Source organism: Lethenteron reissneri, chromosome 45 (genome assembly GCF_015708825.2).
Source record: "Lethenteron reissneri isolate LAM-NWPU_2019-01 chromosome 45, ASM1570882v1, whole genome shotgun sequence".
NCBI lineage: Eukaryota > Metazoa > Chordata > Hyperoartia > Petromyzontiformes > Petromyzontidae > Lethenteron > Lethenteron reissneri.
This window is the reverse complement of record NC_083823.1, coordinates 3,163,210-3,235,298: the sequence shown is the minus strand read 5'-3', so window position 1 is coordinate 3,235,298 and position 72,089 is coordinate 3,163,210.

Genomic DNA, 72,089 nt, shown 5'->3' with positions numbered 1-72,089 from the left:
ATGTTTGATGGGGAAGGCTTACAAAAAGACGAGGGTGGAAACGTAGCATGTACTTGCGGCTGTATAGAAACGCAGCCGTTTTAAATAAAAAAAGGGCTTGGAATATAAGTGAGGATTTTAAAAATAAAATGTCAATTCACAAAATGCCTCAAAATCCATTCCAAAACAAATTACTTGAAATAGGAATCTCCCTCGACAAATCGTCAAACGGTATTGACGCAAAGAATTGCACCGAAATGCCATACATTTTACACATTTACCACGTTTATTATTTATGAAAATAGATTAGGAAAATACACGGGGCACGATTTTCACGAGTTGGATCGACAATATCCAAGCGCACGTACAGGTTGTAAACGCTACATTGATTGCCGAACCACACGGGGCAGCTACAATGTTTGGCACTAAGCAGAGAACCACACGGAGCAACTGCAATGTTTGGCGCTAAGCCGAGCTCTCGAACAAAGCGGGGGATGAGTGCGCTCGCGTTTTGCCGCATCTCCCACGCTTGGTAATCGGCCGCCTTAAGTTCGAGAATCGGCACAAACCAAAACACGCAGCCACGGCTTTCATCGCAAAATTTCAACACCTGCGGCCAATTGCTCCGCCATACAGGGTTCGAAAATAAAGCCATTTGTTTTGGGCAGATGCCTGAAATTTCCTTGACGGATGTCTTTAATAAAACGACTAACCAGCGCTGGCTTGCTGTGCCATTTCGGCCTGGGATTTCGGCTGTAGCAACTCGGCAGAAGATGTGCGGGTTTAATTTGTGGGAGCAATTCGTTTGAAATGTGCCATCTCCAATTTAATAAATCCTCATAAAGACTCGGTAATTTGTGCGTGTGTTTTTTGTTGTGTGTGTGAATGCTTTGTTTTGTTTCATGTATTATTCATCGCTTTCTTTGCGTGTTGTATGAGCGAGTGGATGAGTGGGGCGGCCGGGCGGGCGCTACGGGGTTGAGCGAGCGTACGTGCATGTCAAGCGTGGATTTTACATCGGATCTCTTACGGCATTTTTTAAAAAAATCCACTTTGAGCTCACAGACCTTTACGTCGGATAAACGTCCACGACACCTTGTCGGGCTGCGTCGAAAACTGACGCGGAAAAATATTTCAACGCTGCAAAGTAACAAATAAAAATCGACAGAGGAAGCAGGGGGGTGCTATGTTGGAAGGAAGCAGTGCCTTTGATACAACTATCAACGCGTGGGTTCTTGTTTTGGCTGAAACGCCACGAGCAGGAAGACTCGTGGTGGAATCAAACCGCAGTCGCTTGTCGTCGTTTACCTTTTAAACTGTCAACATTACGGCCACCGTAATGCAATTTCACGCAGGCGTGTAAAACAAATCCTTTGTGCCGCGTTTTGGGTTCTTGTCGCGGGGGTTACATTGTGGAGTTTATGTTTTGTGTTGTCCCACGAAAACCCGAAGATGAGTGAATTCTCAAAAGCGCATTCTTTGTAACAAGACGCTCGCGCCCCAGCCGCTGTGCGTTTCTGATATCAGATTGTCACGGTTGTTCAAAGAAGGTCGTCACGGATTTAACGATATTTATTTTGCATTGTGTGTTTAAAAGTGAAGTATTTTTCTTGAACGTATTATAAGTATGTTTCGCTGTGTGCGTTTATGTACAGTGTGTGTATGTACTGTATTGGAGAACGTTTATTTTCTCAAAAGGACACAAAGTTGCTAATTTAAAAAATCCATACCCACATAAACATGAGAATGGTGATTGATGATTATTATATATTTGTGAGATACAAAAATATATATTTTGTCAAATCTCAGTCTTGTGTGGCCTCAGTATATTCTGATTGCATATGTGTATACACTTGAAATTCCATAATAGAGGTTATTGGGTTAGATCACGTAATTATAAATGTGTCGTTATATCCGCCACCACCCGACACAGAAAATTAGTAAGGTTTGTCACTTAAATAAAACGTGCAAATTCGTTACAAGTACAGCACGCCAGCAGTGTGTTGGACAGTAAACCCACAACATTTACAATTCCAATTGTAGACTGCTGTGCTGTACTAGTAACGATTTGGCATGTTTTATTTACGTGACAAACCTTACTAATTGGCTGTGTGGGGTGGTGGCGGGGTTAACAACACTTTAATATTTACGCGATCTAACCCAAAAACTTCTATTATGGATAATATTGGTTGCAGAAGCCTACGTGACAAACACACTTGAATGTGGAAATGCTATATAGATACATAGTTTATAGCAGTGCACAGATACAAAAGCATGCCAGGCCGTGTGGATGATGGAATGTGTAAAACAAAATGTTTATTATTTAATGTAGAGCTAAAAATACGTGGAGTATGACTATTATCCTTTTATTTACATGACCACCTTGTTCATTGTATAGTTTTAACATAGATTTTACCAAACGGTTGGGAAAAAGCCCAACTACTTAAGGAACACAAAAGTAAATAAAAAAACACATTTCGGTAATGCCAGAAATTACATAAACTATTGCTGCACAAATGTAAGTATAGGGTCTGTGATAAAGATCACAAGTTCGCATTTAATTGAAACGATGTCCTTTCGTACAACCAAACGCAGGACTCTCAATATTTAATGAACCTCGGTGCAGGAGCAACGCTTCCACGTTTCAAATGAATATTAAAAAAAGCATTTCGCGGTATCTCCCATCATGAAACACACAAAAGAAACCCCGCCAATTTAAATAAAAACGCAAACACGTTTCACATATATTTCACATTACACTCAGCGACTACAAAGCATGCCTAATGCTGCCTGGGTAATTTGCTAATTTTCATTGTAACTGGAGGATTTTTTTTTCCAGCAACATGCAGATTGATTTTTCTAAACGAGCCAAAAGCCTCACTTCTCACAGTCCATGCTGGGACTAAACCCTAAATGAGTTTGATCCTCCCACCCACTTTACTTGATCTTTGTGCAATCTTCTTTGGGACGTCCCAAACACACTGCCGCGGACATTCCCGGCGTAAATCGGCGTCACCGCGCGGACGTCCACGAAAGAAGTTGCTATCGGTTGATTAAGATGTTCGTCCGTCTGAACATTTGGGAGTGCTTTTTTTTCTAAGTCTAAGTGCTCTTTTAAGCTCTCCTTTAAGTGAATTCACTTTAAACTAGGCTCGCGAACTTAATTAAGAGCTTCGAAGTTGGCAAAAACAAGAGAACAAAAACAAACACGTTTGCTTAATTAAACATTTCATCGCCTTAGAAATGTGCTAAAGAAAACGGCACTACGCATTGGCGGTGGTTTACGCGTGAATTTAACAACCCCGTAAATTCACCACAGCGCGAGCAAACTGCCTTCCTGCAGAACATTCTAGCGCAAATTTTCCAGCAAGGTTGCCTCTCCAGAGGTGTGGTCCTGAAAAGCACGAACATTTCCCAAAATCTTTCCCCCAACCACCTTAGGCAAAGTGCCTTAGAACAACAAAAAACCTCATCGGGTAAATATCCCGCCGGCGAAACCTCAAGCAACAGCCTTGAAGAACGGCCTCGGCCCAAAACATTCGCCTTGTTTCTGTTGCACGGCAGAGGTGGCAAGATTATTATTCCTCGTTATTCACATCGTGTATATTTTGTTGGGGGGTGGTGGGGGGGTGTTTGCTACATGTGTAATCCACAATGAGCGCTTCTGTGAGGCGCTGTGTGGGCGCAACACGCAACACGCCAGGTAGCGCGAGCTTCAAGGAGCGCGGTGCGCGGCCCCGCACGCACACACACGCGCACACACACACATGCACACACACGCACACACACACACGCACACACACACACGCACACGCGCATACACGCGCACACGCACACACACGCATACACACACACACACGCGCACACACACGCACACACACGCACACACACACGCACACACACGCACACACACACACGCACACACACACACGCACACACGCGCACATACACACACACGCGCACACGCGCACACACACACGCGCACACGCGCACACGCACGCACACACGCACGCGCACACACACACACGCACACGCGCACACACACGGACACGCGCACACACACACACGCACGCGCACATACACACACACGCGCACACACACACACACACGCGCACACACACACACACGCGCACACACACACGCACACACACACGTGCACGCACACACGCGCACACACACACGCACACACACACGCACACACACGCACACACGCACGCGCACACACACGCACACACACACACGCACACACACACACACGTGCACGCACACACGCGCACACACGCACACACACGCACACACACACACGCGCACACACGCACACGCACACACGCGCACACACGCACACACACACACGCGCACACACGCACACACACGCACACACCCACACACGCACGCGCACACACACGCACACACACGCACACACGCACGCGCACACACACGCACACACACACACGCACACACACACACGTGCACGCACACACGCGCACACACGCGCACACACGCGCGCACACACACAAAGACCCCCCGTATGCTGTTATCGAGCACCTATGAAGGCCGGCACGGCACACGAGGGGATGGGTGGGCCATCACCACGCCCGGCCGCCTTTGTCTCCCTAGTGACGATGTTTACACCGCACCAGGTACTCATTTGAGGCTGAGTCGACCTAGGGGAGGCCCGGGACCGGTTCAAATAATCGTCACTGGTGTTGGCCGTGAGCGGGAAACGAACCCGGGTCGCCAGGTTCACAGCGCAGCGCGCTAACCACTACACCCACCGCTCCCCACCCCACACGCACACACACAAAGCCACGCGGCCTTGCGCGGTCTCTCCAAACAAGCCTTGTCGGTTGATTCGCTTACAAACAACAAGAATACAGAACAAAAAAGGAACAAACGGACAAAAACGTCTCCTTCCACAGATCTGTCCTCTGCACGTAAAATATAAACAGGCGTGTGTGTTACACACGCCATCCATCAGCCACACACACGCACGCGGCTGTCTGCAAGTGCACCAACTTTCAGCAGGATCGGTTCAACTCGAGAAAAACTGCGGAGCGGTTTCGACGCACGGTGCACTCGTAATTGCGTTCCTTCAATCCACCGCAACAACGATAATTTATGATTCTAGATTTGAAGCTTTCGTGACTGCAAGGATTCATACTTTCAGGTTTTTTCGGTAAAGTCACGTAGGTAAAAAATAAAATTTACTGATGCAGTAATTTTAGCTGTGATGGTCCCACCTGATGACGGAGACTTTTAATTTTATTTTTTACCTACGTGACTTTACCGAAAAAACCTGAGAGTGCTAATTTATGAGTTTGTGTTGCGACTTACAAATAGGGTTGTACCTGCTCTGGCTTTCCTTGCCTCGTTCTTGAGGTAGGCGTCCTGGGAAATCTATAAGTCTTCCTGAGATTAGACAACGACTATATTGGTTTTGTATTGGTTGGGAAACAATACTAATAATCTTCTTGGTTCTTTCGGTAAAGTCACGGAGAAGGGAAGTAATAAAATAATAAAAATAAAACATAATAAAATAATATAATAAAATAATAATATTATATATAAAAATATTATATAATTCTACGTGACTTTACCGAAAAAACCAAGAAGATGAATCCCTGCAGTCACGAAAGCTTTAAATCGAAACAATACTAATAATCTGAAGCTCAAGACAATGCACACGTGTGCGGCTTTTTCTTCTCGTGGTAGTGTTAGATATTTTTGTTATTCATGTTTTTCCCATTTTATTTCTCTGGCTTTTTCATTGTTGCATCTCAGAGTTAGCAACCCTTACACAACGAGACGGGTTTCCATGTTGACATTGAAACCAAATGAAAATTCTAAGTTGGTTCCCCGAGCCAGGGGGCGGGGGACATTTCTACATTCCCATGATTGAGGCCAGCCGCTCCACAAGGGGCTCAGCGCTGCGAGCTGCCGACAAAGTAGTACTTTGCTTTAATCGCACAAGACAGATGATGGGTCAAGTCGTGAGCCAGTGGAGGAAATGACGCATTTTCGAGAGCGGGTTGCACGTTTTCCCTGCTCCACGGAATTCACCAACAACAATTGTGAATACTCTTTGTTTTTTTCGGTAAAGTCACGTAGGTTAAAAATGAAAACAAATAAATTAAATGACGACGTTTCAAAGGCAACACAAGCTTTTCACCTACGTAACTTTACCGAACAAACCAAAGAGTATGGATTCTTGCAGTCACGAAAACTTAAAATCTATAAACAATTGTGAAGAGTGAATTAGTATAATCCAGCGATATTGTATTAAATTGCGAGTGTTTTATTGTAACTATAATTACTGTATGACGACAATTCATAGTCTTGGCAATCATACTTTTGGATCATCTTACATTTTAAAGTGTAATAAAAAAACTATTGATTAGCTCTTTAATTACGGTTATAGAAAGCATTTGTAGTTTTCTTCATCATGTTTGTGTACATTCATATTATTTACGAGTTTGTTGTTGTTGTTTTTAGACTCTCCACTTTTAGTTTGGTTACAATCCCCAAGTCTCTCTAAATAAAGATGCTCGTCTCAATAGGCCTTAACCCAGTTAAATAAAGACATCTATTTTTAGTTGAGACTACCAGACATTGTCTGTGTATGTGTGCGTGTTTTGTGTGCGTGCCTTTGGAGAAGTGGTTTAGTGGTGACCACAGCGCGCTACGAAGCAGAGAAACCCCAAGTTCAATTCCCACTCATGGCCAACATCGGTGACGATTATCTAAACCAGTCCTGGGCCTCTCCTATGTCGACTCAGTCTCAAATGAGTACCTAGTGCAGTGTGGAAAACATCTGCAATGTGGAAACAAAGGCGGCCCGGATAGGCGCTTGCTCACAGCAATTGCCCCAACAGTCTTATGGGACTGCACGGGGGATATTTGTGTGGGGAATAGTATTGCGGTTCTTAGCGCACCGCACGCCAAAACTCAAACATTACTTTGGTGACGCTGCTGCATTGGTACAAATAACAACAACACAACGCATTTGTCAATCACACTGTGTACAATAATACACACACGTAAACAATCTAACTAAAAAAGCATAATAATAGGGTTTTTTCCCCTTTTTCTGGCAACAAAACTGAAACCTTTTTACAAGGAATCATGTGTGCATTAACCACAATACTTGTGGTGAAAATGCAAACAAAAAACACACTTTCATAATATATGCATTGTCTTTGAAACTGATTGGTCCACACCAGAGACAGCTTTCTTTGAGCCTCGTCTCAATTGGTGCTAGACCAGAGGACGCCAAAAAGCGTACAGCTCAAAGACAATGCACTATCAAAGTAATGAGGGCTCGGGGTAAACATCTACATCATTATACCTCCTTTGCCAGTACCAAAAGGGGAAAGACCCTATTATTGTATTTTGGTACTGGCAAAGGAGGTCTAATGATGTAAAAAAGCATAACCCAAGTTTCCTATGAGAGGAGTAGAGGTTTTGGGGACCCTGAAAGTACACACACCTCGCTGAGATCCTAAACTACTCCGACTCTGGCTTACTCTAAAACATACCCCGTTGCTGAAATTGTACATCTCAAAACACAATGTTGACGTCTAAAACTACTTACAGTATCTAAAAATAAAACATTTCATGCAAACTCACGGAATAAAATTTGTACCTTTTGTGCGATTCAATTTTTTCCTCTTTGCATTGAAGTGAATGTTACACACGTTTTTAAGGGGTTTCTTTTTTTACTTTCATGCAATAAAAAAATGCTGAAGCATTTGGAATAATCACAGCTAGCCGGTGTTTTTAACAGACTCTGCATTGTATATACCGTCAAGGAAAGCACTTTACGGTTCTTGAAATTTCCGGGAAAAAGTGTAGCAACATTTTTTTTTCTGCCCTGATTTCAAGCTGTTCTTCAGCGGGCAGAATCTTTAAAAAAATCGAAATGGAAAATTACTTTGCAGCTCATGTATATATTTGTATTGTATGTGGTAAATGGGGTGGGGAGGGTGGTGGGAGTGAGAGGTCGGTGGTTTATGTAGCTGCACTATAAATCCGAGTTCAATCCCTGGCCACGGCTAACATCATCGGCAAGTGATTTCTGAACCAGTCCAGAGTCACCAACCTGTACTGATCTGAGTATAGTGAAGTGAACCAAGTTGATGGGTGACATGACGTGGGAGGATTCATCCAGCAGTGGATTGACAGAGGGCTGTAAATTACTGTTGCGATTACTGTGATATTGTACACAGAGCATAATGTGCGAAGAGTACATAGCACTGTATGCATACGCACGTGAATACATAACCTTGCAAATCCTATGGGAAACAAGCATACACATTGGCAGGAGTGTGAAACGAAGCAGAGGATGGATGTTGAATTGAGCCAACAGCTGCTTGGTCTGTGACATACTGAACACAGCCACAAGTCAGTCAGCCCATTGTCATTGGGATTAAGGAAAGCTCGCCATTAAACTAACATTCTTCTCATGTGCCAATGCGCCGTAAAAACAAACACGTCTCTCCATGGTTGCGAGACACACAAAGTATGAGGATGCATGTCCTGAAGAAGTATTTAATATATATAAATATATATTTCATCAGTGCTTTGGCAATGTCAGACGCAGGCAACTATTGACTGTGTTACATGCTTGCGCACGTTTTACTTGTGCGTTTGTAATTTGGAGTTAAAAAAAAAAATTAGTCTTACAAGGTAAGTTTAAAAAAATACCTGTCCGACTAATGGGCCGCACACGCACGCACACACGCACACACACGCACGCACACGCACACACGCACACACACGCACACACACACAAACGCACACACACACACGCACACACACGCACACACACGCACACACACGCACGCACACGCACGCACACGCACGCAAACACACACACGCAGACACGCACGATCGCATGTCTGTGCAGCCTTGGCGATCCGACTTTGTTCTCAAGAAGGGCACCAACTGCCTGAAATGTCAAGGTACTTTCTGGAAAAGAAAAAACGACGAATCCGATTTTACACGGTCATTATCACAGCGTGATCATCACAAAACTTTGCAGTCTTTTGCAAATGCACTCATCGATAAAGGCACTCACCCATGCTGTGTGAGTCGCGGGAGTGAGTGTGATCATACTTCGCCGTGCCAGTCAATACATGTGGGTGAAGGTGTGTAGAAGGGACTGTTGAGATATCACTCACCACCGACGTTTGTTAAGGCGCAGGAATCTAACTCGGGTAGGCTGCCAAGTTCACGACGCAGTGTGCTCACCACTGAGTCACCACTTCCTCCTCCTATAGTATAAGCAAGCATTACAAACATATTTTTGTAATATATGTACACAAGCGGCACGATTTATTTTTACATCGTCTGACTCTCGTGCGTCCAGATGCGCTTCTGCGGCCGTCTGGAACGCTCTTCCTTCCGATATTAGGAAGCCACTGGGAGCTGTGCACTTTTAAATCTCCGATGAGCACGCTTGGCTACGTAGAGTGCGAGAGAAGTTATCCGTGCGCGTACTTACGCACACACACGCACACACACGTACACACACGTACACACACGCACACACGCACACACGCGCACACACGCACACACACGCACACACACGTACACCCACGCATACGCACGCGCACACACGCACACACACGCACACACACGCACACACATGCACACACACACGCACACACACACACGTACACACACACGTACACACGCGCACACACACGTACACACACACGTACACACGCACACACACACGTACACACACGTACACACACACACGTAAACACACGCACACACACGCACACACACGTACACACACGAACTCGAAGTCGCCGAGCGATTTCGAAACACGGTAAGCAACTTCAGCGCCGCATTCTTCCCAAAAAAAAACTAAACAGAAGAAAATCGTTTTCTTTGGGTCTTTCGGTAAGTCACGTAGATAGATTCACATTAATAAAAATAAACAAAAACCACGACGTTTCGATCACAACACAGGCGATCGTCTTTTTTTTCCTCCTGATGACGATCGCTTGTGTTACGATCGAAACGTCTTGGTTTTTGTTTATTTGTATGAATTTGAACCTATCTACGTGATAAAATAATAAAAATAAAACATAATAAAACAATTCTCCCTTCTACGTGACTTTACCGAAAGAACCAAGAAGATGAATCCCTGCAGTCACGAAAGCTTTAAATCGAAATCTATCTACGTGACTTTACCGAAAGACCCAACGAATATGAATTCCTGCAGTCACGAAAGCATTAAGTCAAAGGATAACCGCGCGAGGTCGGCGCAGGAACAGGAAGGATTTTCACGAACGAGCCAAAGGCGGCGACGTTAAAAGCCTGGCGCGTCCCTCGACCACGATCGCCTGCGGAATAAGATTCTAGCAGCAAAAAAAAACATGCCAACACCTTAGCTAAATATAAAACTCGCGAGGAAACCGTGCGAAAGTATTGTAAGTCTGAAATGTCGCTGCATGTTTGAAATGCCCCTGCAAGGCTTTCTTGCCCAATTAGCGATTAATGATCTGGATTTTTATATCAGAAATGCTGTTGAATCTGTGATTGTGATTTTTATTTTATTTTATTTTCTCCAAACAATGACATTATATATTTGAACTTTTGTGGTTATGATTCTTAATATGTTGCTTCTTTTCCACATAGTATATAAGTGTAAATTTTAAAGCAATCTTTGTGGAATATGCATAATATTTTTTTTACATTGTCGTTGCTGAGAATATAAATTTGTAGGGATAATTTGGTTACGGATGTTCATCTTATTACAACTTTAATTTCAGAACGTCAAACTAATTAACGATTAACAAAATGTCTATATAGCGCCTTTCATGTGCAAATTGTAATAATTTTTCGTCATATTGGGTAAAACAAAATTTCTTGAGAACATTATTGAAACGCGATCAAATAAAACAGTAAAACTAAGCATATTTGTTAAGTATGATATTTACGCAATGTACGCTTCAGTGATTTGTAGGTACCTCAGAATTCATCTGTTATGCTGCCACTGTGATATAATTATACTCTTAGGTTTTTCGGTAAAGTCACGTAGGTAAAATTTTTATAATAAAAATATAATTGAAATAATAATATAAATAAAATAATAATGTAAAATAATATTCAATTCTTATTTCAATTATATATGTATTATTTACCTACGTGACTTTACCGAAAAAACCTAAGAGTATGAATCCTTGCAGTCACGAAAGCTTCAAATCTAGAATCCCTTTCAATTGCCCCATCTCCGCCGAGGAACGTTCACTCCTTTAGCTGCCACTCCGTCACCAGTCTCGTCCATCGACCTTCAAAGCAGTCGTGTCCTACACCAACCCGCGTCACCGAACAGTCTTCATGATGTCTACAATTCGTGACTGTCCCCCGATCTTTCTGTCCGCCACTCTAATCCCAAGAGTTCATCTCTCCAGCATCTTGAAATACTGCGGCCACGTTCTTTTGTCAGTGTCCACGTTTTCAGATCCATAAGTCATAAGCGAGTAACGTGCGACGATTTTTATATATTTTTTCTTCTTTTCAAAATGGTGCGGAAAAATGGTAAATACATGAAGAAGGTAATATTGTATTCATTATGGTATCACTGCCACGCGGTGTGAGACACGGTGGGGTGTCGGGTCATATTTCAACCAAAAACTTCTCTGCAGGAAATTATTCTTTTATTGCACAGGGGTGTCATGACTAAGACATCAATTTCCAGTCGTCTTGAGTCATAAACATCACTCTATTTTATTTGCTGCATGGACATATTCTTTTTTTTGTTGCAGCATAACCGATAAGGAATGTACGCCGACTGTTTGCATAATGCAAGGCGTAGCCGTGACCGAAGCCACAACCGCACTCCGAACCTGGCGACCTGAGTTTGATTACCGACCAAGGCTCACGTCAGTGAAGAGTGATGTCTAAACAACAACAACAACAACCGCCACTCGCCACTAAGTGGCGGTGACGTCTCCACGACGCTTGTGCCAGGCTATGTACACCTTGAGGCCACGTGAAGTGTCTAAACCACGCCACCCCCTTCACCAACCCTCGTTGACCTGTGTGGTGAGGTATGGTCAAAAACCATAGAGTATGGGCAGGCCCTCATCCAGCAGTGGATTAATTGTTTTATTTATATTTAGAATTAAACTTGTTTATATTAGCAAAATTAACTATTTTTACAAGAACCAAATGTACAAATGAAAATGCATACATGTACACGCGTGCTTGACGCTCAGGTTACAGCGCTCATCTGTGCAGTACTCCTGGCAAGCGTAAGATCTGAGCGGACGGTCTATTCGACTTCACGCGAACGCATCACAAGATAGCCGTGCCCAAGCAAACCAACACACTGCATGTCACTCGCTCGCCAGCGGGCAGGGCTTCATCCAGCAGTGGATTGGCAACAGTGACCGCAAATGACTAATTGTCATCATTTCTAATTTGGAAAGTTTCTGCGAGGTGCCGACGAGAATCCTGTGTCTTGCGCACGGCGCACGCTCGCGGCTCGCGGTGAATTATGAATGTGAAATTGCGTTTCTGGGCACTCATAAGAACGGCAGTGCACTTATGCGTGTTGTTTACGACGGCGTTAAATAGCGGCACGTGCCCTCGCTTGCCGTGTTGCAGCGTTCGGTATTCGTACGTGGAAATCAAGTGTGTTTAAGTGACGGTCGATAAACGGTGTGCACTTTAATGCAGATTACTTTTTGAACCGGTATTTACGCAAATATGTACGTGCTCAATACTCGTTACTGGCTCCAACAATGGATCATTGCCAGACACGTTAGCTTATATTGTATACATACCGTGTATGTTTACGTACACAGACAGTCTGATAAGTTTCGCTTATGACCAAAACGCCCGTAAACGCAACCAATCTCGCCAGATCTCTTAAGCTAAGCAGGCGTTGAGCCTGGACTAGTGCCTGGATTGGCAACCAACATGAGCGAAAAAAACAGGTGCAGTAGGCGCCGTGGGCAGTAGGGGGCAGTGCTGCCACATCCATTGTTCTGCGCTGCCCACCACCAGCGTTAACGTACCCGCACGGACCAGCGTGGTGAAGTATGGTCGAATAAACCTAGCAGAGCCACGCACGGCGCGGAGAAGCTCTCGTCCATTAGCGGGTTGACAAATGCCGTGGTACATGTGCATGCAGTGTTGTTTGCTAAACGGGGCCGCGTTTGTTCGTGTGAATTTCCGAGATTGAGTTGGACTTAAATATCAAGTATATCATTGACGAATGCGTGGGCGGGTTTCTTTTTGTATCAAGGTGTTTGCTCACATGCGTACACGCGCGTACACGCGCGCACACAGAGGTCAGTTGACATCATCCATTGGCCACTGCCGTTGTGCGCTTGGGCACACACACAGGATGGGCTCTCCGTTTAAACAATTACATTTTTGTTGAGGTGCGATGTGCTGCTGCTAACGTACTCACACACACACGCGCACATTCGTTTTAATTTAAGAGCAACAACAGAGACAACTTGAGTACAATAACAGCCAACGACGGGGAATTATGGCGTAAAAAGGACATTTATCTTTAAGTCCACAGCACTCCCGTGGCATTAATGCTTTTTGCATGTGTGTGTGTGTACATATATATGTAGATATTTTAAATAAATCTGGCTTCCATGAAAGCCAGCATTGCTTCGGTCATTTTCAACATTTCCAGCGTACTAACTGCACAATTGCTTAAAATTGGTGATTATTGGCAAAAACGTTGTGCAGAATTTCCTGAACGCCAATTTACTGCAGGATGCCTCTTCCCGTGACAATTATTTCTGTTCAAGATGTACAAGCCCTGCGGAGTCCCCCCCCCCTTTCTCTAAAATCTTCCGCTAAAGAAACCGCGCCCGATTTCTTTTTGTACGAAGGAAACAGAGGCGGGGTGCAGTGCAAATGGGGCCACGCGAAAACCTACTCACAGTTCAGGAATGTCCCACAATGTTTTCACTGCCAGTTCACTCAGATCCGCGACTGACTGTCCCCCCCCCCGCCACACACACGCTCCCTACCTTTTTGTGTAAAAAAAAAAGCGCGCATGACTCAGAATAAACATGGACAGAACAATCTAAAACACAGCCACACTGCCTCTGCCGCTGTGCCACGGGTCCACTCGCCACCTTTTTAAAGGAGACACCCAGCAAGTTTCTGCCCAAACATCGCGCCGATTGTCTCTCGGTGTGAGAGATGAATCACAGCGAATGGGACATGCCTCTGCCACCACTGTGATAATAAAAGCCCCCTCCGATTCTCACGACTTTGAAAGGGCGGCTTTGTGCAGCGCCGCAAATCGTTCGCCCGCTGTGGAGGCGAGCGAATGTGGTGGTGCCCTGTACGTTGCCACCTCTAAGGGCCTGGAGTTTGTTGACAGAGCGACTGTTTATCTACCATCAATATTGCTTCACTGTTTGACCCATGTTGTGTACGTTGGGCGGGAGGGGGCTTATGGAAACCTGAGAGCAGAGGAGCGACGCTCACAACAAATAGGCGAAGCGCCGGGCGGATAAAACGCAGCGAGTTGGCACAGTGCGGGGCACGGCTGATGCGTCTGCCTGTAGTCGTCTCAGTCAGCCAACCCGTGACACCTGCTGGGTCTGTCCCGTGACCTCCTGCCAGCGGGCCTTCGACAATTCACGTGACCTCAAAGTGCACCTGGCCTGCCAATTAGCCGTGAGCGGCGGTTGTTGTTGTTGTTGACTTATGGAGAAGTGGCGCAGTGGTTTTAGCACACTGCTCTCAGAATGCGGCGACACAAGTTCGATTCCCAGCTACGGCAAACAGTGGCATGTATGAACCAGTCCTGGACACCAACTTCACCAATTCGCACTGACCGGCGATGGTGAAGTATGGTCAAACAACCTCTTTGACCGACAGCGATTGGTTGACAAAGAGTTGTGAAATACTTTTTCGCTGCGAAACCATTGTTCTACGTGGAAGAAAATGGGTGCGCGCAGTGGTCGCGGTGCAACGAAATGCAATCTCAGTGACCTTGGTTCAATTACTGGCCAAGGATTTCAGAAGATAATGGTATCTGCTTCTGAACCACGGGACACAAAGGCAGCAGTTGTTGCGCTCACCCTAACTTTGCACCGTGTTTGCCATCGCCAGTTTTCATAGGTGCTCGCTAACAGCAGTTGAGCGATACAGTTAGAGGCTAAAGAGTTATCTGTGTTCGTGTGTGTGTCAAAAAAAATCAATGAAGGAAAACGACGTTTTAAGTTAATGATTATTCCGTAGTTGCAAAAAATTAAAATTGTGCCTCACCGTTTCAGCCAATTGGCTTTCATTAAAAAAATATAAAATACATATATAATCTGTGCACAGATATGATATACGCACTGAAATATCGCATGGGGGGGGGGGGGGGCATAACCCCAGCGAGCGTAAAGCTGCGTTTGAAAAAATTTGGCATTTGGAAGCCAATCCCAGCACCCAGGTGCGCCAACCGTCAACAACCGCAACCACAACAAGCCGAGGTGGGCGCGCGCTCAGCGCACTCGATTGCCTTGATTTACGCCGACTGTTCGAGGGCGCGCTCCTTAAATCACGACGGCGACTCTCTGCACGGCCCCCGTCCACCTCCACTCGCTCGCAGGGCCCAGCCGCTTGTCCACCTTCACTCGCTCGCAGGGCCCAGCCTCTTGTCCACCTCTCTCGCTCGCAGGGCCCAGCCGCTTGTCCACCTTCACTCGCTCGCAGGGCCCAGCCTCTTGTCCACCTCCACTCGCTCGCAGGGCCCAGCCTCTTGTCCACCTCCACTCGCTCGCAAAGCCCAGCCTCTCGTCCACCTTCACTCGCTCGCAGGGCCCAGCCTCTTGTCCACCTCTCTCGCTCGCTGGGCCCAGCCTCTTGTCCACCTACACTCGCTCGCAGGGCCCAGCCTCTTGTCCACCTTCACTCGCTCGCAGGGCCCAGCCGCTTGTCCACCTCCACTCGCTCGCAGGACCCAGCCCCTTGTCCACCTCTCTCGCTCGTGGGCGCGCGCCCGCGTACTGGAGGCAACCGCTCGCCGCGCTGCCACGTGGCGGGTTGTCTCTCTGTTCTAGATTTGAAGCTTTCGTGACTGCAAGGATTCATACTCTTAGGTTTTTTCGGTAAAGTCACGTAGGTAAAATAATAATAATATAAAATAATTCTATTTAGTTATTTTCATTTATTATCATTATTATTATGTTTTTACCTACGTGACTTTACCGAAAAAACCTAAGAGTATGTCTCTCTGTTGTTGTTTGTTGCGCGAAACGAGCGTCGATGCCAGTGGACGGCTCACCCTCCCTTCCCATCTCTTTTTTTCAAAACTAGTTTTAATAATTTGTAAAATGTCTGTAATATGGAATGATTTTTTTAAGTTTCTTTTTTTCATACATTCAAATTACTAAAACCATGCTCAGCCGATTTTTTGTACCTAAATACAAAAAAATCTACCAACCTGGGAGCTGTCAAAGCAATGACACAAATTGAGATATCTACCCATCTTTCCTTTTCACAAAAAGAAATCACACTTTGATAGAGACGTAAAAGAAAGAAAAAAGGTTCCACACCAGTTGTCTCATGAACATTTGAACACAAAACTTGACAATAACAGATTAACCACCGTGTCAATCTTCTTTCAAAGGGCAGCTGAACACGCTTCAATGTCATTCGTGATTAATGCCTCGACTAATAAACAAAATTAATACATTCTAGATTTGAAGCTTTCGTGATTGCAAGGATTCATACTCTTTGGGTTTTTTCGGTAAAGTCACGTAGGTAAAAAATAAAATAAATGAAAACAACTAAATTAAATCACGACGTTTTGGGCGCAACACAAGCGTCCTTCTTCAGGTGGAGGACAACGTAGCGAAGACACACTTAAGCGGTTGTGCTTTCGCTACGTTGTCCCTACATTTATTTTATTTTTTACCTACGTGACTTTATCGTAAAAAAACAAAGAAAATGAATTAAAAAAATTATGAATCTTTGTTGATGTGGGGAGCACCATCACACGCGTTAGTTTTATGGGTAACATCTCCATTCACGAAGGCATACGAGGCAATGGGACACGTGCCGCACCTCCGATCAGCTCGGTTGGCTACGTACGGTGAGAAAAAAGTGCAACATACACACACACCCCTTTCCCCAGTCCTCCCAACTGTGGTTCAATTAACTTTTGCAAATTGGTGGCACAATTCTAAAATCTCTTTGTCTCAGCAGGGTCTCGTTTGTTATATGTATACTACCCCATTGGTATTATTAGCATGAAGGTAATGTTTTGCAATTTCTAATGTGCGTGACAAAGCATGTTGAGTGGAATAGCTGATTTTAATACATTTTTCTATGACATAAACGTGTCTGGTTTGCATCCGGTGGCATGTAACGATGCATCAATTACAATACATCCTCGGACTCGTAATGCAATTGTCTAATCACAAGTAGCAAATTTATCAATTACGAACATCTTGCGCCAATGTTACACGGAAGCAAATAACGTCAAACAGTACAAAGTAGAAGAAAGAAGAAACGGCACGAGACCGACAATTGTGGATTCGATTTCGGATCACGTGTTCCCGCAGTCAAGACAATTCGTTGAATCGTCCCTTGGAGTAACGAGCACGAGTCGTCGTCTCCTCTCCCCTCTCTCCTTTGTTATACGATCAGAGGAAACAAGAAGATGCTCGGTGTAGTCGGCACTTTGCTTCGTTCATCATTTTATTTTATTTTTCAATACTTTGCTTTATGTGCCGCCTCCCCCCCTTTTTAAATGAAATATTTCACAAAAGATTTCACGCTGTGCTCTCCTCCTTCTTACCCCTTCTCTCTCTCTGTACCCCCTCTCTCTGTACCCCCTCTCTCTCTACCCCCTCTCTCTGTACCCCCTCCCTCTGTACCCCCTCTCTCTGTACCCCCTCTCTCTCTACCCCCTCTCTCTGTACCCCCTCTCTCTGTACCCCCTCTCTCTGTACCCCATCTCTCTCTACCCCCCCCTCTCTCTACCCCCTCTCTCTGTACCCCCCCTCTCTCTACCCCCTCTCTCTGTACCCCCTCTCTCTCTACCCCCTCTCTCTGTACCCCCTCTCTCTCTACACCCTCTCTCTGTACCCCCTCTCTCTGTACCCCCTTTCTCTGTACCCCCTCTCTTTATACCCCCTCTCTCTCTACCCCCTCTCTCTGTACCCCTTCTCTCTATACCCCTTCTCTCTCTACCCCCTCTCTCTGTACCCCATCTCTCTGTACCCTCTCTCTCTACCCCCTCTCTCTGTACCCCTTCTCTCTCTACCCCCTCTCTCTCTCTACCCCCTCTCGCTACCCCCTCTCTCTACCCCCCTCTCTCTACCCCCTCTCTCTCTCTATCCCCTCTCTCTACCCCCTCTCTCTGTACCCCCTCTCTCTACCCCCTCTCTCTGTACCCCCTCTCTCTACCCCCTCTCTCTGTACCCCCTCTCCCTCTATTGCCTCTCTCCCCTCTCCTCTCTCTCCCCTCTCCTCTTCCCTCTCTCCCATATCTCCCCTCTCTCCGCCCTCTCTTCCCTCTCCCCCCTCTTCCTCCCCTTCCCTCCCTCTGACCACCCCCCCGCCACAGCGCGATCATCGCCCCGGTGAGCAGCGAGACAGCCCTCGTGCCTAATTGATGACGACGACGCGGGCGGCTCAGGTCACCGCGGCGCGAGCGGCACGTGACTTGCCGGCGAGAGCGGCACGTGGCTTGCCGGCGAGAGCGGCACGTGGCTTGCCGGCGAGAGCGGCACGTGGCTTGCCGGCGAGAGCGGCACGTGGCTTGCCGTTCGCTTGGGAGGAGCGCGGCGGACGGGAACGCAGGGGACGTGCAGGTTGCGGCGGAACGCATTAAGCCCCCCCCTACCCCCCACCACCACTACCACCGCCTCTCCACCCCCTTAACAGCCGTGTGCGTGTGACGCCAATAGATTAAACCACCTTTTACTTAGCACTATCCCTCGGCGTGCTAAATGCGCAAAGTGGCCCCCAATTGCACGAAACGTGCCCCCCCCCCCCCCCCCCCCACACGCCCAAAATCTATTGACGCTCTGAGCGCGCGTGATGTTCTCAATTTGAGGAAGTCACGCGTCGTGGGTAAATGTACCGGTCCAAAAATAAAATAAAAACACGACGCAAAGTCAAGGTGTCCCATTTTCAATTGAGGGTGCGATCCGTGAGCGTAAGGTGGCTTTGATAAGTGGCGTCATTTGAGCGAAACAACGCTTACGCCGTTCGATATCGGTCGCTCTCTCTCTCTCTTCCCCCGTCCCTCGGGTATGCGGATGAGGTCAACAATCATCACTCTGTTCTGCCGGGTCATCGAGCGGCTCCACAAAGCAGTGCGGGATTTTATATCGGTAATACAAATATAATGAGCGCACACTAGTTCACGGACATAAAGTAGCGTGGCTCTAAGTCAGTGGTGCAGTTAGAAAGTTTTTTTGTTTTACACAGTTGCCCAGCACAAGGCCCGAAGGCCCAACATGGCAAGTGAATAGATAAATGAACAGCACCAATCTTAGCTCAGTGTTGAAAAAAATCTACAAAATCATGAAAACTCTTGAAACATCCTTTGAAAATGTGTAAAATACCCTAACATGGGTGGGGGGGGGGGTGTGGAGCTGTGTGAACTATTAACCCTGGCGGAGCCGAGTTCGATTCCTTCCACCGTTAACACGAGTGGCGAGTGGCGTCTGACTCAGCGCTTGCGCCCCCAGGAACACGCGCTGAGCAGCTTGGTCACGTGTGGGCCCCCCCCTCCCCTCCACCATGACCACCATGCCATGGAAATATTTTCATTCCGTAACGGATTGAAAAACACTGTAATGCTATGAGCACAGTTGCCTACGTATGGCGCGAAATACGTGCAACACACATTTATTATATTACTATATAGCGTAAAAAAGCATGCGACACGGTTAATGAGCAATTGATCCACTACTAATTCCGGTACAACAAAGGTTTCGGTCAATTGCTCGACTAATCATCAGGAGTAGATCTGGCCGTCGGCTCGTTCCCTCCTTACAATTGAACCTGGTCACCTGCCAATGTTTGCCATTTTACCCGTGTGTTTGCACACCAAGCCCGATTCCTTCCATATCAAACTACAGTGCCACATCTGAGCCGAGGTGATGTCGCACCGTTTCTGGGGCGCATTTTAAGAGGCGCACTTCAAAGGGGCCGGGTGAGCAAACATGGGTGTCCCTGTAATTAATGTCTTGCGTCTGCCCAGGTGTTGACTGCACAGGTGCTAGGCATTAATTGTGAGCTGGAGTGACCTTTTTCTTAAGGGAGATTTATGTAAAAGTATTTTTTTCATGATACATTTTCTGAGAAATCTGTGGCAAAGATGTATTATTTGGCAAACAGCACTTGCCCAAAAAAGTCTGTTTAGACGATACGGGGGGATTCTTTGTCTTTGTCTTGACGATGCTTTCCAAAAAATGCCGCTTTGATCTAAAGGTAGATTTATTCTGACGATTTTCGACTCAAATTATTGTGCGGCAATGTTTAACGAAGCTGGCCAAGTGAGGTCACTTTTTGTCCAGGATCAGTCTTTTGTCTACGAAGCTGTCTTGGGAAATCTGCAAAAGTCTTACCGGGACATTAAACGTCCCGATTCGTGTGAGTTGCGTCATAATGGACCACGGAAGACAATGCATTTACAGGTCGTTTATCGCTCTTCCTGTGTTGTGAGATACTCTTCTTGAAATGTGGTGTCTTCTGGTTCGTTTCTACCTCAGCGGCCGCATCTCAACGTTCAACACCGGCATTGAGAGCCCCGAGTCAGCGGTGAAAATTCTACACAACTATGATGGGAATGAACACCTACCCCCATAGTCTTGGGTCTTTCGGTAAAGTCACGTAGATAGGTTCAAAGAAAATAACAAAAAAATGACTAAAAACTACGACGTTTCGATCGCAACACAAGCGTTCGTCATCAGGAAGAAAAAAAAAGGGGGACAGCTGCTGAGGCAGTAAACCACTGTTGACTTTCCCCAACACACTCATAATATTTCCAATATAGATACATATTAATACATATTAATTAATGAAGTGAGGGGGGCGGCGAAGGGATGGCACAGTGGGTCGCACACATCACTATGATCCCAATAATCCGAGTTCGATTCTGATTCCCTCTCATAACTATCAAAGGCAAGTGATATCTGATCCGGCGCTGCGCCTCCAATTTATGGCACGGCATGGGGAGGCCTTCATGCAGCGGTGGATTGATATAAAAGCTTCAGATTCATTAATTATCATATAAAAAGTGTGAACAAGGGCAGCCTCTTAATTGTGACGCGACATTTCTAGTTTTCTGTTATTTGTAATCAATTCTGAACTCTCTGTACTTGGGTGAAAAAATACTTTATGCACGTGAAAACAACTTCAAGCAATTTCGATTTAAAGCTTTCGTGACTGCAGGGATTCATCTTCTTGGTTCTTTCGGTAAAGTCACGTAAAAGGGAAATAATAAAATAATAAAAATAAAATATAATAAAATAATTCTCACGACGTTTTTCTTTCAGACACTGTCTCCCCGACAGACCTGGTCTTCACCTGAGGACGGCTGCTTGCGTTGTGGCCGAAACGTCGGGAGAATTATTTTATTATGTAAAATGTTTATTATTTTATTATTTCCCTTCTGCGTGACTTTACCGAAAGAACCAAGAAGATGAACTTCAAGCAAGTTCGCAATATCTGACATCAAATTATTGAACGTCTAAAATAATCAACAGGCGGGACGAGTGCATGCGCACGTGAATAGTGGGGAAGCTTGCACGATAATGCAATTAATGAAGAAACTTGGAGATAATGACTGTATTTATGCCTTCACAGCTGCTTGCACGCTAATTAATGGCAAGTCTCGGTCTCCGAGACTCTCTGCCCCCTCCCCCCTCCATCCCCTGCCGGGTTTCATAATGGTGCACTGATTGGGATTAATTACCCGCTCACGCAAGCATTTTGCTTCCATATTAACACCCCGCAGCCTGATAAGTTTAATTTAGATACTTGTAATCATCGCAAAGCCACACCTTGTGGGTCTTCACACGCCCGACAACGACGGCCACGGAGACTTGAAAGCAATTAACATCTCCTCGTGGGGTGTGTCGGGAGGACGGGGCAGCACTTGCGCTGGCGAGCGATGGTTTCTCACGTGTGTGTGTTGCACTTCTTTCCCACCGTACCTAGGCAACGGTTGCTAATCGGATGGTGACGACGAGGATGATGATGATGAACACTTGGGTTGCTAAAATGTGATGCACGTTAGAATTGCAGTGGCATTTTCAGAAGTCGCAGTTTATGATGAGCTCGGATGTTCGCCCCCCCCCCCTTTGATTATTATTTGTGGGTAGTTGTACTTAAATTGTGGACATTTTTCTGCGTGGAAATACAATTTTTCTTTTAAATTAGCTCACGGATTAGAAGGTATTTGCTGTGCATACTGTCATACACTGCGACAATAAATGAAAAAGAGTCCACAGTGTCAACACGATGTATGAATTCTCATTTGAGCAATTTTTTTGCTGGCCTTGTTAGTAATCTTCCACAAATACAATTTAGTGCTGTGTTGATTGTACATACTGTAAGTCTGTAAACATGCCGATATAAATTATCAGCATCATCGTCGTCATCGTCATCATCGTTCTCGTTCTCGTCAGGTCATATGCCTGGGCAAAGCTGGATAATTACACAACTGTACCGCAATCATCAGCTCTGCCAACAAAAATAAGTGTATTTAAATACTAAACTTCGGGATTATGTTTGTATACTATAATTGCATTTCTTCTGGGTGTTTGCTCGCCTTTGTGCTAAATTGTGAAGGCGCATGCTTTCCAGAAATCTCGAAATTGCAAATCTTAAGCGCAGCAGCGGGCTGTAGGCGGCGAGGTAGAAAAAAACCACGATGCATAAACATTAAATCATAATTTTCAACTCCATGTTCAATGTGAGCAGAGTTATTTTAAACAAGGAATATAAATAATGAATATATATTTAAGAAAAAAAAAACGTTGCCATCATTCAATCCGTGACCGACAAAAATAATCCCGGTTGAAGTAACGGAACTTTGAAGAAGCATCGCTGGCAATCAATCCACTTACATTACAAAGAGTCGAACGCCTGAGCGTTGTGTGGTTTTGTCGATATAGCCACACACTCAACAAGGCAACAGACGTCACGTGTTCCAGCAAGCAAGCACAACGACTGCACCCGGCTTATCCAAATGCGCTGTAAAGAAGATTGCGCCGAAAAAGCCATCGAACAAAAGGTGACAATCTTTGTTTAAGCACCGCTCATGGCCTCGCCCGAGTTCAGATTCCACAAATGGCTGTTCAAGCAAAGGACTTTGCCTCTGTGATCTATCCTTCCACATAATGTCACTCACTCGTTGAAAATTGTTGCGGGGCGATTAGGGCGGCGATTCCAAAAATTCCACAAAGAGAATGAACCGCGGCAGGAATTGCATTCTCCGTTTTATCGCACGGTTTCAACATTGTTACTGGCTTTTCAGGTCGCAAGCCTTTCCCCTTCACGCATTCAGCGATCCGCCAGCATTCCGAAACTGCCTCGGATATCAATGCCTCGCATCTGAATTCAATAACCAATTTCTGTCACAAGGTGAAGTTGAAAGCCAGTATTTTTGGGAATTAAAATAAATGTATATATGGTGTATATACTGGCCAATGGACATGTAAGCCTTCTGCAGAAATGCATTTTTCATCATAGCTGTAAGTCAAATAATAAATTAGGTGGGGTGGTGATGAGATGGTTAGCGCACTTGCACTATGTACACGGCTTCCTGGGCTTGATTCCTGACCATCTGAAGCCATCCGGCCAATTAAAAACATTCACATTATATTACTCTGATTGGAGAAGCACATTCTTGGTGAGATCTTAATCACCTATAATTATTTTGATATTTCTGCCGCATTCACCAGTGTCGTGAAATACGGTCAAATAACGTAATTGTATCCATTGACCCTCACGGCATGGCGAAGCATTAATTAATAAGTGGATTGACAACGGGCTGATAGTTATTAAGTTAAAAAAATAAATGTAGGTTTGTTAATTTTGGGAAATAAAAAAAATCACTCGGCCTTTGGGGTCTTCAGATTAACATTTTTCCCAGCAGCATTTGTTTCAATAAGGCAACTTTGATCCTCCAATTTCACATACATATATTGTTGGGCATATGGAACTTATTTCTTTAAAAGTGTGCTTGCAAAGAATCTTTACTTTAATTATTTACCATGAAAGCCTCGCAAAATTTCGAGACTTCTCAGGCGAGTCCAGAAAATGTGTTTAGCCCGCGCTTTGTTGTGTATTTTGAATGTGCCGAGGAGACACAGGACTCATGCAACATCACCATGCATGCAACACGACGCTCGCTCCACAAACGCTCTTCTTCTGAAGGCTGCCAGCACCGATCGTATTCCTGCACAAGCCACGGACCCAAGCGCAGGCTTCTTCAGCTGCTCTTTCCGACAAACCTCAGAATAAAATTGCCATGTGCGAGCAGGCCACGTGAAACCGTATGTCACGTGAACAGAGGGCACGATCAGGTGGTGTCGGGGTCACGTCCATGTCTCTCGTCTCCCGATTTCTCTCGTGCCTCCCTATCTTTTTTGTGACTCAGCGGGCCACATTTCCCAGCGGGTCATAACTCGACGGACCATTTCAAGAGCTTTCAGGGTCAAATGTGAAGTGTAGGCCGTGGGTTTTAGAGACCTTCCCTAGTACCCATGGTGAAGGCCTCATGCCCTTTTCTCCAGTTTCCAGAGTCTTTGGGCTTTCGGAGGCGTTGACATTTAAAACAAGGTCCTGGCATTAAAGATTCCACATCCGTGCTTGCATGAAGAGAAGTGGGTATTAATTAACCTTCGTGTCTGCAATAAAATCCCACGAGAAGTGAATAAAACCAGGAGGCTTGGGCAAATCCTTCCCTTCGCTGGCTATTCCCCAAAAGAAACAACATCTATTATTCCCCTATAAACTAGTGGCTTGACTAGTTGCTTGACATCCTTGTAAAACGAGACGGCACCATGGTACAACTTTACTGCACAACACTGTTAAATCCAGTAAACGAATGGCCAAGTGCTGACCGATTCAAAAATCTCGACAGAAATTATGATAATTACATATATAAAAAAACATTTAATCCATCCTGACCCAACAATTTACATTCACTGCTGATAGTCTCGTACATTTAAGCATCTGTAGCTGCTGCAACGTCAGCATCTGTGCCCTCCTGCTGCTCCTTGCTGTGCTTTGCATATTTATTGAAAGCAAGTCAATCTTGCTCCACGTGCAAAATACTGGGTGGAGTGGTGGTGCTGTGATTCGCGGCACTGAACCCAGTGACCTCAGGCTCAAATCCCAGTCACGGCTCACATCAGGAGCGAGCGATATCTGGACCGGTTCTGCAGATTTAGATTTTATTTGTTTCAGCAGGAACGGCCCAATGAGCTGTTATGCTCCATTTTATTGGTGTCATGCGACAGTACAGATGTTAAACAGCACAGACCTTAGCTACAATCAGCACGGTTAAGTATGGTCAAACATCCCCCATCGCTGATATGGCAGGAGGAAGCAGCATGACTTCGGCAGTGGATTAACAAAGCCTGGGCGTTTTCTATTTATTTTTATGCTAAATAATGTCGCACTCATTACAGTGGCATACTACTCTTTGGTTCTTTCGGTAAAGTCACGTAGGTATAAAAAAAAATCACGACGTTTATTTTTATTTTGTTTTATTTTTCTACCTACGTGACTTTACCGAAAGAACCAAAGAGTATGGATTCCTGCAGTCACGAAAGCTTCAAATCAACAGTGGCATAGTGTTTGGCACACTGGACTTGCGATGCAGAATTCGCCAGTTCGATCTCCCGGTGTGGCAGTGAGTTAATTAAATCCTTTCGATTTAAAGCTTTCGTGACTGCAGGGATTCATCTTCTTGGTTATTTCGGTAAAGTCACGTAGAATGGAAATAATAAAATAATAAAAATAAAACGAAATAAAATAATTCTCATGTTTCGGCCACAACGCAAGCAGCCGTCCTCAGGTGGAGAGCAGGTCTGTCGAGAAGACTCTCTACGTGACTTTACCGAAAGAACCAAGAAGATAATCAAAATCTCCTCTGTGCACTCAGCAGTATCAATGGGTTCACCACAGTGAGTTGATCGGCAGGTCACGTGTGGTGGGGCGAAGGGTCCAGAGTCACAGAGTCGGCCAAATGCCCTCTCGAGCAGGGCCCTGGAGAGCTCCCTCTAGTGGAGGCCCTTCTGACAGCGTGGCGTCAGCCAGAATTCACACGGCTGCATCTTTTCTAACGGTTTTACTGCAGGGATTCATACGCTTGGTTCTTTCGGTAAAGTCATGTAGAAGGGGAATAATAAAATAATAAAAATTCTCACGATGTTTCGGCCACAACGGCTGCTTGGACGGCTGCTTGCGTTGTGGCCGAAACGTCGTGATAATTTTCAAAATGTTTTATTTTTATTATTTTATTATTTCCCTTCTACGTGGTTTTACTTAACTTGATTCCTCTGTTCGTCGTGGTCAAATCTTGTAATCAAAAGTTAGTCTACTTCCTGTTGTCCAATCAATTCCAAATGTTGCACACGTACTCAGGTCCGGTGATAATGCATGCCTGTATTAAAATCACCATTAATTAATCAATTAATTGCCTCATTTCAAGCATTGGCAATGTTTGTAAGGACAACATATTAATTTTATATTTTTGTGTAGGTGAAAAACGCCGCAGTCCCTAAACTGTGCAATCAGCTCGCCTAAGCAGCAGGCCCCGTTTGTCTCTTGTCATCAATATGTCGTCCACTTGCCGTTCTCCAAGCGAGTTATTTACTTTTTAGTCCACTTTAAAATGAAACCGTTGTTTTTAAAGGAGTTCATTTAACCTTTACCGTAGTAGTCTTGCGTAACAACATCGTCAGCTATCACGGCGAACTGGGTGGAGAATTCTGCAGTTCCTCTTCCTCTCTGTACACATGGCACTGCTTTGTTTTCTTTTACTTGGCCCAGGATCTGTGCTCTATGCCGGCTGCTGCTGCTGCTTCCAAAGTGGATTAATAATTGCTTTGGCTGCTGTGGGCACTGACATCAAGGTGGACTTGTTGCGGTTGGCAGAGCGAATCCGCCTTCAGAACACTCGGAGAACATGGCCTGAGAAACCGGCTCCGTTTTGTTGTGTGATGTACAAGAAGGACACCCTTAATTAAACATGTATTTACCTCTCTCTCCATTGCCACTTGCAGCAACTCATCCAGGAAACAAAAGGTGATGATTATTATTACTCTTTGGTTCTTTCGGTAAAGTATTTTAGGTAGAAAAATAATCGATCACGACGTTTCGATCGCAACGCAAGCAATCGTCATCAGGTGGGACAACCACAGCAAGAAAAAAACTGCCGAAGTAGTTTTTTTGTGATTATTATTGTTATTCTGATCTATTACTATTCGTGTTGTCGTTTTCCTTTGATGAAATCACCCGTGATGCACACCCCGATCCCGTCAGATCTCTGAATCTAAGCAGGTTGGGTCTGGGCCCTGCCCGTATCGGCAACTGCCGTCCCCAACCCTCACCAAATCGCACCGGACCAGCGCGGTGAAGTATGGTCAAATATCCCTCACGGACGGCAAGGCGTTAAAGGAGGCCCTCATCCAGCAGTGAATCGACAACAACGGGCTACACGTGTACGCATTGTTGTCTGTTGGGGAGTAATGGGCCCGTATTAACAGCTCTGTGAATGTCATGGTGGCAGAGTGGTTCAGCACGTTGCACTATGAACCTGGGTGACCAGAGGTACATTCCAGGCCACTGGTCACTTAAAGTGGCGAACGGTGCACCAACTGGTCAACTGGATCCCCCTTCAAAAAACTTGCACCGACCAGCATTGGTGAAGTATGGTCAAACAGCAACCCCCCCCCCACCCCCCATGGCTAAAAAGGGATTGGGGGTGGGGCAGGGGCGGGAGGGTTATTTCAGCAGCGAATGAACAACATTTCTGTAAATGTATACATCCTGTAATATTATACTCTGTGTAAAGTGTGAAGATTTTAGTGTGGCCAAAAGACACTTTGGCGTCAATATTCACAACAGAAAAGTCAATTTGTGTTTTAGTGCTTAAACCCAAAAAATGGCAAGGAAGATCATTAATGCCCAAAGAATGTGGGATTTCATTAAAATGTGTTGCCATCTGAAACGACCCTTTCCTGCGCCTGTGGCTCACAACGGAGAGGTATTGAGTCGAAATGTTTCGTTGAAAAGGGGCGTCAATCGATGACGATGATGACAAAGAAGAACAACAGTGAACAGTTCCAGATGAGAAGAGGTCGCGGTTATCTTTCCGTGAAATCAAATAGGATTTACCGAATCATGTTTGTGGATATTTTTTCACGGTGGCATTGTATTGCAGCATCTGCTGGGATAATGTTTCACCTCCAGAATTGCAAAATTGTTCTCTCGGGTTACAAAGTATAAACTAATAACCTTGCATTATTATATACGTGAGTCACATGCAGCGGGAGAGTTGTTAGAAAATAAGTATTGAAATTAAAATACACAGCGGGGAAAATTTTAAGTAGGTGACTGTTGTTGTATTAAAGTGTCTAAAAATTAACTGCTTTGTTTCAAAATATGCGAACGTTACGTACTTTTGTAAATAGTATGTCACGTTTTATCCTTAACTAGCTTTTTGCCCGTCCAAGGACGGGTGTATTGCACTAAATCTGAAACTTGCAAGCGAAAAGCAGACCGCGGCGTGATATTCATTGCATCCATTCGCGTGCAATTTGTAAGGGGACACAGACTTAGTTCACGTAAAGGTTATAATCCCTCGTTCATCACGACGTCCTTTTTACTTCGATGTCTCAACAACAGCGTGACGGAGACCACGTGACGTGAGGGTTGTTCTGCCTTTGTAGTGAGGGCTGTGAGTTGACGCCGAGGGGGGGGGGAGGAGGCGCCTCGCCCCCCCATGTGGAGTGACGTCACCTGCTAATTATTATTAATGGCGGGGGGCTGGTCGACGTGGAGTGACGTCACGATCGTTGCACACAGACATTCTTGGCTCATCATAGTAGGTAATGGGAGGGGGTTTCCATTTGGAGGACGTCACCTGCTCATGAATATTAATGAGTGGGGGTTTCCATTTGGAGGACGTCACCTGCTCATGATTATTAATGAGGAGTGGAGGTGTCAATTTGGAGGACGTGACCTGCTCATGAATATTAATGAGGGGGGCTGGTCGATGTGGAGTGACGTCACGAGCGTTAAGGACAGACAGCCCTGGGTGATTATAGTGGGTATTAGACCCATCATCGGCACAGTGGGCCAGTGCTCACTGCTGCAAAGTGTGCCTCTGGAGTCATCACTTGTACAACTTGGGGCCCGCTAACTGGTCTCAGAGCCAACAATAATCCAATCTGTAAAATACGAGAAGCACCAATCATAAAATAATAATGCATGCTGGAATACCGTGGGTTTCAAAAAACACTCAGTAACGTGCAAAAAGAACGCTACCTTTGCACATTACGCTAAAACCATCGGAAATTCCGGAATATTCTATGGGAATGCAGAATTTCAGAACTGCGAATGTAGAGAAGCTCTATCCAAAACTCATTTCAGCCCGACGGTATTTTGACTGTAACTACATTACATAATGTGAACAATTGTTCAGCTAAAAAAAAACATTGTCATTTTAATCAAAAGATTTACAAGTGCTAAATATTTCATTAGCCACATTTAGAGTTTCAACTTCTCGATTTTCAGCACCAAAGTTTGTGAAGCGTAATTAATCGGAGCTCTAATTCGAGCATGTTTCGTGTACGAAAACGCACCCCACCACGCCGCTTTATGAACACAGCTGCTTGGGGAAGCCACTGAGTGATTGGCCAGAAGGGAAATCCCCCCCTCCCCCTTCTTAGCAGCCAAAAGTTAATGGGTAAAAGCTGAAGGTTTAAATACAGTATCAACATCTCCACCTGTTCAAGGGGGCAATTCATCACCCAGTCAAGTGCCTCTCACACAACCGATGCCCATTATGAGACAGCGTCTCCGCCCAAGGCCATCCAATAAATGCTTGCCAGGATCGCGCAACTCATGTCCACAGATATATTTTTGTTTGAATCTCTCTGCCGCTTCCGTTGAATTTGTCTCCAAGTCCCCTTTGTGCCACAGTGACGACGGCCTTCTGGGAAAGAGAGTTTTTTTTTTTTAAGGGAGCGTACTTGAAGGAAGTAAAAAAACGACCGCACGCATAGCCCCCTCCCAAAATGAACAAGAGTTCACGAGAGAAAAAAAATTCTGACCAAATGGCCACCAAATATTATTGGGCGTTCGACCTTGGAGCCGCGCGAAGTCCTCTTCGGACGCCAAAAATAAAGCGGCTGGCTCACCACTCCCCCTGGCTCGCCACTCCCCCTGGCTCGCCACTCCCCCTGGCTCACCACTCTCCCTGGTTCACCACTCTCCCTGGCTCACCACTCTCCCTGGCTCACCACTCTCCCTGGCTCACCACTCTCCCTGGCTCACCACTCCCGCTGGCTCACCACTCCCGCTGGCTCACCACTCCCGCTGGCTCACCATTCCCGCTGGCTCGTCACTCCCCCTGGCTCGCCACTCCGCCTGGCTCGTCACTCCCGCTAGCGTGCCGTTTGATAACCCCCACCCCCCTCCAGGCACGTCGCGGCCTTTCACGTGCAGGAATATTCCCAGCGCCCCCCGCCCCCCCGCGACATTACAAAGCGCTGGAAGATCCAAACTCTAACGCCCAGTGGGCTTAGAAAAGCCAAGGCCGAGGCACTCGTACGAAACGCGCACAAGGTAACGGCACAATGAATAACGACAAAGGTTCACTTTCCTTCCGTCGATTGCCTCCAGCCGAGCCTTGCTGCCCCGTAATCTCGCTTCCTTGCCTTGCTTGGCACCATTGCTGCAGCCCTCCACAACACCACAAATATCCTTTACCTTTGCCGATGCCCTAGACCAACCATTGTTGACTTTCACACAAAGTGGTGGTCAATTTAATAGCCCTGGTAGGATGATGGGCTGAGTCGACCCCCGGATCAGGAATTGAACTCACAACCGTCCAATTTGCGAGCGCTGCGCTCCACTGCTGCACCACCTGTGAGCCTGTAGTGAATGTGAACATCCTTTTGCTTAACGGTGCTCTTGACTGTTTACAGAAAGCAAATTGGGACGGTAGGTTTTATGAGTCTATTTCGCTGCTTATTTATTTACGTATTTTACGACCCTTCAAGCACAGGAGCGACACCATTAGGCTGCCTGCACTTTGTTTACAGGGGGCCGAGTTTGCTTTATGGAAAATCTTTACACAAAGTAGCTCTATTAAGTTGCGTACAACTTGTTCCGCAAGGAGAGACCCTCTGATTTACTGAAAAATCTCTACGCGAGCCAGCACCATCGAACTAAGTGCAGGCTCTATGTTGGAAGGATGGCAGGGATTTGTACAGCTCTTCTTCACACGGATGCTGTGGAAATCGTGCCAACAGGCAAAGATATGGAATAGCCAAAAGACCTCCACACGCACTTGCAATCGATTTGCGTGCGGTGTAGAGGCAGAGCCATCCCTAGAGTCACGGGAAATCGGGGCGACCGCCCTGGGCCCCGCGATTTGGGGGCCCTCGCGCTTCGCCGTCACGGCGTCAGATGTAATACCGCCCGGTTTAGTTTCAAGGCGTCGGGGGGGGGGGGGGTCTACACAGCGTGGTATTTACCCCGGGCACTTCACCTCCCCCCCATGAACAGCCCAAGGTTAGTGCATATGCCAGCATTGCTGGAATCTGGTCAAGCGAGTGGATTGTGGATGCCAAGATTTGATTTGTTATGGAATATAAAACACAATTGCTGTTAACCAATTCATAAAAAAAAATCAACAGAGGGCCGCGAAATCGTACGTGTGAAGTTGTACGAGTCACTATGGGAGAGCTCTCACTTACGTTGAGAGACGTAAAGTGGAACACGTAGTCGATTCGACAACATTTGCCAGTTTAGAGGCATTACAATTTTTGCAAAGAGAATAAGGATCTTGGGCAGGCCATGTCGCTAGAAAGGGGTGATCGCCGTTGATAGGGCATCACCGTATAGGTGAATTGTTACATCTAAACCGTTTCTGAGCCTTCCCTAGGTAGACTCAGCCTCAAAAGAGGGACTGGTGTTGTGTGTAAATATCGCCACTGGGGAGACAAAGGTAAAGTCACGTATAAAGAGAAAATAATAAATTAAATACTAGCATACGACGTTTCGATTGCAACACAAACAATCATCATCAGGTATAAATTAAATAGAAACACAAATCTAGTATACTTAGAAATGTAATGTAATACAACATAGAGTCGGATAACATAACAGTCAACACCCTACCTGGTTGATTACGTTCTTCCTGAGAATGCTAACTTTGAGAGAGAGATAAAACACAGAACCAGAGACATATAGACGAAATCTCCAAATTAAGTTTGAGGCAAAGGTAGTCAGGTGTGGGGCTGGTCACCCACCCCCTCGTGCGTCGTGACAGCTCTAATAGGTGCTCGCTAACAGCACTTGCCCCAACAGTCTGTTACAGGCTACACGGGGGATATTTGAATGGTGAGAATTGCCGGCAGCTTGAGGGGGCCTTCACCCAGCAGAGGATAGATCATGGCTGATGATGGCATTGTTACTGGACTGTGTAGCTATTCATAACTGAGAACACCGGTTTAATAAATTCTCACAATCGAGTCGGCGTCAAGCATTCGTATATTTTGAAATCAATGCAGCGAATGGTAGCGCCTCAAGTGGCTGCAAGGGTGACGTAAACCCATGATGTACATGATTATTCGTGCGAATTGAAACACATCGATTACTGCAGACAATTCAATGCATGTCTAAGAAGCTTAATAATGTCTCATTCCACACCCTACCGCGATAATTCGTCGAGCAGCGATTTAGTGATTATCATCATCATCGTCATTGTTAGCAATGATCCATCCACTGCTGGATGAAGGCCTGCCCGTTTTACGGTTCTACGATGTAACAACAACGAATTGCGTTGCTCCATCTCCACGATGGACGTGTTCTGGGGAGCTCTCCAGATTTTTAGTAACGCCAACATAAAATCTCGCATACCGTGCCTCGAAACCAATAAAGGGTGGCTAATCATACGAAATAAAATACACGTGCAAAAATCCGCATCATTTTTGAATCAAGATTAATGCACCAGCTAAAGTAACCACCGCCGACGCGCCAACCACACACACACACAGAGGCGCCTGTCGGGAGAGTTACCTTGTAACCATCATTCTGCTCTCACGGCAACTTGGGCATTTATAAACGAGAGCCGCACACAACAGTATTTGCCATGCTTTTTGCCCTGCACCCATCGACAGCAGCAGCGGCGGTGGCAGCAGAGGCTGGCAGTGATTGCATGTTTATCTGTTTAAACACTGATACGAAGCACTAATGGCACTCGCCGCCATAATGTCAAGACTAAGGGAGAGTGCTTTTTGGTTCCAAGTAGAGATCTTAAATGTCTGTTGGTATTAAGGTCAGCAAGCGTGACAGACTCTGGTGTTGCGCATGCTTTACGGCGCATGCTTTACACACACAAAAACCTCGCGATTAAACACCGCTGCGTGAATTCGGGAAGCCCTCTGTCCATCTCCGATCCTTCACTGAATCTTCGCCGTTGAATCTTGAGCGTTGGAATCTGGATGCGAAGCCATTACGGGAGAAAGTGTGCGTTCAATTCCGCGTACAATATATATTTTCCCCCCCAATGCATCCAAATCGAATCACTTATCCATCCTCGACCCCCACCATAACCACCAACACAGTTTCGTTGTTGAAAAACCCATCATTTTGATGGGAAGAAAATCGCAAAAAAGTGCGGCCAAACCTGTTACGAGACGCTGCCTCAGAATGTCGATGGAAATGTGCAATCACCGTCTGACCAATCACGCTCGCCAGCCGTGCACCCCGACTCTCACGGCGCTTGCTTCGAGCTCTGTGCAGCATAGTTATTCATTGGAGGCAGTGGTGTGGAACTAAATATGCGCAAATCTAAGCAAAAGCTTAGGGCCCCAAGCAGTCGGAAGAGAACGCGCAGATTCATGAAGAAAAAAAACAAAACACAGTTGCACCAAAGAGCATCTCTGATTACCACACAACCAGCACACACTAGCGGAACAGATCTCAGATTCATCTTATCTGCAGACAGTTTCTCTTATCTCGCTGCATCCCCCCCCCCTTCCCCCGTTTCTTGCCTACATCCATCTACTTTCCCTACGTCTGTCTCACCTGACCCGCCGTTCTCTCACGACTACCTCTGTCCTTTGTCCACTTTTACTCTCATCTCTTGCCAATCTCGAGCTCTTGTCAACGTCTCTTCTATCGCCCCGCTCAGAGTTTATCATTTGAATGGGAGGACCGCCACCTGTCCAGGGCCCCCGATCACCAGCGCCTGAAACCCTGTACAAAGGGGAGTCAAGCATCGTCTATCTTTGGGCTGCTCGATCGGTATAGATTCCTAAGATGTTAACTACTTCGCCTGGTCTACAGGAAGTTGTGGGTTCGATCCCGACCCTGACAATGCCTGTTGTATATTTGGAGTTTGCGTGTTTCTCTCCCCCGTGGTTGCATGGATTTTTCTCCGGGTCCTCCGGTTTTTTTCCTCCACATTTGGAAACGACGTCACGCGTTTCGAGTATTTGGCTGCCATGAATGTCCACGTGATAAGCCACTTCGTTGAGCTTACATTTGTGGCCAGGTCACTTCTGAAAAAGAGCAACATAGCTCGGTGGGCCTTACCTGGTAAAATAAAACAGTTTTAGTATACATCATTAGACCTCCTTTGCCAGTACCAAAATATAATAATAGGGTTGTTCCCCTTTTTTCTGGCAACAAAATTTAAACCTTTTTATAATGATTAATGTCTGCATTAACCACAATACTTGCAGTCAAAATGCAAACAAAAACACACTGATAATATATGCATTGTCCTTGAAACTGATTGGTCCACACCAGAGACAGCTTTCTTTAGAGCCTCGTCTCAATTGGTGCTAGACCAGAAGACGCCAATCAGTTTCAAGGACAATGCATATATTATCAGAGTGTGTTTTTTGTTTGCATTTTGACTGCAAGTATTGCGGTTAATGCAGACATGAATCATTGTGAAAAGGTTTCAGTTTTGTTGCCAGAGAAAAGAGGAACAACCCTATTATAGTTTTAGCTTAGTTTGTTTTATGTATGCAAGGGGACTAAATATGACCTTTGATGACTGCACTTCTCAGTACCATCATCTCATCAGCAGCCTCGATCTATCCACTGCTGGATGAAGGCCGTCACCCCCATAGCTGTCGCCATCGCTCGCAGGTCTTGCGACGCAACAACCCGTCTCGCTCCTGCAAGCGAGCCGGCCTCGTAGCCGCGTCTCCACGGCGAGCATCCCGTACGGCACTTCACACGAAGGGGAAAGTGGCCCCTGGCAAACGTGACCGCGTGGAAGCCAAAGGAGCGCCGTTCCCCCGCCACGGAGCCTGCATCAAGGCAGGGCCCCACGATATACTGAATTCCACGCAGCAGCCCTTGGGCTTTTTTATGAGCGAACAATCACTCTCAGTGGGCACTCCGCATATATAGTTCCCAGAAGCAGACTTTGCAGCAGTGGCAATAGGTACCTATACTGTACTGACGAGTTCTAATAAGGAAAACACGTATCTACAGTTGTCTCTTTCTGTGTCTCACGCCTACCCATCAGTTGGTCACATTTGTTCCAATTTTTCTTTTGATGGGGACCCCCGACAAGAGGATCGACAATGCAGTTCTTCACGAATTGCCGATGGTTTTTGCAAAAAGGCACAACATGTCGTGTGCTTGTTACACGTTGTGTGTTGCTGGAAAAATGATGCTCGCTCACTCGCTCGCACACACTCACACTCTTGTGGCCTGTCGGGTCTCCAAAAGCTCTGCATCTCCGCTGATGACGCAGAGGAGGGCACAGCACCCAAACAAACACACGCAGGCGCTCGTTGTCTTTGGGAACGTCAATCCCATCGAATCAAATGCCCCCCCCCCCCACCCCCCGTTAGGAAATTGTGCCACTTGGACAGCTGAGCTTCAAGGAGCAACCGAGAGAACACTTGGCCGCTCGCTATTCCACGCCGGCTTTTAGCGCAGACGCAATCGCAGAGCACGTGGACTTTCGTCGCGCCCCTCGGCTCGGACAACAGCGTAGCCTCGGGATGGAAGATTAAATAATAATTAATTAATAATGCAAGGTATTCAAGACAAAAGGTGTCATCCACCGCCAAAGAGTTGTGATTATTCTTGTTATTAATAGACAGCAATTTGAACCGTGTGGTGGAAATATTGTCAATGTGTTTCTTATTTTACTTCAAACCTACAATAAGTCTCTTCCGTGCTTAAGCATCAGCGTCTTACGTTACTGACGCAATTTGAACAATTGGATGCAAGTGGGAGCACCTAATGCAGAGTTCTTGAGCAAACATCTTGGGCAGATCATGATCGCTGACGGCTTTGAGCAAGGATATGTCATGGCACATCGAGAGAGAGATACTTAAACCTAAAAGTTTGAGCGATTTTCAACAGCTTCATCACTGAAGAATTAGAAACAATGTCAGCTGAGATGTTGGCGAGTACCTGGGTCTCTCTCAAACGCTGATGAGAGTTGCGTCGCCAAGGGCACAGCGGACAAGGAGGGGTTTAGAGGGATGATACAATCTTCAAGCTTCTATGTAGTGGTGGGGAGCGGTGTTGTAGTGGTTAGCACGCTGCGTTACGAACCCAGGCAACCCCGGTTCGATTTCCGCTCACAGCCAACACCAGTGATGATTATCTGAACCGGTCCTGGTCCTCTCCTAGGTTGACTCAGCCTCAATTGAGTACCTGGCACGCTGTATAAACATCGCCACTGGGCAGACAAAAGTGGTCGGGCATGGTGCTGACCACCGGCCCCATCGTGTACTGTGTGCGCCGTAATAGGTGCTCGCTAACAACCCTTGCCCCAACATTCTGTTAAGACTATACTGGGGAATCTTTGTCTTTGTAGTTGTATCCACTGGGCCCATACTGCTCTGTATATACGTTGAACTTCTTTTGCACCATACGTAGCCAACCGTGCAAATCGGAGGTGCGGAGGAGGGGGCAACAACAAACTAAACACAACAACTAAACACAACAACAACTAAACACAACAACAAACTAACCAAACAACAACAACAAACTAAACACGACAACAAACTGAACACAACAACAAACTGAACACAACAACAAACTGAACAACAACAAACTAAAAACAACAACAAACTGATCAAACAACAACAACAACAAACTGAACACAACAACAAACTAAACACAACAACAAACTGACCAAACAACAACAACAAACTGAACAACAACAAACTAAACACAACAACAAACTGACCAAACAACAACAACAAACTAAACACAACAACAAACTGACCAAACAACAACAACAAACTGAACAACAACAAACTAAAAACAACAACAAACTGACCAAACAACAACAACAAACTAAACACAACAACAAACTAAACACAACAACAAACTAAACACGACAACAAACTGAACAACAACAAACTAAACACAACAACAAACTGACCAAACAACAACAACAAACTGAACACAACAACAAACTAAACACAACAACAAACTGACCAAACAACAACAACAAACTAAACACAACAACAAACTGACCAAACAACAACAACAAACTAAACACAACAACAAACTAAACACGACAACAAACTAAACACAACAACAAACTAAACACAACAACAAACTAAACACAACAACAAACTAAACACAACAACAAACTAAACACAACAACAAACTAAACACAACAACAAACTAAACACAACAACAAACTAAACACAACAACAACAACAAACTAAACACAACAACAAACTAAACACAACAACAAACTGAATAACAACAAACTAAACACAACAACAAACTCAACACAACAACAACAAACTCAACACGACAACAAACTAAACACAACAACAACAAACTAAACACAACAACAATCAGTTCGAAATGAATAAATTTTCGATCTCGACGACGATTTTAAAAGTGCATCATAGCTCCCAGTAGCTTCCTTACATCGGAAGAGCGCGTTCCAGACGGCCGCTGGAGCGCATCTGAATGCGCGCGGTGATGCGACAAACGTCTTCGCAACAACCTCGACGGCTACACCCTGCACATTAATTGCCGCAGGGAAGCCTGTGTGGGTAGTCGCCTTAGTGGCGACACCTTGAAGAAGGAGCGACTAACTTCGGGCGCAATCAATCGGCCGTTACTTTTGAATCAATCGCCTTAGCGCTTGTCATGCCGACAAGGCCACCCTGAAAGCCGCACGGATATTCCCCAGAGCTCTCGCATCAAAGCTGCGCGTTACGAGTGTGCTCATACGTATAATTCAATGGAAGAATGCACCGCTCCGTACACGTGGATAAAGAATCAAAATCCCGATGTCAAATTCCACACACGCAGAATTTCCCCTTTCGCCTCCCCTCCCCGTATTATTTCCCTGCAGTGTGCGAGTCACATTGCATTATAGAAACAGCAGAACGCACGTGCGACTGAATGCTCATAGGGTGCACATTATGCAATTAACGGTGTTAAAAAAAAAGGCAAAAACACCGTGAAATGAAAAAATAAAAATGTGTTTTGAATGCGTGTGGTGGTTTCGTGTTTTGACAATTTTATCGGGAATTGATAAAAAAAAGTAATTGCTTTCACACATCGACAAATCCTCGTGGATAGGATTACACTGGGAGATTGAAGGAGGGAACACACGGGTCAGAGAACAAGTGCGAGTAAAATAAAACAATAAAATAACAACATCGTCTTTTAAAGAACCTGTGTGCCATGGGCAGGGCAAGTCGTGGCCGAGAGGAGACGATGGCCAATGGCTGAGACTGTTGACAGCATGGCAGCTCAAGGAGGGAAAGACACCCGAGAAGGATGTCCATTGTGACGGTGTGCGAAGGCCCTCATCCAGCAGTGGACATATCATGGGCAATTTTTTTATGATACGCAACCCGAGATTATGGACCCGAATTTACCACGACATTGGCTCAGCTTCTCATGATATTTCTCCACGCTGGAAACTGTGAACAATGCAGCTGCTGGCATTGCTACACAGAGGTGATCATCTGCTTGGTTCTTTCGGTAAAGTCACGTAGAAGGGAAGTAATAAAATAATAAAAATAAAACATAATAAAATAATTCTCACGACGTTTCGGCCACAACGCAAGCAGCCGTCCTCAGGTGAAGAATGAAACACCACCAAGCTTGGAGCGTATATTTAAGCTGGGTTGGAGGGGGGGAGGTGGGAAGAAGAGCGCCTTGACAGAGGTGATCATGGCACTGTCCACGTGGTTCTCAGGACATGAATGCAACCTCACCTAACGATGACACAAAAGGCTCACAGCACCAGAGCCGTGTCTGGTGGTTTTGAATTCTGGCAAATGCATGTGATAGGGTACATATCCTAATACTAATTGGGTATTAAATCAACATTTGTTACGAATTGATCTAAAAGTATGATGCCAGAGAAAATGATGTCACCTGCATTACATCACTTTCGTGCAATTCCCGCCAAAAGTGGCATCACGTGGCACAGGTTGACGTCACTTTTGTATGCACGAAGACAAATTAAATTTCCGACAATGTACAAAATCTGAAATAGTCCTCAAATTATCCCAAGATACGAAATCCAAACTGTTTTTTTTCTAACTTAATTTTCTGTAACGCAAAACTGATGCCTGGTGTGCACTATTGTACATGCAGATAATTTTGCCCCAGAATCAAATGTTACCGGTAAAAATGGAGTCGTTCCAAGCGGACACTGTAGGGACACGCGGTGCACTGCCATCTCTCAGCCACACGTTGGCACAAGCCATTTGCTCTTGGCTTCTGTCTGCGCTCAAAACATCTTCTTCTCTTGAGCACAGAGAAAGAGTGAGGGGGAGAGAGGGGGAGAGAGAGCAGAAGCTGCCACAGTTTGCAATTGAGTATGGGAAGCACTCAGCCCCATGACAAAGATCCATGTCGAAAATGTCAATTATATATCTCCACTTGAAATTTCTCCGCTGACTGCATTATCTGCCAAATTTGTGCTGGATATTGTTTATACATATATAAACCACATACTCAGGAGGTGGCCGCTTTAAAGGTACAGGGCGTAAGAATGAAAGATGCAATCCAGGTTTCAAATGCATGTGTGTCATTGGCGAGATGTTGACTACCTCGCATGGTGTACAAGAGGTCGTGGGTTCAATACCGACCCTGACGCCTGCTGCTGTATATTTGGAGTTTGCATATTCTCCGGATCCTCCTGTTTTTCCCTCCACATTTAGAATGAACGTGCGTTTAGAGTATTTGGCTGCTATGCATTTCCACACGATAAGGCACCTCGTTGGGCTATCATTTGTGGCCAGGTAGCTTCTGAAAAATAGTTGTATAGCTCAGTGAGCCCTTACCTGGTCAAATTAAAAAAAAATAGGCTATTGAGTTTCGTGAGCTGAAAGCCTGAACAGCCTAGTGATTAAACACTTCTCAAAGAACCCGTAACATCCAACAGTCATTTCACTCACATTTCAGAAAAGAATCCAGTTCTGAGCGTCAAAATGTTCAGTTTCACTGCCATGCGACAAGCAGTAGGGAGAGGGGCGGAACAGTGCAGCACCACCACGAGTGTGTTGACGAGGTCACTTCTTGACAGAGATGTTTGATGTAGTTCAGCGGTCATACACTTCTGCGGGCAGTTCGGGGCGACACATTTTTCCGCGAGGATTCGGAAACGTGTCGGCACGACGCCGATCTTGCGGCTGGAATCAAAGTGGGCAAGATGCAAAAGGAAGAGAAACGGAAAACGCGGCAACCGTGTCGCGCACACACATTTTCGTCCGTGCACCCCGCAGCCGCGTTGCACTGACGATGATTTGATGGCTATGGGGAGAAATGGGACTTGGAGGTCTGCCCCAGAGTTGAAAAAAAATCCCCGTGCCAGGTGTGTCTGAGACAGCCACTCTGAATGCGACAGTGCGCTTTCACTTTTTTCAATTGCCTCTATTTGCCGCACCTGGTGCTGGGAATTTAAAAGCCCCTTAGTATCGCTCTCTCTCTCGCTCGCTCTCTCTCTCTCTTGCTCGCTCTACATCTCGATGCTGCTGCTGCTATTGCCACTTGGAGCATCGTCCTCACACAGAGAGTGATGTGTGCTCTCCTCCTCATTGTTGCACAATGTTAAGTGCCACAGATCGCTGGGCCCTTTGCTACATACAAAAACCCCCAGGGACAGCAGAGAGAACCAGGTCTCTCTGGGACATCTGTCATGGCAAAGGGAGTCTTATTATAAGTCTATTGAGACGGCGGGGGGAATGTTTTTAGTCATCTTAAAAACAGTTGGGCATTAAACTATTGCACTAATGTACGGTAAACATCACATCTCAAAGGTTTCATTATTTTACTTCTCTAATGGTCTACTACATTTCAAAAGTATAAATGTACAGTATGTATTTGAAGAAAAAAAATTCTACCGACACGTGACATATTAAAGTGCGTGTCTCCAGGACAGCAGTGTGGTATGTCGCATACATTTAATCTTTTTAAACTTGAATATAACCAGACTTCAGCATGTGTCTGGGTATTATTTAAATTGGGAAATGTTTCCAAGTCTACTATCACACCTCTTCTCGTTTTTTGTTACATTTCAAAATGCTCACCATATTAACGTCAGAAATGTCAGCATTCCCTCCCCCCCCCTTACGAAGCCAGGGCATTTCACTTTTTTTTCTTTGCAAAACTTTCCCGCAGGAACGCAGACAATCAGCTGAGATTAACGCGAACGCTCTCGGGTGAGTCTCGAGGTTTGAACACAAAAAAGAAACCAAAAAGAAATCTGTCTTCGATGCAGGTGTTAGCGCGGGGGAACTTTAATTGGCAACACGAACTCAATTGCACAGTGGCCTCACTCATAACACCACCTGCCTGCGGATGAAAGATTCCCTGGGTCGCAGGTTCAAATCCCACTGAGACAAATTTTGACCAAACCTCTCAAAATAATTGGGAGCAACTGTCCTTCTGTTTTGTACACGGTTCGCAAGGTGAAAGATAACTTGATTTTTTTTATCTCTTCTCTCTCTCTCTCTTTCTTTTCCTGTCGTGGCACACTGGATGCCTCGTCTGAGGTGGGCGAAAACGTCCTCATCTTTCAACGACCGCAAAATGAGTTCGTGTTCCAAGCCCGAATGCTAAACGTAATATCTGATCACACGTGCCTGCAGTCATGGATACGAGTATTTTGAGTTGTTCCTGGCAGAGGACACTTTGCCAAGGTCCCTCGACTGCCACGCGTGTTTGTTATTCGAGAACGTACGAACTGTATCTATCGTAAGAAGAGGTGGAAGAGTGTGGAGCTACGAACCCCGCAACCCACGTTCGATTCCCGCTCGCGGCCAACATTAGTGACAAATATCTTAACCTGGCTTTCGGCCTCCCCTAGGTCAACTGAGCCTTAAGTGAGTGGCTGACTCAGTGTGTTAACATCGCCACTGGGGGAGACAAAGGCGGCCAGTTGTGGTGTTCATTACAACGCCCGCTCGTGTGCTGTGGTGGCCTTTATCGGTGCTCGCGTACAGCATCGGCCGGCCAACAGTCTGTGTAGGCTACACGGAGATCATCGCCTTGGTGTGTGCACGTGAATTCACTCGATGGGTGTGGAGCAGTGGGTCGTGCACTGCGCTACGAACCCGGCAGCCTGATTTCAATTCCCGATCATGGCCAAGATCAGAACCGATCCTGGGCTCCGCCTTTACCAACCCCGCGTTGAGCACTATGGTCAAAAAAACTCTCATGTCAGACACAGTGCAGATAGGCCATCATCTAGCAGTGGATATACAAAGGGCTGTAAAATGACCATCGCTATTATTACTATATACATTCTATATTTGTTGGCTACAGTGTGAAAGAAGTTCAGCATACATACTGTACATACATACGCAGTACATGACCTGACATCAACGGACCCGAAAACAGAACTCCATTGCCTTGAGGCACTTGTGCAATAGGGTTTCCTGCGAGCTCAGGGTGGAGGTTATGGAGTTTCATCAATCATGCATAAAGAATCTAACCTTCTGGAATTCCTCCACGAGCCCGCGATCTCATACGGATGCAGTGGTCGAATATTAATGAGCAAGCGAGCGATGGAACGTGCAGGAGGGGACGTTCACGGCGGAGATGGAGCGACGAAATCGAAGCTCGTGCGCAGGCGCCGGATGGATTGTTGCTTTGCAGGATTGGTTGCACTTAAGGAGGCCGTCATCCAGCAGTGGATTGCTGGTGACCGATGATGATGATGAGTAGAAATAAATAGCACATCGTTTTTCCAAAATCATGAAAGCTGCCCGAGTCTCAATCAAAATGCGTTGTGCCCTGCGTGGCGTCAATAGCAACACGCGGTTCGGAACCAGGGAAACAGAGGAAATTCCACGTTATTGTGGCAGGGACGACTATTTCCAAAGTTAAACCACTGTTGACTCCTCACAAAGTTGTGCTCTAATGCAATAACAATTACAATTGCTCTGTCGGTAAAAGATAGAAATATATTAATGCTTTAATTCGTCATTCACTTACTGCTGATGTAAAGCAGCAAATGCAGATGCATTCTATTCCTAAATTAAACGAATTCACAACCATTTGTCAAACCACTCCACTGCTGGATGAATACCTTTCCCATGCCGAGCTGTTTGACTATGCTTCACCATGTGAGTCAATGCGGGTTGGTGACAGGGGGGCCGATGACTTGGTCACACATCTCTCACCACTTCAGGGATCTATTTCTGGGAGTTGAACTTTGGTCACCAGGTTCATAGTGCAGTGCACCGACCACTATGCCCCTGTTTTTTACTTTTTTTTAACACTCTCATTAAATTTACCAGGTAGAAAATGATTGCTCAACGAATCGGCTTATCAAGTGCAAATGTAGAGCAGCCAAACACTCTAAACGCGTGTCGTTGATTCTAAATGTGGAGGGAAAACCCAGAGGACCCGGAGAAAAAAAATCCACGCAACCACGGGGGAGAGAAACACGCAAACTCCGAAAAATTCAGGCGTCAGGGTCCTGTATAGAAGGCGAGGTAGTTAACATCTCACCACCACGTAGCTACAGCAAAGATACATGCCCGTCGTGCCCGACAAAGGAACAACGTGAGGACCAGGTCTGGTCCAAATATCAATCACCACCGATGTTATCCGTGTCCAGGAATTGAACTCAGTTCATTTGCCGGATTCACATCGCAGACTCCTCCAACCGCTGGCGTTGCTGCCCTGCAGGTGCGAGTAGGAGACCTGGCGTGCTTTGGGAATGGACCCCGTTGATCGGAGAGACGCTCAGTGCGATGAGGGTGGTGGCGTGGGGGGGCGGGCGACGCGTCCGCAGTGGGATCACTGACCCACATGGTGAAGCAGCGGGCTCACTGTGGACGCGTCGCGGGAACGGAGTCCCAACGCCAGGACGACTTCTACCCTCCGGCTCATCCGGGCATCAGCAACACAGAGCCACAGACGGGCGCCTGGACACTCGGGACCTCATCAGGAAGTGTGCAGCTGTGACCGTGTTCAAGAGGAACTGTTCACATAAACTTGCACATTGGGGAACACTTTAATGGAATTATGCGGGCAGAAAAGGTCATTAGGCAAGTGTGTATTTTTAGTCAACTAATATGATGCTTTTGTGCGTTTATGAAAGTTTTTTTTGCTGCTCCGCCACTGTTTGACGTTAACATCTCCTAAGCCAATTGTACCGCCGCTTTTTTTTTACTTACCAGTCGATACATCTGTTTCGCTGCATTTAATTAAGCGGATGGACGGTGGTTGAGGTTTCACCATATTAAGGGCGTTTGCTTTTCCGCAAATTATGGCCACATACGGCATTCATAACGTGGTGGAGAAAAAAAAAGGGAGCTCAAATGTCTGCGACACATTCATCTTTGAAGGAGACTTCAAAACCCACAAAAACCCACATCCATCATTATGGGTATTGCGGAAAGGTATGTTTTATAGCTATAATTGCTACCGTGTGCACTGGCGTTCTATCGAGTGGGCTTCTGCATATTCGTTTCTTGGCGTTGGCGTCGTGGTGCAAATGGAAACTCAACAAATCGTTGCTTTTAATTTTTCGTCACATTTTTTGATGAGCACCAATTCATGAAAACCGTACAAAATGGTAAATTTGAAACACTCAACGTCGCGCCTTTTAATTTGCAACGGACAAAATAAGTGGGCCTGTGTGCTCAATCCCCGTCGATGGTTTTATTTCTGTAAAATAAAATTTGGCTATGAAAACGCATTTTGACGTGGCGTTCTGGTGGTTTTCCAGAGCCAAGCGGCGTTCAAATGAATGGCTTCCTTAAAGTAAAAACGTGAAGTTTTTTTTTTAAATAAGAATGTGTGCCAGGCATAACATGTCCTATTTTAAGAAGAGGAGGAGGAGGAAGAGGTGGAAGAAGACGGCCAATAAATTGAAAGACATGAGCAGTTGTAAAAAAAAAATCACTGTGTATTGTCGGGTCAATTAGGCAATACCATTGTATTTCAATGGCGTCATTAAGAGAATGTGCCGGAGTTCATCATAGCCCGTGTGTTGTATGTAATGGGGTTTTACTGCATGTGCCACTAATTTACACGGACCAAGAAATCAATATCAAAGCAAGTGCAGCGGAATTAGGAAAAGCGTTTGCGAAGCCATCGAGTTTGTAGCATCGGGAAAACAATTCTCAAATTGGCAATGCAAACGTGGCAGGAATAAATCATGAGAATACTAATGGTCAGCCCTTCGTCAGTCCACTACTTGGTGATGCTAATAGTCGTTAGCACCATTGTAGAGAGTAGAAGCAACAACATGAACAGATCATACGCCTTCCTTGTTGTGTGTTGTATAGTTTTGCATCAAACTATAACCCATAGCTAACAGAGAACATCTGGCTGCTCAACAGCATTGTGTAAGTAAGCCAGACTCCTGATGAGACGCTGAATGTCAAAACCTCGCCAGAGTTTGCTTGTGTTGAACCAATGCAGCTGCCAAAAATCACTCTCCGTCGGCCGTGTGACTGATGGGATGTGTCAAACAATTAATTGTATTTTATGTGGAGACATCAACATGGGACGTGTGTGTATAGTATTGTCTTTTAAATTCATGTTACTATTCTGTGGTATGTCAACAGCAGTGTCCTATGTTTGTGTGTATGTATGCTGAACCTATTTCGCTCCCTACGTGGTCAACCGCGATAATCAGAGGTATGTACTGGTCCCCGCCATAATAATGTGGAATTTCCACTTTTTATTCAGACCCACCACATTCTTACATAACACTGGTCGGAGCGGGTAGGGGCAACTTCTGATACAAGCACACCGGTATAAACTTCGGATATAAGCAGCTGGGGGGATGTCCATGAATGACGTCACGCACCTGGGGGGGGGGGTGTCAGACATTTGTGACGATGTGTGACGAGGGGGGGCGGGGTGAGAAATGTGACGTCACATCAAAATGCTGCAACTTTAAATAAATATAGACACCACGTTCTACTTAATTAAATAGACTTTTTACTAAATGTTTTCTCCTACAACATCAGAGTGCAGTGCCACATTAAATACGCACTACAATGACAATAGTTTAAAGCGATTTGAAGCAATTTTTTTTTGGGGGGTGGGAGCTCTGTGACGTCATATTTGAGGGGGGTCAGACTTTTTGTGACGCCGTGTGACGAGGGGGGGGGGGGGTCAAAAAACGTCCAAAATCGCGTGACGTCATTTATGGACGGCCCCTGAGCTTTTCCTTGCTTATGTCCAGCCTCACGCTCCTCTGGTCCGCCACGCACGGATCGCGCGCGGGTGTCCGCTCGCTGGGGTCATTGGGGAGGGATCAGGCACCGAGGAAAAATAAAATGCGCGGCAGTCGGCATCACCCAAAAGCGCACGGAGTAATCTTGATTTGAAGCTTTCGTGACTGCAGATAGAAAAAATACTTTTTTAATATTTTTTTTATTTTTCTGCCTAAGTGACTTTACCGACAGAACCAAAGAGTACGCTCAGAATAAGTCGACGCGAGTCGCCAAATTTGGCGTTTTGACACCAGAACGCCGCTTCAGTTGAACCGAGCAAAGCACTGAACGCACTCACGGTTTGGTGATGGCGATGGCGATAATGTAGTGAAGCTGAAAATGTGTCAGGGGAAGGCAAACTGCTTTTGTTGTGGCGTGCATGTGTCAATGTACGACAAAGTGCGGCTGTGGCCACTACCGAATACTGGCGGTAACGTTTCATACTTGTGCTTTCACGACCGATGAAATGATTCATTATCGGTTTCTGTTGGGTTATATCGTGCGGGTACGATGGAGTTTGGTGGAGAGAAAAAAACCCACCTTCCTCCACCACCCAACCCAGGTGTGGAGGCCAGAGCTCTCACCAACACCCAATGATTCTGACTCCGAATAAGCAGCGAAACGTCGCACACCGAACTATATAACAAATTCTGATATTTTCAACATCCCACCGGTTTGGTGAAAAAGCTAAATCGTCATCTGGGCACATTGCCCAGATGACGACTCGATTTGTTTGGGCTATGCCGGGTGGTGGAGTGTGCATCACAGCTCTAATTGACATTGTACCTGCACGATCTAACCCAAAAATAAACTTATTATGTCAACCAGTGGCAGTGACACGTATGAATCCGCATTTTTCACGCGCGCGCCAAATTAACGGACGGCGAAAGCTCCCAGCTGCCAACAAATAACGGACTGTGTTAGCAGAATACATCCCCGTGAAGGAGCAAAGAGTCTGCGCACAAGCAGGCGACTTGACAGGGGGAAACAAAGGTGCATGGGAAGCCAACACAACGTGAGTCAATGAGAGTCATTGTGCTTCAAGATTAATTACAATATATTTTTTTGTTACTTATAACAATTCACCCGTAATGCAGCAGGGCTCATCTGGCTGTGTAAAGCTAAGCAGGCTGAAGCATTGTATTCTTACAGTACTGATGGCCGTGTCATCGGTGCTTGCTACGGTGTTGTAGGTGTGGGGCTGAGATGGGTGGGCAGGAGATGGCACATGCCACTTATGGGGCCATCCATTTAGTAGGTAAGGCAACAATCTGTCAAAACTTGACCCCTCCCTGTACGCACGCGGACTTCTTACACCCCCACCCCCACCTGCGTACGTACGCCTGACGCACCCCCCCCCCCCCCCGAATCCTATAGAACGGCCGATATTTAATCCACGCAGAAACGACCAAGGATTAATAATAGTAACGTGTTTAAGCAAACAGACAGTCCACCGCCGGCTGCATTAAAGAATTAAGTTGCGTGCCTAGGCCACTTAATTTGCTGAGCTGCGTGATCCCTGCAGTCAGGGGGCACGTGCCCCCCCCCCCCCCCCCCCACTGGCTCCGTCAGTGCCCCTCGGGATAAAAAAAAAATAATAGTCTTTAGACTCGGTGAGGCTTTATTTGTTAAATAAATGGCGCTAATATTTATAACTAGTTATGATCATTTACTTACTTATCCAGAAAAGTAACACTCAGTCGGCAGTGTCTCATTCTTCACCTGAAGACGGCTGCTTGCGTTGTGGCCGAAACGTCGTGAGAATTATTTTATTATGTTTTATTTTTATTATTTTATTACTTCCCTTCTACGTGACTTTACCGAAAGAACCAAGAAGATCGTAGAACTATTTCAGGAGAGTCCTGCATTGTGTTTTCATTTTAAGATGTTTTCCACCAATTTCTGATTAGAGTATTTATCATTCACGTGGGAGGAAATGGCAGCACCCGGAGACAACCCACGCGCGCGCGGGGGCAACACTATATCCCCGTGCAGATGGAAACAGATGGCGATTAGTCAACTTGCTGTGGCGCCTTCTCCTGGTGAGCGAGGATACGACATTTCCTCGGCGCCCGCGGGAAGGGAGTTTCACGCAACATCTGTGTGATCTGCCAACTTTCGCTGCCTCCGCACAGTGCTGGGTTACAGGCATGCACAGCTATCAACCGTCTGGCTTAGTGGCGTTATAAAAATCCTGAACTACCATAATGTTTTACCGTTAATGGGTTACGTCTGCAGCTGCAGACATATTTGTACACATACAGCACAGGTCACGTGTGTGTTTGTATGAAGAGGTGGCAGCGGTAGAGCACTGTTTAACGCACTGCGCTACGCACCCGGCGACCCGAGTTCGATTCCCGCTCATGGTCAATGCCAGTGATGATTATCTGAACCGGTCCTGGGCCTCCCCTAGGTCGATTCAGCCTCATATGAGTATCTTGTGCAGTGTGTAAACTTCGTCACGAGGGAGACAAAGGCGGCCGGGCGTGGCGTTGACCACGCACCCCATCGTGCACAGTGTCGCCCTTCATATGTGCTACTCACTAACCGCACTTGCCCTAACAGTCTGGTAAGGCTATACGGGGGATCTTTGTCTTTGTTTGAAGATATGATTGTGCACAAATCTATCATCAGCGGTTTCCGCCAGCCTCCTGTTATTATCACAAATTCGCCTAAACAAGAATGTGGTACATGGACCATTTCCAGTTGCTGTGTCAGTAGAGTTTCCGAGTCTTTAGCAAACATGCAGGGCTATTAAACGCACGCTGACAAAGGAAAATACTGGACAGCTGACATTTCGGCTGATAGCAATTCATCAGGGTTGCACAAATAAAAGGGGAATTCTTTTTCGTCTGCCTCACCTACACCCACGCACACGCACAAAAGACAATGACAAACATCTCCCGCATAGACATGAAGACCATGGGGGCAAGCGCTGTTAGTGAGCGCCTATTTGGGCCGGCAAGGTGCAGAAGCGGGCGGTGTGACTCATATCATGCTTGGCCATCTTTGCCTCCCCCAGTGATGACATTTTACACGCTGCACGGCTCGCTCAATTTAAGGCTGAGTTGACCTAGGGGATGCACCAGGACAAGTTCTGATACCACTCACCCAGGGATGTTAGCTGTGGCCACGAATCAAACTCGGATTGCTGGGTTCGTAACAAACACATGTACAACCACACCATCATCCACCATGATCACTCCACTGCTGGACGAAGATCTTCGCAAGCAGCCATGATCCCCCAAGACACCGCCGTGTAGTATACCCAATGAGCACCTGCACACGAGCTGGTTTTATAGCTCCATCTCCTCTGTGGACGTACTTTCTGGATGCGATCCACGTAAATTAATTAACCGTAACGCGCAAAAGTAAAACTTGCCGGATTCTCATTTTCTTTGTGTGGACATTATCGCACGAATTGTCTCCTCCCGCCAACAGTTTTGGCCAAGTCATCAGGATGGAAATCTGGGCCACAGACGTGCACACGCACGGACAGAGATCATGCACCGGCACAGCACGACACGGAACTTTCCTCCCCTGCTTGGACGATGCACAGAAAAGCAAGGCACACGGAGAGCAAGGACCGCAGCGAGCGAGTAAGCGAGCGCATTTGGCTGACCTCAGTTTAACGTCAATTGGACTTGCGGCCAAAAGCGACACCAGCACAGCAGGGCACGAAGCCAATCGTACTTGTACATACAAAACTGCACCCACGAAGCGTTTGTTTGATTTTGCCAGCCAGGGTTTTAATTATTCTTGCTGTTGGGGTTTTATTTTTTTTTATCCAGTTCCGCGTGGAACTCTCACTCCACGTCCAAACAGCAGTCAGGAACAAACAGCCCTGGCAGACTGTTTGTGTTCAGTCGAAAAGGAGCTGCGTTCGTTTGCTTTCTTGATAAGGCCGCCCCGGGCAGGCGAGTGGCTGGGACAAAAGGTGGATATATATATTTTTTAAAGAAACAGATTAAAGTATTAAAGCAAATACTGCAAGGGCAGTGATTTGTTTTCGGGACGGGATGTTCACAAAAATGCACACAGCTGCTTTAAATTCCTAGTTTTCCCCTAACGTGTATTAAAGTGCCTGCTTAAGAGTGGTCCAAATGTGCCAGGAGAGAATGGGAACGCCACATCGCCACTTGTCAGAACAACAAACGTGTTTAATGGCACTATTCAGAACGGTTCCTAATCGTACGCCGCCCTGCTGCCTCCACATCGGGGAAATGATGGCAGTGAACATGGGTTACATACGAGGACTTCAACATTTCCATTTTGACCCCTGTCAAACTACATTATTTAAAAAAAATGTCCGGCCGGTGGGTTGCATGTTGCTTATCTCTTACCATCCTAGCCCATGTAACGGTCACAACTGGAGGGATAGCTTATCCAGCCACTGCCAAGGCCCTGGTTTCTGCCAGAATTTTGGCGATAATTTCTTTCCACTCCGTTGCTGGGGGGAGGGGGTGGTCCATACACCTTGGGCTGCAGAGTGTGGTGCTCTATGGCTGATGGAGGCGGATCTTGCAGTGAGTTTTTGAGGTAGTTGTTGTTGTGTCTGTGACCGCAGTAAACAATGGGGATTCTGTTACATGGAGGGGGGGAAGTTTCATATGTGTTTTTTATTTTTTGTATAAAAAACACGACTTGGTGAACCAGCAAAGGGCTGAATAAGCGAAAACAAATCTTCGCTTCTTGTAATCGAACGACAAACAATTGAGGGGTCATGTCCAAAGCATGTGCAGGTTGCTCATATGTTAATACAAACATAGCTACAAATTCATATGTAGATTTTGCTGTGCGATTTTTTACAAAATGGTTACCAAACATTAAAATTGTGTCATTTAGGAAGAGCATAGCAAAGGATGCATTAATTTAAATTTCCGATGACCAAATCTGCCAAAATGACCCCGATCTCATCAAGGTCTTAGAAGCTAAGCAGCGTTGAGCCCGGTGAGTACGCGAATGGGCGACCCGCACCGGGGCTTGCCAGGTGCTGTAGGCCCTGGGGCTGCGAGCTGTGGCCAGGAGATGTCAGTGGCTGAGTGTCTCCCCCTCGTATGCATCGTGAAGTTTTCTCCAGATAGCTTGCTAATTACCTATTAATGCAGTGGCTCTTCTTCACTTGGGCTGCACGCTGCATCCCCTGGGGGTGCGAGGTGCCCTTTCTGGGGGTGCGAGACGTGGCCAGGTGTTTGTAGAAGGTAAATCACCGACACACAAATTAAGCACGGGCACGAAAGTACAACTACTCTGTTTCATCAAACCCTATGTGTTTATAAAGATTATAGGTATTTTTTTGCCATTAAGACCCAAAGGAGTGCAAGGCTGCAGTAACGGTTAAGAACTGCTGTATTGATGTAATTGGCTGGACACTTTCATGCAGGCGCCTCGTCAAAAAGTTGATAATTGGCATTACAACATTGTCACTATCCCATATGTTTTGGTAACTCGAGTACAATTTGACAAACTGACGAGACTTGATAATAAACGTCTAATAGCATATAATTATTATCATCATCATTGCCGCCAGCAGCGGTGGTGACAGTAGCAGCAACCGATATCATCAAGATCATCTTGATCATCCATCAGAAGCAGCGACAGCAGCCATCACCAACATCACCAGCAGCAATCTCTCTACTACTGAGCGAAACATCTACCTTACGTGAAATAAATGTTCTATTCCTTCAACAAAACTTTGGCCAATGAGGCCAGGTTTATAGTTTGTTCGCTGTCTCTTCATGTCCAGCCCAGGTCACAGCATAGCGTGACCGTGCGAGCGTGAGAAAGGCTTCATCATGGCAAATTTTTAATTTCGCAAGCCGCTATTTTAACCCCTTCCCCCGCCACCTTTGAACGGAAGACCGACATTTGCGAGCCACCTCCACCATTGACGGGGATAAAGAATTGAATTCATCTCGCCGAAGCTTTCCCAAACACTTAAAGTAATTGGGCAGTGCTTTCTCTCACCGCCATGCACTTGCCAGAGCCATTATCTTACGAGTCAGAATAAAATCCCAATAAGGTTTAAAAAGGGGGGAATTTGTGTCCCCGTACATTTTTCTGGGGGTGGGGGGGGAAGGTTCTAGGATAATACGAACGATAAGCTGCACGCTTTTCACATTTCACACTTGGCGTGCTTCTTACCGTGGATATTATCGGCGATTCCATTCCCTCGCGGATAACTCTTAAAAGGCAGAGGAGTTAAGTATCGCTCTGCGAGACATCACCGTTCCGCCTGAGAGGGTTACGACACGGTGAGAATTATGTTTAAAACACAAGGTTTTTAAACCCCATTTCGTTTCTTTTCCGCCTCTTCTCCTTTCTAAATCTTCTCATGATGTTGAGAATTTTTGAACAGCGGTATTGCTCACGCCGCCTCGATCCATAACAGCCCGAGAACAATCTCTCCACCGGAAAACGTTGTCCTCCACTTGTACAAGAAATTAGATGTTGTACTGAACAAAAAAAAATACAATACACTTTCAATCTGGAGACGTAGGCGGAGACATGAGACCTGCATGCGTTCTGCCGCGCGACTCCGCGACTGATGTGGATTCTTTATATTTTTACTACACAAGCAACTTTGTATTTCAGGGCATCCTCTTAAAATATTAAACTGCATATATATTTATGTGGTAAACACGGCAGGATGTGCATACCTGGGGCAATTTTCTGAGGCAAACCCGGATAAAAGATTGTGATGTAACAAGGCGCACAACAGCAGCATTGGAGTGGTTTTAGAAAGCTGATATTGATCATGAAAGGCAATGTAACTGAAGGGGAAAGTTTTCAATCAGTGCACATTATCCCCAAAAAACTATGGATCATACACATGGAAACTGACACAGAGATGGGAGCAAAAGCTGAAAAGCGCGCAAAGAAGTGTGCGGAGATGGCTGGGGAATTACACTGAGGGCAGCAGGAACACATGGATCAGGGAACAAATGTAGACCATGAACATCACGTGACTGTTCAGGAAAATAACTGGGCTTGGGCTAAAACACGTGGCCAGAAGGGATTATGGCTGATGGACAAGACTGACAGCTGGAACCACAAAAAGCTCCTGAGAGAACGACAACTCTGTGGAGATGGAGTGGTGAGATCAAGTTGACGTGCAGGAGCGATATGAACCGCTCGGGATGGTGGCGGTACGGGGAGCAGGCCTTCACTCAGCAGTGGATAGAGACCGTGGCTGATTGCGACGATAATCTTAAACAAGCACAGTCAAGAAAAACAACAATGTTGTATTTTTATAGAGTGGTATTTTAACAACTTGGGGGAGAAGTAATCGAATTTTGCATGATATTTCCCAAAACCCAAATCCTTTAGAAAATCACTGCACGAACACACGACTTCCCCTGGATGCCAAGTAAACAAACAGCCCAGTGCTGGCGTCCTCATATTTCTCAATATTGTAACTTACAGTGCATTATAAATAGCACGGGGCAAAAACCTGGGAGCTGTCAAGAGGAATGGAAACACAAAACCGAGCGGCGACGGAGCCGGACACGTTCCCCAACATCTGCCTCGACCTGCATTTCAAATGCCGCGTTAGGGTTTTTGACCCTGAATTCTTGAAGCCCTACAGAAGGCTGGTTATGGAGGCGTCTAAAACTATTGGCATATTTTGTGCCAGTACATGATCTAAATTAAGTGTGCCTGCAGTGCCCTTTAGCCACAGGAAGAAACAAAAAACACGCATCTTTTTTGCTCGTCTTTTGGACAGGAGAAACAAAACATTTTGACATTTCCAACATCTTTATTTATTTTGCCTTTTTCATTTAATTTCAATGCAAACAGTCTCCTGCGTGAGCACGTGTGCGCTCAATGTGCGAGCCGTAGTGCAGCTGGAGACGTGAGTTCGATTTCCTCTCGCGAACCAATAGCAGTGGCGAAATATATTAACCGGTCCTGGGCCTCCCTGAAGCTGACTCATCCCTCAAATGAGTGCCTGGTGCGGAGTGTGTAAACATCAGCAGTGGAGAGACAAAGGCGGCCGGGCATGCTGTTAACCACTCACCCCGTCGTGTGCCGTGTCAGCATTCAAAGGTGCTCGCTAACAGCGCAGGCCCAACTAGAGGCTACACGGGGATCTTTGTCTTTATACACGCGTGCCTTTTCTTTCTTTCTTTAAACGGTCACCAAAATGCACTCTTGCCAGTCATTATTTCTGAACAGCCAGGGGGCTGTGAGCGATTTGTGCCGCAAAAACAACAACACGGTCACAGATTACGATTAGTTTATGCCCTGGGGTGGGAGGGTGCGTGTTGGAGGTTTTTTTTTTTTGCACAGGAAAGAGTAACACCAGTTATTTGTGTCTTGCCGAGCGCCTAGCCCTAAACATTCTACCCGTGCCCCTGTCTGCCCGCCAGACTCCAGCCCCACGGTGGACCCACCAATAATAAACCATCGGCGCGTGGCCACTTCAGACGTCGGCCGGTCTCAGATAAAACCGGTGATTCTTTATTGTTATGCTTACGCTTTGCTTATCCAGGAAAGCCTCACCGAGACACATTTTTTTGAAGGAGGGTCCTGCTAAGTTGTTTTGCAGTACTGGGGCGATGTTGCTGCTGCTATGTGGAATGCCAATTGAGTAATTTGAAGGTTATTTTTCCGCACTGGGATATTTGGGCAAATCCCAGCTACAGGGGGAGAGAACACACGAACCCAACACAGATCGCCGCCTGCGTTGCGAATCGAACCGAGGTCTTTCTGACTGCGAGGCACAAACGTTCCAACCGCACCGCCCTGCTGCTTAATTCATAACGTTAAGAGCAGTGCGGAACCAAATTGTCCGTGAGTGTGTACAGTGGCGTTCGTAACAAACGGATTTACCAAGCACTGGGGCTGCCAAAGCCTTTGCAATTTCTGCACTCGCAAGTGAAAGTCGTGGCTGAAATTGCCACTGCTCGTTGCTTTTGTTTATAAGTTCGAGGTTTCTTTAATGTTATTATCTATTTTTTTTTACCAACGAACGTAGAGGCATACGTCGCCTTATTTAGGGCAGCGATGCCTCGTCATTGTTGAATGCGATCTATAAAGAGAAGCCAAAAATGAATCGTCACTGTCATCCAAATGGGTGCAAATTGCTATTGTAATAGGAAAAAAAAATCTGCTGACATTAAATGTGTTACGATTAAATATGTTAGGGTTTTTTTTTTTTTACAGGCCCTCATGATCATTTTATTTGGCTATAGAGACGAAGCAATAAGCAGTGGTAGGAGAATGCATTGGGGAGATAATGGTGTCAGTTCCATGGTGGGTTTTTATCACTATTACCTTCCACACCAATCGAAACGGGTAGAACACGTATTTTTTAAATATACCACCTTGAGATTTTCACGATAACATTTTTTTACGTCAATACGATTAAATATGTTAGGGTTTTTTTTTTTTTTACAGGCCCTCATGATCATTTTATTTGGCTATAGAGACGAAGCAATAAGCAGTGGTAGGAGAATGCATTGGGGAGATAATGGTGTCAGTTCCATGGTGGGTTTTTATCACTATTACCTTCCACACCAATCGAAACGGGTAGAACACGTATTTTTTAAATATACCACCTTGAGATTTTCACGATAACATTTTTTTACGTCAATAAAAGTATAACAGCACGCTCGCTAGCTGGACACGGCTAGCTACCACAGCAGTGCGTAACGGTGAGCGCGCCGGACTTACAATCCATACATCGCCGGTTCGACCTCCTGCCAGTGGAAAACAACGGTGCGGGTTTATTTTAAATCCCCCCCAGACACACCAGCGAGTCGATCTGCATGTAGTGGGGTAAAGTGTGGGCATACTCACATCTCGGCCACGACGTCTGGCCAGCGTCTGAAAGAGTAGGCCAAATACCCGTTAGAGGGGATCCCTAGAGCACCCCAGGGGTGCCACGGTGGAAAGATGTTAACTACCTCGCCTGGTATGCAGGAGGTCATGGGTTCGATCCAAACCTTGATGCCCGTTGTATATTTGGAACCTGCATGTTCTCTCAATGGTCACGTGAATTTTTCTCCGGGTCCTCCGGTTTTCCCCTCCACGTTTGGAATCAACATGCGCTTATAATCAACATGGCACGGAATATCTATTCCGTTCATGAGCTTGTAATAGGAAAAAACGTCGCTTGAAAAATGCGAGACTGAATTTCCTTTGGATAGAAATGTCCACGTGAGCCACTTCGTTGAGCTATCATTTGTGGCCAGTTTGCGTCTGAATAAAGATATAGAGCTCGGTGGGCCTTACCTGGTAAAGAAAAATAGTTTAGTGTTTGTTTAGTTTATTGCATGTTGAACTTCTTTCGCACCGTACGTAGCCAACCGCGCTAATCGGAGGTGCAGGGTAAGGATTACAAACAAAACACAAAATCAGTTCTAAAGAAATGTGTTCAATCTAGATTTAAAAGTGCACGGCTCATAGTGGCCTCCGAATGTCGGATGGAAGAGTGCTCCCAACGGCGCATCCAAAAGCGCGCGATGCAGTGACCGTCTTTGTTCACTGACCAGCCAGAAGCCGCCTCTGCCAGCTACGATGTGAGCCAGCAATTGCAGGGCTGCGCCTTAACCTCATGCACGAGGTCAGAATGAAAAGCACTTCCCCCACCCACCCACCCACCCCTTTTCGAGTTACTTCCAGATGGACAGCGCAAAGCAGGCAGTTGAACAAGGTGCGAGAGCACAGGCGTAATAACCGCAATGATGCATGGCTTTCTTGCCAAGCCCTCTGCGGCCAGACCCCTGTCCGACATCTCTCTCCTACAGCCTTCCCTTGCGCTGCAGATTTAATCTTCATATACCATCGCGTGTACACCTGAGCACATTGTTCATTTTACTGATGATGATGACAATGAAATATATGATGTTGATGATAACGATATAGGATTCAAAAGGCATATCAAACGTTTCGGAATTCAAAGTAATATATCCCCAGCTCAACCATACACATGATACTATTTACAACAACATTAATAGGATTATTATGCTGATGTCGATGACCATAATAGTATTCATGATTGACCAATGCTAGTTTTTGATGAAGACAATCACAACACTAATGATCACAATGAAGATGATGGTGGTGATGACGACAATGGCACTGATGAGGATTGCAATGATGATGATGATGATGATACGACGGGCACATTCTACATGGTGATAGCAGCGAAAACCGCTTACTGATGGCGTGCGAGGGTGAATTGTTGGCTGGGGTAATTATTTCCTAAATGAAACCATCCTTCCTCTCCCCCCGACGACGTTACCAATAATGGGTTGAGATGAAAAAAAATGGGAGGCCAAGAGGAAAGCAAAGTAGAATGTTCTCTCTCTGTGTTTTTTTTTGTACTCACACCCCAACGCTGGCACGGAATATCTATTCCGCTCATGAGCTTGTAATAGGAAGGAAAAAAAAGTCGCTTGAAAAATGTGAGACTGAATTTCCTTTGGATGATTCTGATATCATTTCTACGAGAGGTGGGGGGGGGGGAAGCGAAATGTTCTCTATGTTGGCTTTGCTGAGAGTTTTTTCAGGCATTTGGGGTTGGGTTTTATTCGATTCTGTAGCAGAAAACTAGATGAAAAATCCGATGTGCATTATGCGACTAATATGTAATTTCATGCTTTTTTATTTTATTTTTATTCTGATTGTGCTTTTTGCGTCATGTCACCGAGGCGATGGATCATTTAGGAGGTCTCACAGAGCTCTGTGCTGCCCTGCGTACCAAAACAGCTGCATACACAGGACTTAGTCCAAAACATCCTTCAAGTGGCTTTCCCCACACTCTTCTAAGACAATGTCACATTCATTGCAGTAAGATGGGTATTTCAAAATTTCGGAGCTAGAATTTAGACAATATTAAATTACAAGCCAAATTTCACTGAATTGTTATATATACGTATTTACGTGCAGTCACAAGTATGTATCTTCTTGGTTCTTTCGGTAAAGTCAAGTAGAAGGGAAATAATAAAATAATAAAAATAAAACATAATAAAATAATTCTCACGACGTTTCGCTGTCTCCCCGACAGACCTGGTCTTCACCTGAGGACGGCTGCTTGCGTTGTGGCCAAAACGTCGTGAGAATTTATTTTATTATGTTTTATTTTTATTATTTTATTATTTCCATTCTACGTGACTTTACCGAAAGAACCAAGAAGATGAACGTACGTTATATTTATATATATTTTTTAAATACTATAGATAGCTACTACAACACGAGGACAATACAGAGATAACAAATGGGTTAGGTAAGTATGTGTGAAGGCATATTTTAAGGAAGACAATTTCAGTGTAGACATTACTTGAATAAATAACGGGAAATTTGAACCGTGCCACAAATGTACATCCTCGTTGAAGAGAGTTGATATTTAATTTCTTTTCCTGAAAATGTGGCTTAAAATCTTTGGTTTTTAATTCAGCAAAACCCAACTGTGCAGAAATAATGACGCCCACAGGAGAGATTAAGAAAAAATTGCACTTGAAATTTGCAGCAACACACGATGCGTTATAATTACTTCTAATAATAATAATAATTTACATTTGTAAGGTGCATTTCATCCATGGATCCCAACGCGCTCCGTGTATGGAAAGTCGGGAAATAAGACAGAGAGCTCAGCATAAACACCCAAACCCGTGGGGAAAATGCCATTTCTAAAGAGGCCAGTTTTCAGGGCAAGATTTAAATGGCTCTAAAGATTCCGAGCGTCTTGTTATTAGAGGCAACGTGTTCCATTACTAACAATACGATGCTATTTCATGTGTGTCTACCGCACATAGGGAATGATGAGGTCAGCTCATTGCAGAAGTGAGACGGATTGTGTTTGTGTCGGACCACCATCAGGGGTGGCAATGATGTCAAGACATTCGTCCAGCAGCGGATAGATCAAGTACCAGCTTCATTTTTGTTTTTACAAGGTGAGGCGCTCAAGAATCCAGGATGAGTCATTTGCAAGAGAGATCTGGGTTACTTAATTACAAAAACCAAAAAAAAATATTAAGTTCAGCAATGTTGCAAATATAAATCAATATAAAAACAAGTGTGTCGCAGGATAAGTGGAAAATTTCGCACAAACGTGTGAAATAATAATTGTATATGGCTGAATAAGATACCGTTATCATCAGCAAGCATTTTTTATCCACCGTAATTGCAAAAATAAATTGAAATTATCAAAAAGCCATTTATAGGGACAAGGTTGCATGAAGTAACAAAATATTAATTTGAGTTTGATAAGAAAATACCAAATTTATTTTAAAAAATTAGAAAATGAATATAGCACATATACAAATTTATTGGAAATCTATTATTTATTCTGGAGAAACCCGATGAGCTATGAAGCTCTTTTTCACCGACGTCCAGTGAATAATGAACCACAGCTATTTCCAATTCGAAATAAAGGAAAAAAAACACCTCTGAATTTCAATACAACATTATATTTGTTAAGGAATAACAAATCCTGACAAACAATTCTAATCTACTGTAATTAATGGCATTAATTCATAAACTCACATGCACATTTGCTGACTCGTACGCACGGTGTTTACACACAATTGCCCTCGACTCCGTGTGTTATTAATAATTTGATTTGCTCTAATCGTTCTCGCTCGTCATTCTTTCATTCTTTGAGCAGCACTTTCCGTGGCTGGTAGCCGGGCCTCCTTCCGCTCAGGCTCAAGGCTCTCGTCGCTTGACGAGCGCAAGGCCAAACCTGGCCACTCGAGCACTCCCCCCTCTACGTCCTTCTCTCACAAACACCGCCCTGGGAATCGAGGGAAATCGGGCAGGGTGGGTTGGTGGGGAGGGGGGTGCGAGACCTTTAGCGCAAACAGGCTTCAACATTTAGCCACCCAAACCCCCTAGAAAGAATTGTGCACTCAAGCACGCTCCCTCCTCGAAACGCCACGTTGAGTACGAATGCAAGGGCACTCGTCCACGCGGATATTTACGGCGAAGTTGCGGAAGCGTTTACGCGTCGGCTCTTGTCTGCAGCGGGGGACGATGATTCTAGTGAAGCCGATCACGTGTCAGTCAGCGGCATGGAGGCAGCAATCGCCCCCACCCTTCCTTGAGACCCTGAACTTTGGTATTTCATTGATGCTTACCAGAGAAAAGACACTGAATGTTTTATTTGTATTATTAATGTAGGGCCCTGTTTAAAAATGTATATACATATATATTTGGGGACTGACGTGGTGGTCAGCAAATTGTGCTTCGCAAGGCCGTAGTTATAATAGATATTGGGGGGGACACATCCCCCCAAAATATTGCTATAAAATAAATTTCTGTCTATATGATTGTGGTTATGGTTGTACTTTATTAATCCCTAATCTCTGACATTACATACAATGAAACAAGAAAAGGTAGAAAAAAACACAGGGCAATGTAATACAATACACTCTCAGACATTACTGTAAAAAAAAATCCATCCTATGTGTTAGTGAATTTTTTAATATTTTAGGCAGGAAATTCTTTTCAAATTTAGATTTTTTTTCTGGGGGGGGGGGACCCCCAGACCCCCTGGAAGATTTGGTCCCCCCCAATGTTGACTCCATGGCTACGGCCTTGGTGCTTCGAGTCAGACTACGTGGGTTCAATTCAGGGCTGCAGTCAAAATCAGTAGCGAGTGAAAAAATTAACCTGTCCTAGGCCTCCCCTAGGTAGACTCAGCCTTTGATGAGTATCGTGCCCGGTGCAATGTGGAGACAAACGTGACCGTGCGTGGTGCGGCTCACATCGCTGCGCCCTCATGCGTTGCGCCACCCTGCACAGGTGCTCACTTGACACGCAGCATGTGTAGGCTACACAGGGGATCTTTGTCTTTATGTGCGTGTGTGTTTGTGGGGAGTGGCAGTCGCGGTTGGCACGGAGCCTTACGAACCCGGTGACCCGAGTTCGTTTCTGTATGAAGCAGCAGCAGCAGCAGTTCACTGGCACAGCGAGATGACGGCTCGCAACCTCGCAGGGCCAAGGGGGTGACACAGGTGGAGGAAGACCTTCATCCAGCAGTGGATTTAGACTTTCCACAACGAGGCACCTCGTGGCTCGTGTTTGGCACGAGTCGGTGCGAAATGGAAAAAAGTCAGTTAGTTGTGATCGATTTTAAGACGTTTCGGCTAAGTTGTTAACGCAACAGTTAATTTGAAACGTAAAATACAGTTTTAATTAATTTAGCGTCTGAATAATATTCAATCCCGTGGCATTTATATTGCTTCACGACAATGACAAATACCGAGCGGTGTGCAGAAGACGCTCTGTAACAGCCTTTGTTCGTTTGTGTGATTAAAAATGCAGTTGTCTTGCCCGCACAATAGCTGGCACTTGTGAGCTCAGACGAATGAGAGCAACAGCGTCAAATTAAACCCGAAACACAACCCGCGATCATAATTGTGGCTCGTCGCGTCTTGCCGCTGTCGAACCATCAGGCGCAAACCTTAAGAGATGTCTCGGCACAAGTCGCGTGGTCGGCTAAAGCGGCACAGCCCCGCGTATCTGTCATCCGAGCAACAAAACGCTGCCTGTTTTTGCCAAAACAATGTCAGGGACATTCATCTAAGACTGCGCGTTAAATCGGCATGGCTTGTTAACGCAGCTGGTTATTTTAATTCCCACCACCACATGGCTTCCAAACCGGTGGAAGGTTTTTTTGTTGCTGCTGGCACTTCGCGTCATTGGAGATGTTTTCAAATACACCAATTGAAAAATGTATTTTAAAATTAGAGAGGGGATAAAATAAAAGACAAAGAGATCAGCCTAGGACGCTATTATTTAATTTTCTCTTTCTTTGAGAGCATAACCATGGACGTTACATCTGTGATGGTTCAGAATTGCTTCAAACCTAATGTACATACACACACAAACAAAGCCTTTTGTTTGTGTACTGATGGGCCTCTGCCATTTGAAACAAAATATGGAATGTCATCGCTACGGCTTCCTAAGAGACACTCCATTGGAGGTGAATTCCTGGAATTGAGTCAAAGGCTAAAGGAGCAGCAGGGTGACGTGGCAGACGCCCGATGTCACGTGCTGCTCATTCAGAGTTGTGCATGAGAGATTGCACATAAGGCCGCTTCCGCATTTCAACCGGGAGTATTGAGGTTACGAAAAACCGAAGAAATGACACAAGTAAAAATAAAAAAATCTCGGCAAGCCGAATCGTTTGATGCAAAAAAAAAATCGACGTGACAAAGGAACGAATGGAAGATCTTCATCAGGTGTCATCGTCGGCTGTTATGTGCTTACCGATGGAACAGGAGAGATTCCAAACTTCACCTGTAACTATGATCCTATCTTAAAGGAATGTATGTACTGCTTGAACCAAGGTGCTTTGCAAATAATTAACAGCGGTACGTATGCGTGCAATGGGGGAGATGAGGTGAATGAAAGAGATCGAGGAGTGGAAGCGCTGGGGGCAAATCTGCGATGCGTGAATTCTAGATTTGAATCTTTCGTGACTGCAAGGATTCATATTCTTAGGTTTTTTCGGTAAAGTGACTTTACCGAAAAAACCTAAGAATATGTGATGCGTGAGTTCGGTGTAAGCGAAATTGATCACAGTAAATGATGAATGATTGAATGAATGGAGAATGAGTGAAAGCCGTATAATGAGAATGTGGAAAGGTAGAAGTGACGGTGGCGGATATGAGGGGGGAGATTCAGGGGGTCGTGGGGCGAGCTCGAGAACAAGCAGTGAGTTTTGAGTGCGCAGTGGAAGCCAGTGGGTGAAGGTGGCCGCTTGATGTGGAGGGGGAAGTTTGTTCCAGTGAAGGGGGCGAGAAGAGAGAGAGAGAGCAGAAGCGTGGATTGAGCACAATGAGGAGGCACATAATTATAGATTTGAAGTTTTCGTGACTGCAAGAATTCGTATTCTTGGGTTTTTTCGGTAAAGTCACGTAGGTAAAAATTTTAAATTAAAATAAAAAAAAAAATCGTGATTTTTATTTTTACCTACATGACTTTACCGAAAAACCCAAGAATAGGAGGCACATAGAGAGAGACACCAAATATTGAGCTGCACCAATGCAGCACACAGATGCTAACAAGCTTGAGCATGTGTCACATTCTAAGTACTGCACTACCCATCCGTAAGGCATATCCCTTAAATATTAAATGTTGTTATTCTTGGTTCTTTCGGTAAAGTCACGTAGATAGAAAACAAAAATCTTAATTAAAAGCCAAAAACCGCTTGTGTCTTCATCAGGTGGAGATGTTGCGATCGAAACGTGGGTTTTTTGCTTTTAATTTTGATTTTTGTTTTCTATCTACGTGACGTGAAATAACCAAGAACATGAATTCCTGCAGTCACGAAAGTTTTAAGTCTAAAATTAAATGTTGTAGTAGCGCACCGAGCAAAACACATTTCGAGGTCGCAAATTGTTTCCACTGTAATACCCGAGTGACTAATTTGGGGAAACGAAATTGATTGCATGTAAATTTATGTTTAATTATAATATATTAAATACATTTCAAGCTAACTTTTGAGTTAATTTGGGAACCCAAAATATTGCAGCCCAGTAGTGATTCGTTTTTTCTCACACGAGAGGCTCAACCAAGCGTTCTAAATTGCTTCAAGGCTTATGAAACCATCCCTGTAACGAGTGGTCCAAATAATTCACCTCCCTTTAAGTGTGACACCGAAGCCGACACAAAATTAAGAAACGGCCGCTCTCAATTACTGGAACAGACATTCTGCATACACGCCGGACAATGGGACGTTCTATAAATATTTTCTAAGCCCTATTAATTATCCCACACAAGGGCAACTGGAAGATATAGCAAGAGCAGTTGCTCGGGTCCTCTGGGAATGAAATAGGAGGAAGGCGGCTTGAGCCTGCCACCATCTCCTTCAGCAGGTGCCAACTGCCCCCCCCCCCCCCCCTGAGAGATGCGCACACAAAGTAGTCTTGTTGACATTTTGGGCCCCATTGTTTTTCCCTTTCCATTCCCTTAACGTAATATGCTAAACGTCTGTTCGCAACCTGGAGCGATACAGATTTGTCTCTTAACAAAAAATAATTAAAGGTAAAAATAAAAATATCTGTATTTTAAAAAATATATTTTACAGGCAACCATTTTAAAATGGTGGACGCTGGGCACTTGACCTCTGACCGCAGGAAACTCACAACAATGTGCTGCCCCAAGGATATAATTAATCATTAATCCCGACCCACCTCCACCTTCCCACTTGAGACCAAACACAGACATATTTCTCAGTCAACACTACGTCGATCAAATTTGTGGAGTCTACTGTAATAAAGTTTTACATAATATCACCACCAGGTCTCGGTACAATTCAATGTATGTTGCCGCCCGAACCCAGATGCCAATTTCTGTACTGTCCGGGAACCCTATATGCCAGCGTTTTTTAAACCGCCTATGGCACCATATTAAACCTATATATGGCAGCATTTTTGTTAAACCCTACATGGCACCATATTAAAGCCGATATGGCATCATAAATTATAATTATGCAAATAAGCATTGAAGAACTCCAGCATTCAAGAATGCCTTGGGATTAATTTGGTGAAGGGCCCTCTATAAATTAGTTGTTACATGTCAATTTGCATTTGATTAACATACCAATTAAGCAATAATAAATTAATCGATTATTCAGTCGGCCATAGTTTCAGCTATAATTCACAACGAGCATTTATAATGTATATACAAGAAATATTTTTTTAGAAAATGGACAATATATAGGCATCTTTTTGAAGGTTAAAAACAGGGACTACAATAAACAGGACTCCCCAACATCTAACAATGCCAAAACGTTTTCATGTTGTCACTTCGAGACATCAATGGCATTCAAGTGACACAATTACGTTACGGGAAAAAAAACTATCCGGGACATTTCCCCGAGGCAATATAAAAGAGGTCAGCCACGAGGCGTGTTGATTGGTCGTTCGATGGGGCCCGTCGTTAAATAAGGTGGCTTTCGAATGGTTCGCAGTGCAATAAGCCACGGCAACAACACGTAACGTCATTTACAGCACCGCGGCGTGGCTCATCGAGTTACGGCTGATTCCATTATCAGCTAAGATTCCCCTATCTGAGCACTTACAAGCACTTAACACTGGCACATGCTGTGAGATGAGAGTCAGGGGGTTAGGTTGGATAGTGGTGGTTGGGAGAGAGAAAAGCTGATTTACCCTCCATTCAGAAATCCCAGCAGTTGGCGTACGGCGCTTCACGTTGTCAACTGCACGAGACAAAGCAAGCTGTGCCTGCCATTCCATTAACCCTTTCCAGCAGTTGTTCTTCCGTTCCCATTCCGATGATGTAGGTGTACGTCATTGAAACGGAACCAGAAGAAAACTAAAACAAATTGACTTCATCGGTACGAAAGCTCCCACAAGGCTATGCGGGAAGGCGCGTGGCACAGATTTGCGCCAGCTATCGTCAGAGTGCGGTCGTGTCGCTGCAGTTCTCTGCCGTGAGTACAGTACAGTGTCTTTAAAAATAACGGTGCTAAACCTCTCTAAATAAATGTAATGCTGAACCGCTTCCGCGTCCCGAGATTTAGCGGTGAACGGAACCCACCCGGCAACTTGCAGACGTCTTTGGAACGAGAAAGGGTTAAGAGGGCCTTCTCATCCATGGCTGTTCTGCTCGCCTTTCATTTTCTCGTGATCTGGCAACTTTGCATCGACTGATGTGCGAGTGCAAGCGGCCACGCATCTGCTGTCGCGCAATTTGCACCGCGGGGGAAATGTAAAGCCACAGACACAGTGGACAATCCAGTTTGACACACGCGTGCCTACCCCAGGGGACATGCAATGCTGGGCCAACGTTGGCAAGCGGTTGGAACCGCTGGATGGAACGTCGAAGATGGAACGTCGACATTGGAACGTTGGACACAAGATTGGACACAACGTTGGACACAACGTTCCATGTCTACTGGGTTTCCACAGTGAGATTTGGCTAATTGCAATATAGTGTTTTATCTAACAGACATTGGAATATGATATCACGTTGCGTGACCACCCATCACATATCTGCCCTGACTAATTCACCGCCTCCCACCCAGTGTAGTTTTTGCGAATGGTACCACTGCCTCCCAACTCTGTGACCCTATCGCATGCGGTAATGCATTTTTAATCTGGCATACATTAACTGTGTTAAGTACAGCAAATTCGTGTTGCAGGTTCAAGGCAGTTTTCTCTTTCGTATTGTCCAGTCGCCTTTTGCGCACCACTGTGTAACCATGATTTTATGCAGGTGCTCGCATATCATACCTTTTCACTTATCCGCCTATGCCTGCCGCTCCACTCAAAAGCAATGTAATTTATATAAACAGTTTCATTTCATCTTCACATATATTTGGAATTAAACACATGGGCACACAGAGACGTACAAGTCCACTCACACATCGCAGAGACCCTACTTGAGCCTTCATGTCGCGGCAATTGCAATTCGTGAGCAACTCTTAAGGCTGGCGTGTGGCACACTTGTGATGGGATAGTCGACCCAGCACTGCTCACATAATCGCAGCGGTGATGTTGACTACACCACTCGACCAGATGCTAATTTTCGACGAAGTAAATCTATGGGGAGCTTTAGAAGTCACTCAGTCGTTAGCACACTGCGCTTTGAAGCCGGTGAACTGAGTTCAATTCCCTGGCATGGCTAACATTGTGAGCGAGCAATATTTGAAGCGGCCAAACGCGCACTCGTTTAGCATGATGTATGGTGTAGCTCAGGGGTCGGCAACCTACGGCTCCGGAGCCGCATGCGGCTCTTTACGGGCTGCTTCTTGACGATGAGTACGTATGTACTCAGATGCATTGCGGCTCTTGAAATACTGAATTTTGTACCGAATTGGAAAGAAATGGCTCTTCTTGTTATTTTGGTTTCCGACCCCTGGTGTAGCTACTCCCATCGCTCACGCAGCCGTGGAATGACAAAATATGGACATTATCGTTAATTATAACTTAGTGGACGCTACGATATCAATTGCTGTGGCCAGAAATTAAGGTCGCCACCTTTCCTGCTGTAGACCAACCCCGATCATACGTCTCAAGTCGACCTAGACCTATCAGAGCTGTGAAATATTCTGCAATGAATCTCAATGCAACACCGGTAGCAGGATATCGATTCCTGCTGCCACCTGAACACACCAGATGCCAATTCCCAGACTGCACCGGGTCAAACCGGGACAAGTGGAAAGCCTGCCAGGAATATAAGCCAGGAATATAACCCAGGTTTCCCAGCCTCAACTTCACCCCCTGTATACACACAATGACCAAGGTATCCTGTATAGCCTTGTCGGAGTTTTGGAGCGAGTGCTATTAGTGAGCACCAATAAAGGCCAGCATGGGCACTTGAGGAGGTGGATGGCCAACACTGATCTTTGCACACCGCGCCAGGTACTGATTTTTGAGGACGAGTTGATATTCACCGCTGTTAATGGTCGTGAGCGGCAATCGAGCTCGCGTGCAGCATGCGCTAACCGCTACACTACTGCTCCCCTCCATACAACAACACAGGCACGCGCACACACACAATAACGCACGACATACGAGGCTTATAAGGCAGGTGAACGCCACTCAGAGCTTCACTTAATGAGCGTCCAGTGAACACGATCGATCGCTAAAGCGCATCACGTGAGCACCAATAGACTCCGCAGAATCACGTTAAGTGCGCGCGGCATCGGTGACCGATTGGCCATTAAATTGATGACGTTCTTTAAGGGCTCGCCGGAACAGACCTCCCACCCAACCACGTCCCCGTTACAAACGGGCTGCGAGGAATCCGAGTCCGGGCGCCAAACTATTCCGAGCCAACGGAACCACGTGCCAATCTGTCCCTGGCAATCGTCCCCGCGCCTGGCGATGCCGGCAGCATTGGCCGCGAACGCACTCGAGGCCACGCAGACGAGCGTCCAGTCCAGCCGCTCCCGGGACGGTGACAAAGAAAATGGGACAGAAGCTGAGAAATTTGTGGTAAAGAAGGCTGGAGAGGCGCACGCTTGAAATGACACTCACGCGTGGATTATGGGGACACGTCCGTTTGTATGCTGGCGGTCGTGGGGGGGGGGGGGGGGGGATTGGCTACGGCCGTGTGGTTCGTGTCGGGATCTCTGCGCTGCCCGCGAGTGCTCTGGGCGGCGATGCCCTCCACGGGCGTCTCGCGGCCGCGACGCGGACTTCCTCGGCACTTTCCCCACCGGTGCAAAGAGGCGTCGCGTTGCAAGTGGACTTGGGCAGGATCTGTCACCTGACGAGACGATGGCCAAGACGAACAAGAGTGGCAGCCGAAGGAGGGAGGGCACCCCAATGGGTGTCCACAACAGGGGATGGAGCGATCAAATCATATCGTGCGCACGAGATGATTTATATTGTTGCATGCTGAGTCCGTGAGAGACGTTGACAGCTCGGGGTAGTCAAAATCCAGCCGTGGATTGATCATGCCTAATAATGATGCTGAACACCATTGGAACCTCATTTGCCAGTAGCAAAAAATGATAATTGGTTTGAGACTAGGCTCTAAAGAAAGCTGTCTCGGGTGTGGACCAATCAATTTCAAGGACAGTGCATACATTATCAGAGTTATGTGTTTTATTTGCATTCCGTCTGCAGGTATTGTGGTCAATGACTCCTTGTAAAAAAAGGTGTCAGTTTTGTTGCCAGATAAAAGGGTAAAAAAACAATTATTATCAATGATGCTGAAGTTACTCATACTGGGGACATGATTGTAAACATTCAAAGCCACGTGATTTCCTGCTCAAATGAGCAATGATCCCGACTCCCCCACCAAGTACAGGGTGCTCCAAATGTGAACACTTTGAGAAATCGCAACAACACCACAAGAGATGTGCCCCCGGTCTCTGGAGACCACCTGGAGAAGATTCCAGGCATGCGTTGACAATGATGGCGAACAAGTGGAGACTCTGACTTTTTGAACCAATTAACATGCATTTGTTTTCATGTTACGGATTATTATCCATTCTTTTTCCATTAAAAACGATAGTCCCATATAAGTGTAAAAAAATGTTGAAGCACCCTATATTTTATCGACCTCCAGGAACATGATGGGCCAAGGTCAACCCCCTTACCAAGATTCACGGACTCGAAAACTTTATGATTGCGAGCCGCTCACTCCGACTGCCGAGCCAACAAATAAATAAATTGTGCAGACCGCTCGGTTTTTAGACAAGAGACGCGATGACGGATCTGGATGAGGCTGGGCTTCCATGGCAGCGAGCGGCGGCTGTTATTTGTTGCTGCCAACTGGGCACTTCCACAATCAGAGACGTGCGATTTCACCGCGAGAGATTTAGCCCACGACTCGGTGCCAACGCGCAATTTGACAAGAACGAGATCGCACGCCTCCCCCCCCCCATTCCCTCTAGCCCTCGCCCCCAATACATCCTCCGCCCTCTCCTCCCACACAATCGTCGTGATAAAATATCCTTATCCGAAAGTCTGCCACCAACTCTAAAATCACAGCGCCCGTTTCTCGCGAAACAGTTTTTGAAGACGTTTCACAACAAGGACTCGTCCGAGAGCCCAGCGCTCACGTGCGCTTGATTGCGCCTGCGGAGAGAGGCGGGGGGGCAGCGTCGAAAGTCACGCGGGCAGATCGAGGCGGCTGCCTCCGCAAGTTACATGACCGTCTCGCGTCCCTTCTCCCACGCCGAAGGTCTCATTATCAGAGCCAGCCCATGAGTTTCAGGGGTGGCAGTGTGATGCACAGAGGCACTGACCCCCCCCCCCTCCCTGCAGAGGTCGCAAACGGGTTTTGATTCCTTACCCGTACCCGGCCGCACCAGGGTCGCAAATGGGTACCCGTACCCGGCCGGGTACGGGGACCCGTTCCCTACTCGTACCTGTACCTTACCCGAAATGAGTGACAAACGGTTACTCACCAGTGACTCACGGCCTACCCGTACCCGGCCGCACCTGGGTCGCAAACGGGTACCCGTACCCGGCCGGGTACGGGTAGCCGGGTATCGGGTAGGGTACGGGTATCGGGTACCCGGTTGCGACCTCTGCCACCCGGTCACGCTACGGGGTCGATTAGCAAGATTGATATTGCGAACATCCCCGACGATACAATACAGATTCTGGACGGGGTCTTGTAATTAAACCGCATTCTAACAAGTCGAATTGGGCAGGTCGCTTCTTCTCTGTACGACTGACGCTGATGTCGAGATGAGCGGAGCATCAGAGGTGGCGGAGCGGTGAATTATTGGTGCGGTGATGCCTCCCCCTTCGCATTTGGGGTATTGAGTCGCTGTACGTTCCATGGTTCTGTTCTCGGCGGTGACCAGAGTCTCCGCGCACTGGCTGGAGAGTTTTCCATTTGTACTACACACTTTCTATGAACTCTCTGTCTGTTGTTGTTGTTGTCGTATCCTCAAATCTTATAACTGAATTTTTACCCACTTCCCTATGTGGTATCGACTGCAAAATTGGTATACTTATGTCATACTGATGACAATATTGTATTCTATCATAAAAAATAAAATAAAAATATTTTCAACAATCTTTTTTTTGTTATGTTTCGGCTTGGGTCTAATTGTCCACGCTCAACTGACGTTGGCTGTAAATCACCACGGTTCCTTACGTTATGGAAAGCTTCGGGCCACTTCCTGGAGTCGTGGAGTTCTTCCATTACTAGTAGGGTACATTTCATTAAAGCGTGTTTTTTTTGTTTTTCTAAAATATTACTTATTCGATTTGTGCACCATCTTCAAGTATCCGCATCAGCTGTTGCAATGGTTTGTGTGCGCGTGCGGCATTAGAGCTGTGGCGCCAGGCGCTTAGTGTAAGACCAAGGCCAGGGATCTCCTGCGCCAGGTCTTTCACGAGGAGGTGGCGTTTGTTTTGGGATCAAACATGACAGCCTTCGCGAGGCCCACTCTAATGAGTGAGAAATCACAGCTATTGCCGTCAACACGGCAAATTGAACGCCTCCAGAGCGACAGCTCAGGACAGATCACCGATGACTAGGAGGGGGACGATGATGCTTTGATTTTAACATAAATTTTTAAGCTCACGATACGCGCATCGAATGATGGGGGTTTTGTTTGTTTGTTCGTCTTTGTTGCCGCAGCCATTCGCGGTGCTGTCGTTCAGCTTCGGAATTTATATCAGAGCTGACGAGGCCCACTGAGCTAAAGAGGTATTCTTACGAGAACGAGCGCAGCCCTAAACCTTTGGCACAGTGATGAAGAATGGAATCCGTCGGGCGACAGTTCCGACGCAC